Here is a 72,089-nt window from a genome sequence, read left to right on the forward strand (position 1 = left end):
ACAGTAAACAGTCTATTTAAACTGCGGCCCACAGTAAACAGTATATTTAAACAGCACCCTAAAGTAAAAAGTATTCAAACTGCGCTCCAGTAAATAGCATTGTTAAAAAGTGCCCTACAGTAAACAGTAATTAAACAGTGCCCTATAGTAAACAGTCTATCCAAACAGTGCCCGACAGTAAACAGTCTATCTAAACAGTGCCCTACAGTAAACTGTCTATTTAAACAGTGTTGTACAATAAACAGTCTTTTGAATCAGTGCCCTACATTAACAGTCTATTGAAAGTGCCCTACAGTATAGATTCTATTCTATGACTAGAATAGTCATATGTTTGGCATCTGTGAAATTTAAAATTTAGCCATGCTCAGCCTCTGAGACGTTTAAACGTTCGACATGCTCGGCCTCTAAGATTTCTAAAATTTAGCCATGCTCTGCCTGTAAGATGTTTAAAATATAGCTATGCTCGGCCTATAACATGTTTAACAGTTAGCCATACTTTGGCTGGAAGATGTTAAAAAGTTTGAGATTATCGTCTTCTAAGAAGCTGACAATTTAGCCATGCTCGGCCTCTAAGACTTTTGAAATGTACTCATACTCAGCCTGGGCCTTGGAGATGGTTAAACTTTAACCATTCTTGGCCTGTTAGATGTTTAAAATTTACACATGCTCGACCTCTAAGATGTTTGAAATTTAGCCATGCTTGGCCTCGAAGATGTTTATAATTTAGACACGCTCGATTTCAATGCTGTTGAAAGTTTAGCCATCATCGGCCTCGAAGACAGTTAAAATTGAGCCATCCTAGGCCTCTAAGGTATTTTCGATTTAGCCATGCTCGGCCTAGTAAATGTTTATAATTTAGACGTGCACGGAATCAAAGATGGTCAAACTGTAGCCATCCTCGGCAGCTAAGACGTTTAAATTTTGCCATTCTCGGCCTCTAAGGCGTTTCAAATTTCGCCTAAGCCTTGAAGATGGAAAATTGAGCAATGCCCAACCTCGAAGATGTTGAAATTTTTGCCATCCTCGGTGTCCAAATTTTTAAAAAATTTAGCCATGTTTGGACTCGAACATGTTAAAAATTTAGCCGTGCACGGCCTTGGAGATTGTTAAAATTTAGCCCTTCTCGGCCTCAAAGATGTTTAAAAGTTAGCCAAGCTCGTCCTACACGCAGTTTAAAATTTAGCCATGCTTGGCCTCGAAGATCTTTAAAATTTAGACACGCTCGATTTCAAAGCTGTTGAAAATTTAACCATCCTCGGCCTCTGAGATGTTTAAAATTTGGCCATGCTCGGCATTGTAAAAGTTTAAAATTTAGCCATGTCCGGCCTAAAAGATGGTCAAAATCTAGACATCCTCGGCGACTAAGACCTTTAAATTTAGCTATGCTCGACCTATAAGATGTATAAAATTTAGCCATGTTCGGCCTCGAAGCTGGTGAAGATTTATCCATCCTCGGCCTCGAAAACACTGAAAATGTAGCCAAGCTCGGCCTCAGGGACATTTATAATTTAGCCATCTCGGCCTCTATGGCATTTCAAATCTCGCCATGCTTCTGCTTGAAGTTGGTAAAATTTAGCCATGCTCGGCCTCAAAGCTGTTGAAGATTTTGCCATGCTCGGCCTCGACGATGTTGAGAATATAGGCATGGTCGGTCTCGAAGATGTTGAAAATGTAGCCATACCCGGCGTTGAAGATGTTGAAAATTTAGCCATGCTCTGTCTCGAAGATATTGAAAATTTACCCATGCTCGGCGTCAAAGGTGTTTTAAAATTAGCCCATGCTCGGCCTCTAAGCAATTTAAAATTTAGCAATGCTTAGCCTCTAGGACGTTTCAAATTTCATCCTGCATTGGCTTGAAAATGGTAAAAGTTAGCAATGACCAAAGTCGAAGTTGTTAAAAGTTTTGCCATGATTGGCCTCAGACTTGTTGAAAATTTAGCCATGCTCTGCCTCGAAGATGCACATTTAGCCATGCTCGGCCTCAAAGATTTTTAAAATTTACACATGATTAGCCTCGAAGGTGTTTAAAATTTAGTTATGATCTGTATCAACGATGTTTAAACATTTTTCCTCCTCGGCCAAGAATATGTTTAAAATGTAGCCAGACTCGTCCTCAAAGAGATTAAAAATTTGTCCATGCTTGACCTCCGAGACATTTAAAAGTTAGCCATCCTCGGCGTCTGAGTCATTGAAAATTTGGCCATGTTCAGCTATGAAGATGGTTAAAATTTAGCAGTGCTCAGCCTCGAAAATATTGAAAATTGAGCCACGCTCGGTCTCTGAGACATTTTAAATTTAGCCCTCCTCGGCCTCTGAGACGTTTCAAATGTCTTCATGTTTGGCATTGAAGATGATAAAATTTGGCAATACACAGCATTGAAGATGTTGAAAATTGAGCCACGCTCGGTTTCTGAGACATTTACAATTTAACCATCCTCGGCCTCTGAGTCTTTTCAAATTGTGCCATGCTTGGCCTTGAAGATGGTAAAATTTAGCAAGGCCCAACGTCGAAGATGTTGAAAATTTATGCAACTTCGGTCTCGCAGATGTTTCAAATTTATCCATGCTCGGCATCGATGTTCAATATTTTCCCATGCTTGGCCTAGAACAAAGAACAAAGAAAATTACAGCACAGGAACAGGCCCTTCGTCCCTCCCAGCCTGCGCTGATCCAGATCCTTTATCTAAACCTTTCTCCTATTTAACAAGGTCTACTTCCCTCTGTTCCCGACCATTCATATACCCGTCTAGATGCCTCTTGAATTATGCTATCGTGCCCGCCTCTACCACCTCCGCTGGTAAAGCGTTCCAGGCACCCAACACCCTCTGCGTTAAAAACTTTCCACGCACATTTCCCTTAAACTTCCCCCTCTCACTTTAAAATCGTGACCCTTGTAACTGACACCCCCACTCTTGTAAAAAGCTTGTTGCTATCCACCCTGTCCATACCTCTCATAATTTTGTAGACCTCAATCTGGTCCCCACTCAACCTCCGTCTTTCCAACGAAAACAATCCTAATCTACTCAACCTTTCTTCATAACTAGCACCCTCCATACCAGGCAACTTCCTGGTGAACCACCTCTGCACCCTCTCCAAAACATCCACATCTTTCTGGTGATGTGACGACCAGAACTGCACGCAGTATTCCAAATGTGGCCGAACCAAAGCCCGATACAACTGTAACATGACCTGCCGACTCTTGTACTCAATACCACGTCCGATGAAGGCAAGCTTGCTGTATGCCGTCTTGACCACGCTATCAACCTGCGTTGCCACATTCAGGGTACAATGGACCTGAACTCCCAAATCTCTCTGTACATCAATTTTCCCCAGGACCCTTCCATTGACCATATGGTCCACTCTTGAATTTGATCTTCCAAAATGCATCATCTGTATTTGCCGGGATTGAACTCCATCTGCCATTTCTCTGCCCAACTCTCCAATCTATCTATATTGTGTTGTATTCTCTGACAGTCCTCCTTGCTATCTGCAACTCCACCAATCTTTGTATCATCTGCAAACTTGCTAATCAGACCACAATACCTTCCTCCAGGTCATTTATGTAGATCACAAACAACAGTCGTCCGAGCACGGATCCCTGTGGAACACCGCGAGTCACCCTTCTCTATTTTGAGCCATTCCCTTCCACCACTACTCTCTGTCTCCTGTTACCCAGCCAGTTCTTTATCCATCTAGCTAGTACTCCCTGAACCCCATACGGCTTCTCTTTTTCCATCATCCTGTCATGGGACACCTTATCAAACGACCTACTAAAGTCCATGTATAATGACATCTACAGTCCTTCCCTCATCAATTAACTTTGTCACTTCCTCAAAGAATTCTATTAGGTTTGTAAGGCATGGCCTTCCCTGCACAAAACCATACTGCCTGTCACTGATAAATCTATTTCCTTCCATATGTGAATTGATCCTATCCCTCTGTATCTTCTCCAACAGTTTGCCTACCACTGACGTCAAGCTCACAGGTCTATAATTCCCTGGATTTTCCCTGCTACCTTCTTAAACTGAAGATGTTTAAATTTTAGACACGCTCGATTTCAAAGATGTTGGAAATATAACCATCCACTCGAAGACGGTTAAAATTTAGATATCCTCGGCCTCTGAGGCTTTTCAAATATCGCCACACTTGGCCTTGAAGATTCTAAAATTTAGCAATGCCCAACGTCGAAGATGGTGAAAATTTAGCCATGCTCGGCCCTGGAGATGGTTAAAATTTAGCCATTCTCGGTGTCGAATATGTTTAAAACTTAGCCATGCGCGGCCTCGAAGATGCTGAAAATTTAGCCATGCTTGGTCTCGAAGACGTCGAACATTTTGCAATGCTTGACCTCGAAAATGTTGAAAATTTAGTAACGCTTCTTTTTAAAGCTGTTGAAAATGTAACATTCCTTGGCATCGATCACGGTCAAAATTGAACCATCCTCGGCGGTTCAAATTTCGCCATGCTTGGCCTTGAAGATTGTAAAATTGAACAATACCCAACCTCGACGATGTTGAAAATTTAGCCATGCTTGGTCTCGAGGATATTGAAAATTTAGCCATGCTCGGATACGAAGATATTGAAAATTAGCCATGATCTGCCTCAACGATGTTGAATTTATTTTCGTTCTCCGCCTAGAAGATGTTTAAAATGTCGCCATTTTCGGCCTCGAAGACAGTTAAAATTTAGGCATCCTCTGCGTCTGAGATATCGGCCGTGAAGATCGTTAAAAGTGAGCAATGCTCAGCATCGAAGATGTTTAAAATTTAGCCACCGTCGGCCTCTGAGACGGTTAAAATTTCATCATGCTTGGCCTTGAAGATAGTAAAATTTAGCAATTCCCAACGTCGAAGATGTTGAAAATTTAGCCAACCTCAGCGTCTGAGTCATTGAAAATTAGGCCATCTGAAGGTAGTTAAAATTTAGCCATGCTCAGCCTCAAAAAGGTTCAAAATAGAGCCACGCTCGGTCTCTGAGACATTTAAAATTTAGCCCTCCTCGGCCTCTGAGACGTTTCAAATTTCTCCATGCTCGGCCCCGGAGATGGTTAAAATTTAGCCATCCTCGTCATCGAAGATGTTTAAAATTTAGCCAGGCACGGCCATGAAGATATTGAAAATGTAGCCATGCGTAGCCTCGAAGATGTTTAACATTTTCCCGTGCTCGGCCTAAAGGTGTTTACAATTTAGCCATCCTCGGCCTCGAAGCCATTGAAAATTTAGCCATTCTTGGCCTCTGAGACATAAAAAATTTAGCCATCCTCGGCCTTTCAGATGGTTAAAATTACGCCATGCTCCGCCATGAAGATGGTTAAAATTTAGCAATGCTCGGCATCGAAGATACTGAAAATTGAGATGCGCTCAGCCTCTGAGACATTTAAAATTGAGCCATCATCGGTCTCTAAGACGTTTAATATTTACCATTCTCGGCCTTGAAGATGTTAAAAATTAGCCGTTTTTGGACAAAACATGGTCAAGCTTTATCCATCCTCGACCATTAGGACCCTTAAATTTAGCCATGCTTGGCCTCAAAGATGTTAAAACTTTAGACCATGCACTGACTCCAAACATTTGAAATTTTGCAATGCTCAGCCTCGAAGATGTTGAAAATTGAGTCACGCTCGGCCTCTGAGATATTTAAAATTTAGCCATCCTCAGGCCTATCAGATCTTTAATATTTTGCCATGCTCGTTCTTCAAGATGGTAAAATTCAGCTGTGTTCGGACTCAAAGATGGTCAAATTTGAGCCATCCTCGAGCCCGAAGACCATTATATTTAGACATGCTCGGCCTCTAAGACATTTAAAATTGAACCATATGCTGCTCGAAGACGGTTAAAATTTCGCCATGTTTGTCCTTGGAGATGGTAAAATTTAGCAATACCCAACCTCGAAGATGTTGAAACTTTAGCCCATGCTCTGCCATTAAGACATTTAAAATTTAACCATCCTCGGACTCGAAGACGTTTAAAATGCAGCCATCCGCGGCCTCTAAGATGTTTAAGATTTTTCCATGGTCGTCCTCAAAGATGTTTAAAATTTCGCCATGCAGAGCCTTGAAGATGGTAGAGTTTAGCAATGCCCAACCTCGAAGATGTCGACAATTTAGCCATGCTCGGCCTGGAAGATGTTGAAAATTTAGCCTGCTTGGCTTCGAAGCTAAATCTGCAATGGCTCAGCGGCCAAGAATATCAACATTTTGAACATCTTCCAGGACGAACACGGCTAAATGTTAAAGAACTTAGAGGCCGAGCATTGCTAAAATTTAAACGTCTCAGAGCACGAGCTTGTCTAAATTTTAAACATCTTCGAGGGCGAGGATGGCTAAATTTTCAACAGCTTTGAAATTGAGCGTTTATTAGGTTTAAGCATCTTCGAAGCCAAGCATGGCCAAATATTAAATATCTTCGAGGCTGAGCATGGAAGAAAGTTTTAACATCGTTGAGGTCATGCCTGGCTATATTTTCCACGTCTTCGAGCATGAGCATGGCAACATTTTCAAAATCTTCGAGGTTGCGCATTGTTAAATTTTACCATATTTAAGGGCAAGCATGGAAAAATTTTAAACGCCTTAGAGGCCGAGGATGGCTACATTTTAAACATCTTCGAGACCGAAAATGACTAATTTTCAACCCCTTTGAAATCGAGCGTCTCTGAATTTTAAACATTTTCGATGTTATGGTTAAATGGCTAAATTTTCACTCTCGCAGAGGCCGAGCATGGGCTAAAGTTTTAACATCTTGAGACCGAACATGACTAAACTTTCAACATTCTTTCTGCTGAGCATGGCTAAATTTTCAATGTCTTCGAGATCGAGCACGTCTAAATTTTCAACATCTACGAGGTTGGGCACTGATGAATTTTACCATCTTCAAGGTACAGCATGGCGAAATTTTAAACGTCTTAGAGGCAGAGTATGGCTACATTTTAAATGTCTCAGAGGCCAAGCATGGCTAAATTTAATTTTTAATGTATTCATCAAATTCGAGGATGTGGGTGGCTAAATTTTAAACGTCTTAGAGGCCGAGCATGGCTAAATGTAAAGGTCTTTGGACAAGAGGAACGCTCAATATTGACCATCTTTGATTCCAAACAGGGCTAAGTTTTACAATCTTCAAGATCAATCATGGCAACATTTTTAAAGACTTAGAGGCCGACAATGGCAAAATCTAAACGTCATAAGGATGGCTAAATCTGAACCAACTTTGAGGCCAACCATGACTAAATTTTCAATGATGTGGAGATGCCGGCGTTGGACTGGGGTGAGCACAGTAAGAAGTCTTACAACACCAGGTTAAAGTCCAACAGGTTTGTTTCAAACACGAGCTTTCGGAGCACGGCTCCTTCTTCACCTGAAGAAGGAGCCGTGCTCCGAAAGCTCGTGTTTGAAACAAACCTGTTGGACTTTAACCTGGTGTTGTAAGACTTCTTACTAAATTTTCAATGCCTTAGAGTCCGAGCATGGCCTCATGTTTTAACATCTTAGAGGCCGAGAGTGGCTAAATTTTCAACATCTTTATGTCGAGCATGGCTATATTTTCAACATCTTTGAGGCCAAGCATTTCGCAAAATTTTAAATGTCTCAGAGGCCGAGAATGGCTAAATTTTCAATGTCTAAGAGGCCGAGCATGGCTAAATTTTAAATGTCTCAGAGGCCGAGCATGGCTAAATTCTAATCACCTCCATGGCCGAGCATGGAGATTTTTGGCATCTTCGAGGACGAGGGTGACAAAATTTTAAACGTCTTCGAGGCCGAGGATGGCAATATTTTCAACAGCTTTGAAATTAAACGTGTCTAAATTTTAAACATCTTCAATGCCAAGCATGGAGAAATTTTTAATGTCTTACAGGCCGAGAATGGGCAAAAGTGTTAACATCTTTGAGGCCTAGCATGGCTAAATTTTCAACATCTTCGAGGCCGAGCATGGCAAAATTTTAAACGCCTTAGAGGCCGAGGATGGCTACATTTTAAGTTTCTCAGATGCCGTGCATGGCCAAATTTTCAATATCTTTCCGCCGAGGATGTCTAAATCTTCAACAGCTTCGAGATCGAGCACGGCAAAATTTTAAAGGTCTCAGAGGCTTAGCTTGGCTCAATTTTAACCATCTCCAAGGCCGAGAATGGAGATTTTTAAACGTCTTAGAGGCCGCGGGTGGCTACATTTAAAAAATCATTGATGCGGACGATGGCTAAATTTGCAACAGCTTTGAAATCGAGCGCGTCTAAATTTTAAACAGCTGAGAGGCCGAGCATGGCTCAAATTTAAACGTCTCAGTGGTTGAGTATGGCTAAATTCTAACCATCTCCAAGGCCGACCATGGAGATGTTTAACGTCTTCGACGCCGAGAATGGTTACATTTTAAACGTCTTCGAGGCCGAGCATGGCTAAATTTTCAACATCTTCGAGACCAAGGATGTCTAAATTTTCAACATTTTGGAGTATGGGCATCGCTAAATTTTACCATCTTCAAGGCCAAGCATTGGAAAATTTTTAACGTCTTAGAGGCCGCGGATGGCTACAGGTTTTTGTCTCAGAGGTAGTGCATGGCTAAATTTTCAATGTCGTTCAGCCGACGATGTCTAAATCTTCATCAGCTTCGACGCCGAGCATGGTGAAATTTTAAATGTCTCCGTGGCCAAGAATATCAACATTTTAAACATCTTACAGGTCAACTGTGGCTAAATTTTAAATGTCATAGAGTCCGAGCATGGCCTCATGTTTAAACACCTTTGAGGCTGAGCGTAGCTAAACTTTAGACATCTTCTCGTTCGAGAATGAAAAATGTTATACATCATTGAGGCAGATAATGACTAAATGTTAAGCATCTTCGAGGCTGATGAGCCATCAATTGCACGAGAGACGAGTTGCTTTACAAAAGTTAGGCTTTAATCAACCAGAACTTAGCCCTGCGGTTGTCTACAGTAAAATGGACGACCGCCGGGCGTTTGACTATTTATACCGCGGCAAGGAGGCGTGGTTAACTCAGCCTCCCGACCAATCGGTCGAGAGGCACATGACCGACCAGGGCCAATGGTAAGCCGGTGTTCTGCCCCAATGGCAGACAGGTATGCAAATCATATCACCACATTCACCCCTTGGAGAGAAAGAAGCCGGGAGGGAGGGTATCAACGAGATCCGGGCTGGGGGGGGGGGGGGGGGGGGGGGGGGGGGGGGGAGGGGAGTGAACTGGTGATATGAGTAGCAGCCGGTAGGAAAAAAAATTCTCTCCCTTCTTTTATTGAATTTGGGGTCTTCCCACTGGCCCACACGATAAGCGATATTAGACAAAGTCCATGGAGTTGTCGAAATTTAGATCAATTCGATCAGTCTTTTCGTGGTCCGTGACGTTCTGGCAGACTGCCGCAGTGGAGGAGTTGACGTCAGGTCGGCCGATGGTGGTGATTCCGCTGATGTCCTGGAGTCTGGGAGCGATGGTCCTTGAATGGTCTCCGTCACCCGACCTGGCTGTGAAGACGCCATGGATGGGGAAGGGGGAATCTGAGTGGAGCGATGGGGGGAAAAAACAGGGGGGTTCTGTTGTGGAGGGGTGGAAGGCCGCACGCCGGCGAGTGCCAGGTCCCGGAGGGAGACCGTGTCCTGTCGACCGTTGGGGTACTCCACATACGCATACTGCGGGTTAGCGTGGAGTAACTGCACTTGTTCCACCAACGGGTCGGACTTGTGCACCCGCACATGCTTCCGGAGCAAGATGGGTCCGGGGATGACCAGCCACGTCGGGAGAGGGGATCCGGAGGATGACTTCCTGGGGAAAAGAAGAAGACGTTCATGAGTTGTCTGATTAGTTGCGGTACAGAGGAGAGAGCGGATAGAATGTAGGGCATCGGGGATAACCTCTTGCCATCGGGAAATAGGGAGATCTCTGGACCGGAAGGCCAGTAGTATGGTCTTCCAGATTCTCCCGCTCGACCTGTTCGTTACCCAGGGGGGTAGTCCTGCTAGAGGCAATGCCCCTGTTGAGCAGGAATTGACGCAGCTCGTCGCTCATAAATGAGGACCCCCGATCGCTGTGCATGTAAGCTGGGTAGCCGAACAGAGAGAAGACGGAGAGGAGTGCCTTAATGACGGTCGATGTGATCATGTCGGGGCAGGGAATGGAAAAGTAGAAGTGGGAGAATTCGTCAATTACTGGCAGGAAGTAAATGTTGCGGTTGTTAGAGGGAAGGGGCCCCTTGAAGCCAATGCTGAGACGTTCGAATGGGCGGGATGCTTTGATCAGGTGTGCGCGCTTGGGGCGGTAGAAGTGCGGTTTGCACTCAGCGCAGATGTGGCAGTGTCACTGGTTACTGACCTGACTTCCGCGATGGAGAAAGCCAGGTTGCAGGTCTTAATGAAATGGTAGAGGCGGGTCACCCCTGGATGGCAGAGGTCCGCATGGAGGGAGCGGAGACGGTCTGTCTGCGCGCTAGCGCAGGTACCGCGGGGCAGGGCATCAGGAGGCTCATTGAGCTTCCCACGATGATACAAGGTCTCATAGTTGTACGTGGAAACTCGATCTGCCAAAGTAAGATCTTGTCATTCTTGATCTTGCCCCTTTGTGCATTATCAAACATGAAGGCCACTGACCGTTGGTCTGTGAGGAGGGTAAACCTCCTGCCAGCCAAATAGCGCCTCCAATGTCGCACCGCTTCGACTATCGCCTGGGCTTCCTTTTCCACAGGAGGGTGGCGGAGTTCGGAAGCCTGGAATGTTCTGGAGAAGAAGGTCACGGGTCTGCCCGCTTGGTTCAGGGTGGCCGCCAGAGCTACTTCTGATGCGTCGCTCCCGACCTGGAAGGGGAGGGACTCATCGATGGAGCACATCTTGGCCTTTGCAATGTCCACTTTGATGCGGCTAAAGGCCTGACAGGCCTCTGTCGACGGCGGGAAGGTCGTGGTTTGAATGAGGGGACGGGCTTTGTCAGAATAATTGGGAACCCATTGGGCATAGTAAGCGAAGAAACCTAGGCAGTGTTTGAGGGATTTGAGGGTATTGGGGAGAGGGAGTTCCATCAGGGGGCGCATGCGTTCGGGGTCGGGGCCTATCGCTCTGTTACGCACTACGTAGCCGAGGATGGCTAGACGGTCGGTGCTAAACACGCACCTATCCTTATTGTATGTGAGGTTAAGGAGTTTTGCGGTTTGGAGGAATTTCCGGAGGTTGGCGTCATGGCCCTGCTGGTCGTGGCCGCAGATGGTGACATTATCGAGATACGGGAAGGTAGCCCGTAATCCGTACTTGTCAATCATTCGGTCCATCTCCCGTTGGGAGACAAAGACCCCATTTGTGACACCAAATGGAACATTAAGGAAATGGTAGAGGCGCCCATCTGCCTCAAACGCGGTGTACTTGCGGTCACTCGCGCGGAGGGGGAGCTGGTGATAAGCGGATTTAAGGTCCACAGTGGAGAAGACTTTGTATTTCGCGATATTATTTACCATGGTGGAAATACGGGGGAGAGGATACGCATCCAGTTGCGTAAACCGGATGATGGTCTGGCTATAGTCAATGACCATCCGTTTTTTCTCCCCAGTCCAGACCACCAGCACTTGGGCTTGCCAGGGTCTGTTCCTTCCCTCGATGACCCCTTCCTTGAGCAACCTCTGGACCTCGGACCTGATGAAGGTCCGGTCCTGGGTGCTATATCGTCTGCTCCGTGTCGCGACGGGTTTGCAATCGCGGGTGAGATTAGCAAACAAGGAGGGGGGTCCACTTTGAGGGATGCGATGCTGCAGACAGTGAGGGGGGTATGGGGCCGCCGAATTGGAAGGTGAAGCTCCGCAGTTTACACTTGAAGTCCAGTCCTAGGAGTGCCGGTGCGCAAAGGTCAGGGAGGACAAGGATTTTGTAATTTTTAAAAACCTTCCCTTGGACCGTGAGGTCTGCGATGCAGCAGCCGGTGATGCGGACGGAGTGTGAACCTGAGGCTAACCCAATTTTGTGTTTTACAGGATGGACAGGAAGCTAGCAGCGTCTTACCGTGGCAGGGTGAACAAAGCTTTCCGTGCACCCGGAGTCCAGCAGGCAGCCTGTCACGTGGCCGTTGATGTGGATCAGCGTTGTTGTTTTGGCGAGCGTGCGTGGTCGTGACTGGTTGAGTTGAATGGCCGCGAGCCGTGGAGAAGAACCATTGTCGCCCGAGTAGTAGCTGGCGATGCCCGCGGGGCCCTCGTGGATTAGGGGGGCGGAGTTAGCGGTGCCGGCGGGCCCACCGGAGCAGCTGAGAGCGGGGGCAGCGAGGCGCGCCGGCCAGGCACAGGGGCCCGGGGCGGCGAGGAGAGAGTTGTGCGGTGCACTGGGAGGGCCCAGAAGGGCCCGGAGGAGAGAGCGAGGCGCGCAGGCTGGACGCAGGGGCCTTGGGGCCTGGGGGCCTGGGGGAGAGATTGGCGTGGTGTACTGGAAGGGCCCGCAAGGCCTCGGAAGGGGGATCCCCGTTCGCTGCGCGGTACAGCAGTGACCGATTTATCCTGGCAGACATTGGAGAAGTGGCCCTTCTTCCCGCAGCTCTTCCAGAGGGCGGAGCGGGCCGGGCAGCGCGGGCGAGGGTGTTTAGTGAACCCACAGAAATAGCAGCGGGGCCGCGTGTACTTGTCGGGGCGTTCCGCGTCACAGGCCTGATGGAGGTCGGGAGCGGGGGATGGCGGTGGGGAAGCGTGCCAGGAGGCCCAGGGTGGTGCAGCGCGGCTGGGGACATAGGCAACGCCGTTTAAATCGGCGACCTCCAGGGAGTAGGAGAGAGTCCGTGCCTCAGTTAGGCTGAGGTCGTCATTCTCCAGCATCCGCTGGCGGATAGCGGCAGACTGCATCCCAGCCACGTAGGCATCTCTAATCAGAAGTTCTATGTGCTCCGTGACTGAAACTTGGAGGCAGGAGCATTTCCTCCCTAGGACAGTGAAGGCCTGGTAAAATTGCTCTAATGACTCACCGGGGAGCTGTTGAGCCAACAGACGTCGGGCAAATACTCTGTTGACCTGTTTAAGAAACTGTCCATTCAGTTTAAGCATGGCCGCATCATAATCTTTTTCCTCCCTGATCATTGCGTAGGCTGCTATGCCCACGCTGGAGTGGAGGATGTGAAGCTTCTGTGCCATGGTCGGGGGGGGGGGGGTGGGGGTACTGTATGCGGACACCAGGTATCCCTCGAGACATGCCAGCCAATGGTGAAATAGTTCTGTAGAGTTCTGAGTTTGCGGGCTGATGCGGAGGCATTCGGGCTTGTTCCTGAGCTCCATCTTCAAAATTTAGCTTATTAAATTGATGAACCATCGATCAAACGCGAGACGAGTTGCTGTACAAATGTAAGGCTTTAATAAGCTAGAACTTAGCCCTGCGGTCGACTACAGTAAATGGACGACCGCCGGGCATTCTGATTATTTATACCGCGCTCTGGAGGTGGGGTTAACACAGCCTCTCGACCAATCGGAGAGCCGTCATATGACTGGTCTCAACCAATCAGTCGAGAGGCACATGGCCGACCAGGACCAATGGTAAGCCAGGGTTCTGCACCAATGGCAGACAGTTATGCGAATCATACCACCACACTCTGTATCTAACCCCATGCTGTACCTTTCCTGGGAGTGTTTGATGGGGACAGTGTAGAGGGAGCTTTACTCTGTATCTAACCCCGTGCTGTACATGTCCTGGGAGTGTTTGATGGGGACAGTGTAGAGGGAGCTTTTCTCTGTATCTAACCCCGTGCTGTACCTGTCCTGGGAGTGTTTGATGGGGGCAGTGTAGAGGGAGCTTTACTCTGTATCTAACCCCGCGCTGTACCTGTCCTAAGAGTGTTTGATGGGAACAGTGTAGAGGGAGTTTTACTCTGTATATATCGTCGTACTGTACAAGTCCTGGGCATTTGATGGGGACAGTAGAGAGGGAGCTTTACTCTGTATCTAACCCTGTGCTGTACCTGTCCTGGGAGTGATTGATGGGGACATTGTAGAGGGAGCTTTACTTTCTATATAGAGTGAGTGAGTGAGTGAGCCATTGTAGGTCAGTTCACGGCGGCCAAATTAGGTCATTTCAAGGTGGCCATTTTGTGTCAGTTCACAGCGGCAATTTTGTGTCAGTTCACGGTGGCCATTTAAGGTCTGTTCATGGTGGTCATTTTGTGTCAGTTCACGGTGGCCATTTTATGTCAGTTCATGGTGACCATTTTATGTCACTTCACGGCAGCCATTTTGTGTCAGTTCACGGCGGCCATTTTATGACAGTTCACGGATCGGCCCTTGTGTCCTCAGTGCCTTTGGCAGCTGTGCTAACTACTGTGCCCCGTGCCACCAACACTGTGACAATTCTGTCAGTTGTACAGGGTGGTGTAAAATAAACTGAAGGAAAGAGTGGTATTTAAACAGTGAGATGTTGGGATATGTGGAGGGACAAACGGATCGGGGTGTCCTCGTAAATCAATCAGTGAAAGTGGAGAAGGGGGGTGCAGAAAGCAGTTCAGAAGGCCAATGATATGTTGGCCTTCTGTGCATGGGAGTGTGGACAGTGCACAGTTTCTGTCTCCCTAATTAAGATAGGATATAGTTGGCCGAGAGTGGGAGCAGCGGAGGGCCATCCAGCTGAGTGAGGTTGCTCAAATGGCCTGGGAGGAGAGATTGGGTCGATTGGGCAAGGTACTCCTCCGCACACAGCCAGCACTGCCAGTGCCCCCCACCCCCGTCACAGCCAGCACTGCCAGTGTCCCCCACCCACAGCCAGCACAGCCAGTGCCCCTCCGACAGCCAGCACAACCAGTGCTCCCTAACACAGCCAGCACAGCCAGCCCCTCCCACAGCCAGCACCGCCAATGCCCTCCCACAGCCAGCACTGCCAGTGCCCCCACCCCCTCCCCCCACAGCCAGCATTGCCAGTGTCCCCCACAGCCAGCACAGCCAGTGCCCCTCCCACAGCCATCACTGCCAGTGCTTCTCCCACACAGCCAGCTCTGACAGTGCCCCTCCCACTGCCAGCACTGCTAGTGCTCCTCCCACAAAGCCAGCTCTGACACTGTCCCTCCCACAGCCAGCACTGTCAGTGCTCCTCCCACACAGCCAGCTCTGACAGTGCCCCTCCCACAGCCAGCACTGCCAGTGCTGCTCCAAAACAGCCACCTCTGCCAGTGCTCCCCCACACAGCCAGCTCTGACAGTGCCCCTCGCACAGTCAGCACTGCCAGTGCTCCTACTCCACAGCCAGCTCTGACAGTGCACCTCCCACATACAGCCTTGCCAGTGCTTCTCCCACACAGCTAGCTCTGACAGTGCCCTCCCTCAGGCAGCACAGCCAGCCCCTCCCACAGCCAGCTCTGCCAGTGCCCCCCCACAGTCAGCTCTGCCAGTGCCCCCCCACGGCAGCCGAGCCAGTGCCCCTTCCACAGCCAGCACAGACAGTGCTCCCTAACATAGCCAGCAAAGCCAGCCCCTCCCACAGCCAGCACTGCCAGTGCTTCTCCCACACAGCCAGCACTGACAGTGCCCCTCCCACAGCCTGCACTGCCAGTGCGCCCCCCCACAGCCGGCACTGCAAGTGCTCCCCCCACAGCCAGCACTGCCAGTGCTCTACTACACAGACAGCACTGCCAGTGATACCCCACAGCCACCACTGCCAGTGCTCCCTCACACAGCCAGCACTGTCAGTGATCCCCACACAGCAAGCACTGCCAGTGCTCTCCCACACAGCCAGCACTGTCAGTGATCACCCACACAGCAAGCACTGCCAGTGCTCCCCCACACAGCCAGCACTGCTAGTGCTACTCCCACACAGCCAGCAGTGACAGTGCTCCGCCCACAGACAACCCTGCCAGTACACCCCCACAGCAAGCACTGCCAGTGCTCGACCACACAGCCAGCACTGCCAGTGCTCGCCCACACAGCCAGCACTGTCAGTGCTCCCCCATTCAGCCAGTACTGCCAGTGATACCCCCTACAGCCAGCACTGCCAGTGCTCCACAACAGCCAACACTGCCAGTGCTCCTCGCAGCCAGCACTTCCAGTGCCACCCACACATCCAGCACTGCCAGTGCCCACCCACAACCAGCACTGGCAGAGCTCCCCCACACAGCCAGCACTTCCAGTGATACCCCACAGCCAACACTGCCAGTGCTCCCCCCTACAGCCACTGGCAGTGTTGGCTGTGGGGTATCACTGGAAGTGCTGGCTGTGTGGTGGAGCACTACCAGTGCTGGTTGTGGGTGGGCACTGGTAGTGCTTGATGTGTGGGGGGGGGGGTCACTGGCAGTACTGGTTGTGGGGGAGCACTGGCAGTGCTGGCTGTTGCAGAAACACTAGGCGCGCTGTCTGTGGCGGAACACTAGACGTGCTGGCTGTGGTAGGGCACTGGCAGTACTGGCTGTGGGGTAGGGGGCACTGGCAGTGCTGGCTGTGGGGGGACTGGCAGTTCTGGCAGTGGAGGGAGCACTGGCAGTACTGGCTGTGGGGTAGGGGCCACTGGCAGTGCTGGCTGTGGGGGGACTGGCAGTCCTGGCAGTGGGGGAGCACTTGCAGTGCTGGCTATGGAGGGATCACTGGCAGTTCTGACTGTATGGGGGGAGCACTGGGTGGTGGCTGTGGGGGAGCACTGGCAGTGCTGGCTGTGGGGGGAGCACTGGCAGTTCTGGCAGTGTGGCGGGAGCACTGGCTGTGCTGGCTGTGTGTGGAGCACTGGCACTGCTGGCTGTGGGGGGAACACTTTCTGTGCTGGCTGTGTGGCGGGATGATTGGCTGTGGGGAGGGAACTGGCATTGCTGGCTGTGGTGGGGCACTGGCACTGCTGGTATTGGGGTGCACTGGCAATTCTGGCTGGGGGAGGGATCACTGGCTGTGCTGGCTGGGGGGGGTGCACTGGCACTGCTGGCTGTGGGGGGAACACTGGCAGTGCTGGCTGTGGGAGGGGCATTGGCAATGCTGGCTGTGGGAGGGTCACTGACAATACTGGCTGTGGGGGAGCACAGCATTTCTGGCTCTGGGGAGAGCACTGAAAGTACTGGCTTTGGGGTTAGCACTGGCAGTGCTGTCTGTGGGGGTGCACTGACAGTGCTGGCTGTGGAGATAGCACTGGCAGTGCTGGCTATTTATGGAGCACTGGCAGTACTGGCTGTGTGGGGAGCACTGGCAGTGCTGGCTGTGGTGGGCACATGCAGTGCTGGCTGTGGGGGGGGCACTGGCAGTGCTGGCTGTGGAGGGAGCACTGGCAGTGATGGTTGTGGGGGAGCATTGGCAGTGCTGGCTGTGTGGAGGCACTGGCAGTGTTGGCTGTGGGGGCCACAGGCTTTGCTGGCTCTGGGGGGCAATGGCAGTACTGGCTGTGAGGGGGCACTAGCAGTGCTGGCTGTGGAGGCCACTGGCAGTGCTGGCTGTGGGGAATACTGGCAGTGCTGGTTTTGGGGTTCGCACTGGCAGTGTTGGCTGTGGGTGGCACAGGCAGTGCTGGCTCTGGGGCCAATGGCAGTACTGGCTGTGGGGGTGGGGCACTAGCAGTGCTGGCTGTGGGAGGGCACTGGCAGTGCTGGCTTTGGGGAATACTGGCAGTGCTGGCTGTGGAGGTATACTGGCAGTGTGGCTGTGGAGGCACTGGCATTTCTGGCTCTGGGGAGAGCACTGGCAGTGCTGGTTTTGGGTTTAGCACTGGCAGCGTTGGCTGTGGGAGGCGGCACTGGCCGTGCTGGCTGTGGATGGGCACTGGCAGTGCTGGCTGTGTGGGGAGTACGGGCAGTTCTGGCTGTGAGGGGAACTGGCAGTGCTGGTTGTGGGGGAGCCCTGGCAGTGCTGGCTGTGGGAGAGCTCTTGCAGTGATGGTTGTGGTGTGCACTGGCAGTGCTGGCTGTGGGGTATACTGGCAGTGCTGGCTATGGGAGGGGGCAGTGGCAGTGTAGTCTGTGGGGGAAAACTGGCATTGTTGGTTGTGGGAGGGGGCACTTGCAGGGCTGGCTGTGGGCTGGCACTGGCTGTGCTGGTTGTTGGAGGGGGCACTGGCAGGGCTGGCTGTGGGGAGGCACTGGCATGGCTGGCTGTGGGGGGAACTGGCAGTGTTGGCTGTGGGGGAGCACTGGCAGTGCTGGCTATTGGGGGGGCACTGGCTGTGCTGGCTGTGAGGGGCACTAGCAGTGCTGGCTATGGTGGTCACGGGAAGTGCAGGTTGTGGGGGGAGCACTGGCAGTGCTGGCTGTGCGTGTGCCCTGACAGTGCAGGCTGTGGGAGGTCACTGGCAGTGCTGGCCGTGGGGGGAACACTGGCAGTGCTTGTTGTGGGGGTGCACTGGCAGTGCTAGCTGTGGAGGTGCAATGGCAGTGCAGGCTGTGGGAGGGCACTGGCAGTGCAGGCTGTGGAGGAACACTTGCATTTCTGGCTCTGGGGAGAGCACTGAAAGTGCTGCCTTTGGGGTTAGCTGGCAGTGCCCCCTCCCACAGCCAACACTGCCAGTGCTAACCACAAAACCAGCACTGTCAGTTCTCTCCCCAGAGACAGAAATGCCAGTGCCAACACCCCCCACAGCCAGCACTGCCAGTGCTCCCCCACAGCCAGCACTGCAAGTGCCCCAACACAGCCAGCACAGCCAGTGCTCCCCCACACTGCCAGGACGGCAAGTGCCCCACCACAGCCAACCCTGCCAGTGCTCCTCACACAGGCAGCACTGCCAGTGCTCCCCACCACAACCAACCCTGTCAGTGCGCCCCACACAGCCAGCACTGCGAGTGCTCCCCCACACAGCCAGCACTGCCAGTCCCTCCCCACAGCCAGCACTGTCAGTCCCCCCCCCCACAGCCAGCACTGCGAGTGCTCCCCCACAGCCAGCACTGCCAGTGCGCCCCCCACAGCCAGCACTGTATGTGCCGCACCACAGCCAGCACTGCCCGTGCTTCCCCACACAGCCAGCACTGCGAGTGCTCCCTACACAGCCAGCACTGCCAGTGCTCCCCCCACAGCCAGCACTGCCAATGCCCCCCACATCCAGTTCCCCCCACAGCCAGCACTGCCAGTGCTCCCTCCACAGCAAACCTTTCCAGTGCTTCTGTAAACCCCGCGCACAGTCAGCACTGCCAGTGCCCACCTGAGCCAGCACTGCCAGTGTAACCCACAGCCAGTACTGCCAGTGCCCACTGCCACAGACAGCACTGCCAGTGCTAAACCCCCAGCCGGCACTGCCAGTTCTCCCCACAGCCAGCACTTCCAGTGCTCCTCCCACAGCCAGCACTTCCATTACTCTCTTCCAACAGCCAGCACTGCCAGTGCACACCCCCACCACACAGCCAGCAGTGCCTGTGCTCCCCCACAGCCAGCATTGTCAGTGACCCTCCCACTGCCAGCATTGCCAGTGCCCCTCCCACAGCCAGCACTGCCAGTGTTCCCCCCACCGCCTGCAGTGCCAGTGATCCCCCAACAGTCCGCACTGCCAGTGCTCTCCCCACAGACAGTGCTCCCGCCACTCAGCCAGCACTGGCAGTGCTCCCCCCACAGCCAGCAGTGCCAGTGCTCCACACACAGCCAGTGCTCCCGCCATACAGCCAGCACTGGCAGTGCTCCCTCCACAGCCAGCAGTACCAGTGCTCCACACACAGCCAGCACAGCCAGTGCTCCCCCCACAGCCAGCACTGCTAGTGCTCCCCCACAGCCAGCACCCAGTGCCCCCCCCCCCCCGCACACAGCCAGCACTGCCAGTGATCCCTCCATAGCCAGCACTGCCAGTGCTCCCCCTACTGCCGGAACTGCCAACCCCCTCACAGCCAGCACCGCCAGTGCTCTTCCACAGCCAGCAGTGCCTGTCCCCCTCACAGCCAGCACTGCCAGTGATCCCCCAGAGCCAGCACTGCCAGTGACCCCCTACCCCACAGCCAGTACTGCCAGTGCTCCTCCACAGACAGCACTGCCAGTCCCCCCCACAGCCAGCACTGCCAGTGCTCCCCCACAGACAGCACTGTCAGTACTGCCAGTGCTCCCCCACAGCCAGCACTGCCAGTACCCCGCCCACAGCCAGCACTGCCAGTGCTCCCCCCACAGCCAGCACTGCCAGTGCTCCTCCACAGCCAGCACTGCCAGCCACCCCCCCACAGCCAGCACTGCCAGTGACCCCCCCCCCCACATCAGCACTGCCAGTGCTTCTCCACAGCTAGCTCTGCCATCACCCCCATCCCAGCTTGCACTACCAGTGCTCCCCTGCTGCTGATTGGCTGCGAGTCTGTCAGTCAGCGGCAGGAGCTGATGATTGGCTGAGAGGCTGTCAGCCAGCGGCTGGAGCTGCTGATTGGCTTAGAGGCTGTCAGTCAGTTTGATTTACACATTAATTTAATAATTGATGTAACAGGATATTTCACCGCTATCTTGATCTGCTCCCTGAACCTGGACTGAGTCACCACATAAATAAATGTGTTTGAGCAGCAATTTACATCCCGCAGCATTAATCCGACTTCTTGTAAATTATATTGAGGATTGGTTAGGTAATATAGTTCTCTCACATTGATATATAAATATTTAATAACGTACACGGTCCAGAGGAGAATGAAAGATCCGGAGATGCTGAAGAGTAAAATCATTGACTTCCTTCTGCTCTCCATCTCTGGGTCTGTCCGGTTGTCTCCCTGACTCTGAGCCCTCAGTGTCTTCCGGACTCGACTGGTGAGTAAAATGTGTCTGACTGTCAGAGCGTTGGTCAACAGAATTGAGAAGAACGGGATCAATGGGGTTAAAACCTGATCAAACCAGGAATATCCAACCAATCCTGGGTCAGTGAGAAAGCTGATCTTTAGCCGACAGAACCACTGGACATTTTCGATTATCAATTTAGGTTCATTTGTAAAATACCAGGGGATGTTTTTCACACAGAGCAGGAGGCCGGTTGTTGACAGAACCAGAGCCGCAGTTTTCCCGGTGCAATATTTAGTTTTCAGTTTCTGGCAGCGAATGGCAACAAATCGATCAAAGGAGAAAGTGAGGGTGAACCAGACAGAGCAGTCCATGGCTGCACAGATCAGGACATATTTAACACGGCACACAGGGGTGAGATTCAGGAAATTCACGGGGAAATAATAACTATTGATCACGGTCAGTATGGGGTTAAAGATAATATACAGCAGATCCGCCGTTGCCATGGCCACCAGGTAGCGAGTGGTGGAGGTAGAGAGACCACACTTCCCCCGACACAGAATCACAATTCCCAGTAAATTAACTGTCAGAGAGAGAAAGGAGAGACGCTGGAAATTACTGGATAATCAATCTCCCTGTCTGAACATAATTTCAGCATCAATATAATGGACAGTGGGTGGGTGGGGGTGTTGGGAGAGGAGTGGACATAGAGATTAACATTGAGGAGAGGTAAGTAGCAAAAGTAACTCCAGTGTTAAAGATGGGGAATGAGGGAGAAAGTGTGAATTGCAGCCCTGTCAGTTTGATGGCAGTGGGAGGAAAATGGTTCTAATTCAGATACCTTTGGGAGTGGTTACATTTCTCATTCAGTCTGATTTACAGGATTCACTCAGGCCGGCCAGGTTTCCCACACCAGATACAAACATACCAGAGATTGTCATCCCTGCTCAGTTATTGGACCACACCTAGGATCGGACCGTTCCCTGGACTGGATTTCTGATGGAGTTGGACACCACTCCTTGTTTATCTGAATCCTCCACGATCAATGGAAAAATAAAACAAACGCAGGACCTTCCCACTTCATAATCATGGGATGAATAGAAATATAGAATGTATAGTGCAAAATGAGGCCATTCAGCCCATCGAGTCTCCACCGGCCGTTGGAAAGAAAACACAATTTAAGCCCACTCCATCCCCATAACCCAGTGACCCCATCTAAATAGTTTGGAAACTAAACACAATTTATCTTGGCCAATCCACCTAACCTGCACATCTTTGGACTGTGGGAGGAAACCGGAGCACCCGGAGGAAACCCACGTAGACACGGAGAAAGTGTCTAAACAGACAGTCACCAAAGGTAGGAATTGATCCTGGGACCCTGGTGCTGTGAGGCAGCAGTGCAAACCACTGCGTCACTGTGCCACCAATGTCAGTGGGAAGGGACAGAACAGGGTAAAGCGAATGGAATTAAGATAGGAAGACATGATCTTGCTTGGGCTGTAACAGGCTGAAATAATGGGTCGACTGGGACTTTCCTGTGTGTGGATTTTGGGAAGGAGGTAGAAGAGGGAGGTTGATGCAGGATGTGTGGGGTTGTGTGACTATGATGTCCGAGGGTGTGTGCATTGGATATCCAGAGACAATGAGGTCAGTGACAGTCCTGGAAACAATATCATGATGTTTGGTGGTGTGCTGCTGGTCCAGGACGATGTAGCAGGATTGGTCTGAGAGTTAACGGTCAGCCTCTGCGAGGAAGAAGTCAGTACACCAGACAATAATGGCACAAACCCTTGTGGGCAGCTCAGATCACCAGGTCAGGGTTGGATATTAGAGAGAGGATTGGAGCAAGTTTAGCGTGAGTCAGGACACAGTTGGTGAGAGGCACAGAGAAATTGAGAAGGTCGATGTCGCACTCACCGATCTCAATGAAAAGATCAAAAGCTGATAGGAGGCCAGAGGGTGGGGTCCAGGTAGAGAGAGATTACTGGAAGCAGATGGATTTCAGCAACAAATATTCATAAAATAGGCAGTGAGAAACAGCAAAGACAATATCATCTATTCACTGATCACCATCAGAATAATTGCCAAAGAATTGAAAAGCAGAAGTCAGTCTTTGTTATTCTTGAATTTACAACAGAATACAATAAAATCTTCGAATCACAATGTCAACAGTAGGAAAAATGGGATTAGAAATCTGAGTTAAAAGAAATCCAGTAACACAGAGTTTACTAAATAGGCATTCCTGACACATTTCATATAATTATTGCAATAACTATCAGAAATAATAGATCTGATTAGGATAATAGATGTTAAACAATTTGAGGTTCTAACGGCCGTCAGTAAGCCCGACATAACAGACTGATGAGTAATGTCAGAGCCAGTGGAGTTAGGGGACACAGCAGCAGAATGGACACATGCTGGCGACACACACTAAACAGGGAGAGGTGTTAATGGGATTTAGGCTGATTGGTGGAAGGTGGGATGTTGTGTTCCACAAGGATAAGCACTGGGATCACTCTCATTCACCATTCCCATCACCAGTATGGAATCGGGAGGCAGAATGGTAATTACACAATTTACAGACAAAATCAAATTGAGAGTGATAGTGATCACAGAGGAAAAATACAACTAATTACAGGCACACATTATCAGTAATAACGCATTTGCAAAGTGGGTATTTAAATGGGAAATTAATTTCCCGACAGATCAGTGTCCTCTGCTGCATTTTGATCAGAACAATTTGTCCCCCAATCTCTCCTTGGAAAACAAGTCTGTGAATGGACTGCAGGGGTTTCTCGGTTCAGGTGAATAGATTCACAAATCGTGTGAAGCAGAAATACAGCTTAAAAGCACCCATAAAAATTGATCAAACATGTGAGTTCATTTCAGAATTACTAGAAATGAGAAAATATCACAAAACCTATTGGAATACTGCACTGTTGTGGGTTGTATGAAATATTAGTGTGGGCGATATGTGTTCCTGTTGGAGTAGGTCAATAGAAAACAGAGATAGAGACATTTCACTTCATAAAAATAAATATCAAACTTCTTCAAAACACAGGCAAACAGGGGTTGGATTAGCTCACTCGGGGCTGGTTTTAGCTCACTGGGGGCTGGTTTAGCTCAGTGGGCTAAATCGCTGGCTTCTAAAGCAGACCAAGCAGGCCAGCAGCACGGTTAGATTCCCGTAGCAGCCTCCCCGGACAGGGGTAGGAATGTGTCGTTTCACTAGGGGCGTTTCACAGTGACTTCTTTGAAGCCTACTCGTGACAATAAGCGATTTTCATTTTCATTTCAATTCATTTTATTTTCTAACTCTTCCTGTTTTCAACCTATTCCAAAGTTAAAACTCACAGAGAGAGGTCCACAGAATGGAGAGACAACTCACCAATAAATTACACCATTTCAAAATAGAACCAACTAATGTCAGTCCAGTTACTGACACACACACAATACAATCTAAACGGACAGATAGTCCCAGTAATAGATAATTAGATCAGATGTTCCACTGGTGAGAGACCCACACTCAGTACAATTCTACATGGACAGATACTTCCAGTAATCCTTGTTCCCGCTGTCAGATATTCCACTCTGGTTAGTGACCCACACTCAGTACAATCCTACACTGACAGATACTTCCAGTCATCCTTGTTAACCGCTGTCAGATATTTCACTCTTGTTAGTGACCCACACGCAGTACAATTCTACACTGACAGATACTTCCAGTAACACTTCCTCACCGCTGTCCGATATTCCACTCTAGTTAGTGACCCACACGCAGTGTGCTTTAATTCTTTCTCCTCCTAAACCTCCCATCAGAGAGATTGCCTTCACTGAGATCCAATCTAGCATTATACAAGATCCCACTCAATATCATAACTTCACCGGTCAGAGATCCAGTGAGTGACAAACAGAGGTTTATTATGAGTTGATGGAAGGGATTCAAACCATTGACATGCTTAAAAACATTTGACAATCGTTGACCAGGTGTCTGTATAACAGTGAGGAGGAGATCAGAATAAAACATTTTCACTCAGAGTTTCAAGGAAGAGAGCCGCTCACATACAGATTTACACAAGTTCAATGGTGACAGTCACTTACCAGGAACACCAACGACAGCAACGGCTGGGTAGAATATTTTCTCAACCAGTTGAATTGGAAGATGCATTGTCAGTATGAAGTGATGTGTCCTTTCGTGCTGGAGTCAGTCTCTGTGTCTGAATCTCCGAGGTTATATATTCCCAAAGCATTTAATCCATACCCTGGGGAACCACCTCAGGGATATTGAGGTTGTGAAATCGATCAAGTTATGTTTAGAAATATATGAACAAACAGGTTACGATATTGTGTTCAGTGAAAGAAAATATTATTTTTTGAGTGAGTGACCACTTTCCAAACACTGAACTGTGTTGATCACATTCTTCAGCTCACATTAACAGAAAGGATGCTGTCCAATCAGACAACATCAGTCACATCTCTAGATCTCAGATTGTTATAGTGATAGCCCTCACACCACTGTGACCATTCAGTGGTTCCGTTCCAATTGTCAGTGTGTTTCTCTGGGCGGGTCCACTGCACTCTGGGGTGTATCTGCCTCTGTTACTGTTACCATTCTGTGCTTTAGTTCCAATTGTCAGTATGTTTCTCTGGGTGGTTCCGCTGCACACTGGGGTATAGCTGTCACTGCAACTGTGACCATTCAGTGATTCAGTTCCAATTGTCAGTGTGTTTCTCTGGGTGATTCCACTGCAGTCTGGGATGTAGATGCCTCTGTAACTGTGATCATTCAGTGATTCAGTTCCAATTGTCAGTGTGTTTCTCTGGGTGGGTCACTTTACTCAGGTATGTAGCTGTCTCTGTAACTGAGACATTTCAGTGATTCAGTTCCAATAGTCAGTGTGGTTCTCTGGGTGATTCCACTGCAGTCTGCGATGCAGATGTCTCTGTAATTGTGACAATTCAGTGATTCAGTTCCAATTGTCAGTGTGTTTCACTGGGTCGTTTCACTGCACTCTGAGATGTAGTTCGCTCTGTAACTGTGCCGTTCAGAGCTGCAGTTCCAATTATCATTGTGTTTCTCTGGGTCGTTTCACTGCTGGCTGGGATGTAGCTGTAACTGAAACTGTGACCTTTCAGTGATCCAGTTCCAATTGTTAGTGTGTTTCTCTGGGTTGGTCCCCTGCTCTCTGGGGTGTAGCTGTCTCTGTAAATGTGACCATTCAATCAATCTGTTCTAATTGTCAGTGTGTTTCTCTGGGTGGGTCTACTGCACTCTTGGTTGTAGCTGTCTCTGTAACTGTGGCCATTCAGTGATTCAGTTCCAATTGTCATTGTGTTTATCTGGGTGATCCCACAGCACTCTGGTGTGTAGCGGTATCTGTAACTGTGACCAATCAGTGATTCAGTTCCACTTGTCAGTGTGTTTCTTTCTGTGGGTCCAATGTACTCTGGAGTGTAGCTGCCGCTCTAACTGTGACCATTCCGTGATGCAGTTGCAATTGTCTGTATGTTTCTAAGGATGGGTCCACTGCAATCTGGGATGTAGCTGTCTCTGTAAGTGTGAACATTCAGTGATTCAGATGCTATTGTCAGAGTGCATCTCTGGGTGTTTCCACTGAAATCTGGGGTGTAGCTTTCTCTGTAACTGTGAGCATTCAGTGATTTTGTTCCAATGGTCAGTGTGTTTCTCTGGGTTGTTCCACTGCACTCTGGGTGGTTCCACTGCACTCGGGGATGTAGCTGTCTCTGTAACTGTGACCATTCAGTGATTCAGTACCTATTGTCAGTATGTTTCTCCGGGTGGGCCTACTGCACTCTTGGTTGTAGCTGTCTCTGTAACTGTGACCATTCCATGATTCAGTTGCAATTGTCGGTTTGTTTCCAAGGGTGGGTCCACTGCAATCTGGGATTTAGATGTCTCTGTAACAGTGACCATTCAGTGATTCAGTTCCAATTGTCAGTGTGTTTCTCAGGGTGGTTCCACTGCACTCTGGGATGTAGCTGCCTCTGTACCTGTGACCATTGAGTGATTCAGTTCCAATTGTCAGTGTGTCTCTCTGTGTGGGTCCACTGGATTCAGGAATGTAGCTGTCTGTTTAACTGTGACCATTCAGTGATACAGTTCCAATTGTCAGTGTGTTTCTCTTGTTGGGTACCCTGCATTCTGGGATGTAGCTGCCTCTGTAAATGTGTCCATTCAGTGACTCAGTTCCAATTGTCAATGTGTTTCTTTCTTTGGGTCCACTGCACTCTGGTGTGTAGCTGTCTCTGTAGCTGTGACCATTCAGTGATTCAATTCCAATTGTCAGTGTGTTTCTCTGGTTGGGTCCACTGCACTCATGTTGCAGCTGTCTCTGTAACTGAACATTCAGTGATTCAGTTCCAATTGTCAGTGTGTTTCTCTGGTTCTTTTCACTGCACTCTGGGATGTATCTGTATCTGTAACTGTGATCATTCAGAGATTTAGTTCCAATTGTCAGTGTGTTTCTCTGGGTGGGTCCACTATACTCTGGAGTGCAGTTGTCTCTGTAACTGTGACCATTCAGTGATTAAGTTCCAATTGTCAATGTGTTTCTTTCTGTGGGTCCACTGCACTCTGGGATGTAGCTGTCTCTGTAACTGTGACCATTCAGTGATTCAGTTCCAATTGTCAGTGTGTTTCTCTGGGTGGTTCCACTGCACTCGGGGATGTAGCTGTCTCTGTAACTGTGACCATTCAGTGATTCAGTACCTATTGTCAGTATGTTTCTCCGGGTGGACCTACTGCACTCTTGGTTGTAGCTGTCTCTGTAAATGTGACCATTCAGTGATTCAGTTCCAATTGTCAGTGCGTTTCTCTGGGTGGGTCCACTGTACTCTGGAGTGTAGTTGTCTCTGTAAATGTTACCATTCAATGATTCAGTTGCAATTGGCAATGTGTTTCATTCTGTGGGTCCACTACACTCTGGGGAGTAGCTGTCTCTGTAACTGTGACCATTCAGTGATTCAGTTTCAATTGTCATTGTGTTTCTCTGTTTCGTCTCACTCCACTTGGGATGTAGCTGTATCTGTAACTGTGACCATTCAGAGATTCAGTTGCAATTGTTGGTTTGTTTCTCTGTGATGGTCCACTGCACTCTGGAGTTTGTCTTTCAATGTAACTGTGAACATTCAGTGATTCAGTTACAATTGTCAATGTGTTTCTCTGGTTGGGTCCACTGTACTAAGGTGTGCACCTGCCTCTGTAACTGTGGCCATTCAGTGATTTCGTTCCAATTGTCATTGTGTTTATCTGGGAGATCCCACAGCACTCTGGGCTGTCGCTGTATATGTAACTGTGACCAATCAGTGATTCAGTTCCAATTTTCAGTGTGTTTCTTACTGTTGGTCCACTGCTCTCTGGGGTTTTCTGTCTCTGTAACTGTGACCATTCAGTGATTCGGTTCCAATTGTCAGTGTGTTTCTCTAGGTGGGTCCAATGCACCTTGAGGTGTAGACGTCTCTGTAACTGTCACCATTCAGTGATTCAGTTCCAATTGTCAGTGTGTTTCTCTGGGTGGGTCCACGGCTCTCTTGTTTGTAGCTATCTCTGTAACTGTGACCATTCAGTGATTCAGTTCCAATTGTCAGTGTGTTTCCCTGGGTGGGTCCACTGCACTCTGGGGTGTAGCTGCTCTGTAACTGTGACCATTCAGTGATTCAGTTCCAATTGTCAGTGTGTTTCTCTGGGTGGGTCCACTGCACTCTGGGATGTAGCTGCCTCTGTACTGTGACCATTCAGTGATTCAGTTCCAATTGTCAGTGTGTTTCTCTGGGTGGTCCACTGCACTCTGGGGTGTAGCTGCCTCTGTAACTGTGACCATTCAGTGATTCAGTTCCAATTGTCAGTGTGTTTCTCTGGGTGGGTCCACTGCACTCTGGGGTGTAGCTGTCTCTGTAACTGTGACCATTCAGTGATTCAGTTCCAATTGTCAGTGTGTTTCTCTGGGTGGGTCCACTGCACTCTGGGATGTAGCTGTCTCTGTAACTGTGACCATTCAGTGATTCAGTTCCAATTGTCAGTGTGTTTCTCTGGGTGTTCCACTGCACTCTGGGTGTAGCTGCCTCTGTAACTGTGACCATTCAGTGATTCAGTTCCAATTGTCAGTGTGTTTCTCTGGTTGGGTCCACTGGACTCTGGTGTGCACCTGCCCCTGTAACTGTGACCATTCAGTGATTTCGTTCCAATTGTCATTGTGTTTATCTGGGTGGTTCCACTATACTCTGGAGTGTAGTTGTCTCTGTAACTGTGACCATTCAGTGATTCAGTTCCAATTGTCAATGTGTTTCTTTCTGTGGGTCCACTGCACTCTAGGTTGTAGGTGTCTCTGGAACTGTGACCATTCAGTGATTCAGTTCCAATTGCAGTGTGTTTCTCTGGGTGGGTCCACTGCACATTGGGGTGTAGCTGTCTCTGTAACTGTGACCATTCAGTGATTCAGTTCCAATTGTCAGTGTGTGTCTCTGGGTGGGTCCACTGTACTCTGGAGTGTAGTTGTCTCTGTAACTGTTACCATTCAATGATTCAGTTCCAATTGTCAATGTGTTTCTTTCTGTGGGTCCACTACACTCTGGGGTGTAGCTGTCTCTGTAACAGTGACCATTCAGTGATTCAGTTCCAATTGTCAGTGTGTTTCTCTGGGTGGGTCCACTGCACTCTTGGTTGTAGCTATCTCTGTAACTGTGACCAATCAGTGATTCAGTTCCAATTGTCATTGTGTTTCTCTGGTTCGTTTTACTCCACTCTGGGATGTAGCTGTATCTGTAACTGTGACCATTCAGTGATTCAGTTCCAATTGTCATTGTGTTTCCCTGGTTCGTTTTACTCCACTCTGGGATGTAGCTGTATCTGTGACCATTCAGAGAATCAGTTGCAATTGTCGGATTGTATCTAAGTGTGGGTCCCCTGCAATCTGGGATGTAGCTGTCTCTGTAACTGTGACCATTCAGTGATTCAGTTCCAATTGTCAGTGTGTTTCTCTGGTTGGGTCCACTGGACTCTGGTGTGCACCTGCCTGTGTAACTGTGACCATTCAGTGATTGCGTTCCAATTGTCATTGTGTTTATCTGAGTGGTTCCACTGCACTCTGGGGTGTAGCTGTCTCTGTAACTGTGACCATTCAGTGATTCAGTTCCAATTGTCAGTGTGTTTCTCTGAGTGGTTCCACTGCACTCTGGAGTGTAGTTGTCTCTGTAACTGTGACCATTCAGTGATTCAGTTCCAATTGTCAGTGTGTTTCTTTGGGTGGGTCCACTGCACTCTAGGGATTGTAGCTGTCCTCTGTAACTGTGACCATTCAGTGATTCAGTTCCAATTGCAGTCGTGTTTCTCTGGGTGGGTCCACTGCACTCTGGGGTGTAGCTGTCTCTGTAACTGTGACCATTCAGTGATTCAGTTCCAATTGTCAGTGTGTTTCTCTGGGTGGGTCCACTGCACTCTGGGTTGTAGCTATCTCTGTAACTGTGACCATTCAGTGATTCAGTTCCAATTGTCATTGTGTTCTCTGGGTCGGTTCCACTACACTCTGGGATGTAGCTGTATCTGTAACTGTGACCATTCAGTGATTCAGTTCCAATTGTCAGTGTGTTTCTAAGGGTGGGTCCACTGCACTCTGGGATGTAGCTGTCTCTGTAACTGTGACCATTCAGTGATTCAGTTCCAATTGTCAGTGTGTTTCTCTGGGTGGTACAACTGCAGTCTTGGTTGAGCTGTCTCTGTAACTGTGACCATTCAGTGATGCAGTTCCAATTGACAGTGTGTTTCTTTGGGGGGACCACTGTACTCTGGAGTGTAGTTGTCTCTGTAACTGTTACCAATCAATGATTCAGTTCCAATTGTCAATGTGTTTCATTCTGTGGGTCCACTACACTCTGGGGTGTAGCTGTCCCTGTAACTGTGACCATTCAGTGATTCAGTTCCAATTGCAGTGTGTTTCTCTGGGTGTGTCCACTGCACATTGGGGTGTAGCTGTCTCTGTAACTGTGACCATTCAGTAATTCAGTTCCAATTGTCAGTGTGTTTCTCTGGGTGGGTCCACTGCACTCTTGGTTGTAGCTGCATCTGTAACTATGACCATTCAGTGATTCAGTTCCAATTGTCAGTGTGTTTCGCTGGGTTGTTCCACTGCACTCTGGGGCGTAGCTGTCTCTGTAACTGTGACCAATCAGTGATTCTGTTCCAATTGTCAGTGTGTTTCGCTGAGTTGTTCCATTGCACTCTGGGGTGTAGCTGTCTCTGTAGCTGTGACTATTCAGTGATTCAGTTCCAATTATCAGTTTGTTTCTCTGGCTGGTTCCACTGTACTCTAGAGTGTAGCTGTATCTGTAACTGTGACCATTCAGTGATTCAGTTCCAATTGTCAGTGTGTTTCTCAGGGTGGGTCCACTGCACTCTTGGTTGTAGCTATCTCTGTAATTGTGACCATTCAGTGATTCAGTTCCAATTGTCATTGTGTTTCTCTGGTTCGTTTTACTCCACTCTGGGATGTAGCTGTATCTGTAACTGTGACCATTCAGAGATTCGGTTGCAATTGTCGGTTTGTTTATAAGGGTGGGTCCTCTGCAATCTGGGATGTAGCTGTCTCTGTAACTGTGACCATTCAGTGATTCAGTTCCAATTGTCAGTGTGTTTCTCTGGGTGGTACCACTGCAGTCTCGGTTGTAGCTGTCTCTGTAACTGTGACCATTCAGTGATTCAGTTCCAATTGTCAGTGTGTTTCTCTGGGTGGGTCCACTGTACTCTGGAGTGTAGTTGTCTCTGTAACTGTTACCATTCAATGATTCAGTTCCAATTGTCAATGTGTTTCTTTCTGTGGGTCCGACTACACTCTGGGGTGTAGCTGTCTCTGTAACAGTGACCATTCTGTTAATCAGTTCCAATTGTCAGTGTGTTTCTCTGGGTGGGTCCACTGCACTCTTGGTTGTAGCTATCTCTGTAACTGTGACCAATCAGTGATTCAGTTCCAATTGTCATTGTGTTTCTCTGGTTCGTTTTACTCCACTCTGGGATGTAGCTGTATCTGTAACTGTGACCATTCAGTGATTCAGTTCCAATTGTCATTGTGTTTCCCTGGTTCGTTTTACTCCACTCTGGGATGTAGCTGTATCTGTGACCATTCAGTGATTCAGTTCCAATTGTCAGTGTGTTTCTCTGGGTGGGTCCATGCACTCTGGGGTGTAGCTGTCTCTGTAACTGTGACATTCAGTGATTCAGTTTCCAATTGTCAGTGTGTTTCTCTGGGTGGTCCACTGCACTCTGGGGTGTAGCTTGCCTCTGTAACTGTGACCATTCAGTGATTCAGTTCCAATTGTCAGTGTTTCTCTGGGTGGTTCCACTGCACTTCTGGGATGTAAGCTGTCCTCTGTAACTGTGACATGCAGTGATTCAGTTCCAATTGTCAGTGTGTTTCTCTGGGTGGGTCCACTGCACTCTGGGATGTAGCTGTCTCTGTAACTGTGACCATTCAGTGATTCAGTTCCAATTGTCAGTGTGTTTCTCTGGGTGGTCACTGCACTCGGGGTGTAGCTGTCTCTGTAACTGTGACCAATTCAGTGATTCAGTGCCAATTGTGCAGTGTGTTTCTCTGGGTGGGTCCACTGCACTCTGGTGTAGCTGTCATCTGTAACTGTGACCATTCAGGAGATTCAGTTCAATTGTCAGTGTGTTCTCTGGGTGGGTACCACTGCACTCTGGGAGGTAGCTGTCTCATGTAACTGTGACCATTCAGTGCTCAGTTCCAATTGTCATTGTATTTCTCTGGTGGGGTCCACTGCACTCTGGGGTGTAGTTGCCTCTGTAACTGTGACCATTCAGTGATTCAGTTCCAATTGTCAGTGTGTTTCTCTGGGTGGGTCCCACTGCACTCTGGTAGTAGCTGTACTCTGTAACTGTGACCATCGTGATTCAGTTCCAATTTTCAGTGTGTTCTTCTGGTGTGTCCACTGCACTCTGGGGTGTAGCTGTCTCTGTAACTGTGACCATTCAGTGATTCAGTTCCAATTGTCAGTGTGTTTCTCTGGGTGGGTCCACTGCAATCTGGGGTGTAACTGTCTCTGTAACTGTGACCATTCAGTGATTCAGTTCATTGTCAGTGTGTTTCTCTGGGTGGGTCCACTGCACTCTGGGGTGTAGCTGCTCTGTAACTGTGACCATTCAGTGATTCAGTTCCAATTGTCAGTGTGTTTCTCTGGGTGGGTCCACTGCACTCTGGGTGTAGCTGTCTCTGTAACTGTGACCATTCAGTGATTCAGTTCCATTGTCAGTGTGTTTCTCTGGGTGGGTCCACTGCACTCTGGGTGTAGCTGTCTCTGTAACTGTGACCATTCAGTGATTCAGTTCCAATTGTCAGTGTGTTTCTCTGGGTGGGTCCACTGCAACTCTGGGGTGTAGCTGTCTCTGTAACTGTGACCATTCAGTGATTCAGTTCCAATTGTCAGTGTGTTTCTCTGGGTGGGTCCACTGCACTCTGGGGTGTAGCTGCCTCTGTAACTGTGACCATTCAGTGATTCAGTTCCAATTGTCAGTGTGTTTCTCTGGGTGGGTCCACTGCACTCTGGGGTGTAGCTGCCTCTGTAACTGTGACCATTCAGTGATTCAGTTCCAATTGTCAGTGTGTTTCTCTGGGTGGGTCCACTGCACTCTGGGGTGTAGCTGTCTCTGTAACTGTGACCATTCAGTGATTCAGTTCCAATTGTCAGTGTGTTTCTCTGGGTGGGTCCACTGCACTCTGGGTGTAGCTGCCTCTGTTACTGTGACCATTCAGTGATTCAGTTCCAATTGTCAGTGTGTTTCTCTGGGTGGTTCCACTGCACTCTGGGAGTGTAGCTGTCTCTGTAACTGTGACCATTCAGTGATTCAGTTCCAATTGTCAGTGTGTTTCTCTGGTGGGTCCACTGCACTCTGGGTGTAGCTGTCTCTGTAACTGTGACCATTCAGTGATTCAGTTCCAATTGCAGTGTGTTTCTCTGGGTGGGTCCACTGCACTCTGGGGTGTAGCTGTCTCTGTAACTGTGACCATTCAGTGATTCAGTTCCAATTGTCAGTGTGTTTCTCTGGGTGGGTCCACTGCACTCTGGGTGTAGCTGTCTCTGTAACTGTGACCATTCAGTGATTCAGTTCCAATTGTCAGTGTGTTTCTCTGGGTGGGTCCACTGCACTCTGGGTGTAGCTGTCTCTGTAACTGTGACCATTCAGTGATTCAGTTCCAATTGTCAGTGTGTTTCTCTGGGTGGGTCCACTGCACTCTGGGTGTAGCTGTCCTCTGTAACTGTGACCATTCAGTGATTCAGTTCCAATTGTCAGTGTGTTTCTCTGGGTGGGTCCACTGCACTCTGGGGTGTAGCTGTCTCTGTAACTGTGACCATTCAGTGATTCAGTTCCAATTGTCAGTGTGTTTCTCTGGGTGGGTCCACTGCACTCTGGGTGTAGCTGCCTCTGTAACTGTGACCATTCAGTGATTCAGTTCCAATTGTCAGTGTGTTTCTCTGGGTGGTTCCACTGCACTCTGGGTGTAGCTGTCTCTGTAACTGTGACAATTCAGTGATTCAGTTCCAATTGTCAGTGTGTTTCTCTGGGTGGTTCCACTGCACTCTGGGGTGTAGCTGTCTCTGTAGCTGTGACCATTCAGTGATTCAGTTCCAATTATCAGTGTGTTTCTCTGGCTGGTTCCACTGTACTCTAGAGTGTAGCTGTATCTGTAACTGTGACCATTCAGTGATTCAGTTCCAATTGTCAGTGTGTTTCTCAGGGTGGGTCCACTGCACTCTGGGTTGTAGCTATCTCTGTAATTGTGACCATTCAGTGATTCAGTTCCAATTGTCATTGTGTTTCTCTGGTTCGTTTACTACACTCTGGGATGTAGCTGTATCTGTAACTGTGACCATTCAGAGATTCAGTTGCAATTGTCGGTTTGTTTATAAGGGTGGGTCCTCTGCAATCTGGGATGTAGCTGTCTCTGTAACTGTGACCATTCAGTGATTCAGTTCCAATTGTCAGTGTGTTTCTCTGGGTGGTACCACTGCAGTCTCGGGTGTAGCTGTCTCTGTAACTGTGACCATTCAGTGATTCAGTTCCAATTGTCAGTGTGTTTCTCTGGGTGGGTCCACTGTACTCTGGAGTGTAGTTGTCTCTGTAACTGTTACCATTCAATGATTCAGTTCCAATTGTCAATGTGTTTCTTTCTGTGGGTCGACTACACTCTGGGGTGTAGCTGTCTCTGTAACAGTGACCATTCTGTTAATCAGTTCCAATTGTCAGTGTGTTTCTCTGGGTGGGTCCACTGCACTCTTGGTTGTAGCTATCTCTGTAACTGTGACCAATCAGTGATTCAGTTCCAATTGTCATTGTGTTTCTCTGGTTCGTTTTACTCCACTCTGGGATGTAGCTGTATCTGTAACTGTGACCATTCAGTGATTCAGTTCCAATTGTCATTGTGTTTCCCTGGTTCGTTTTACTCCACTCTGGGATGTAGCTGTATCTGTGACCATTCAGAGAATCAGTTGCAATTGTCGGATTGTATCTAAGTGTGGGTCCCCTGCAATCTGGGATGTAGCTGTCTCTGTAACTGTGACCATTCAGTGATTCAGTTCCAATTGTCAGTGTGTTTCTCTGGGTGGGTCCACTGCACTCTGGGGTGTAGCTGTCTCTGTAACTGTGACCATTCAGTGATTCAGTTCCAATTGTCAGTGTGTTTCTCTGGGTGGGTCCACTGCACTCTGGGATGTAGCTGTCTCTGTAACTGTGACCATTCAGTGATTCAGTTCCAATTGTCAGTGTGTTTCTCTGGGTGGGTCCACTGCACTCTGGGGTGTAGCTGTCTCTGTAACTGTGACCATTCAGTGATTCAGTTCCAATTGTCAGTGTGTTTCTCTGGGTGGGTCCACTGCACTCTGGGTGTAGCTGTCTCTGTAACTGTGACCATTCAGTGATTCAGTTCCAATTGTCAGTGTGTTTCTCTGGGTGGACCACTGCACTCTGGGTGTAGCTGTCTCTGTAACTGTGACCATTCAGTGATTCAGTTCCAATTGTCAGTGTGTTTCTCTGGGTGGGTCCACTGCACTCTGGGATGTAGCTGCCTCTGTAACTGTGACCATTCAGTGATTCAGTTACAATTGTCAATGTGTTTCTCTGGTTGGGTCCACTGTACTAAGGTGTGCACCTGCCTCTGTAACTGTGGCCATTCAGTGATTTCGTTCCAATTGTCATTGTGTTTATCTGGGAGATCCCACAGCACTCTGGGCTGTCGCTGTATATGTAACTGTGACCAATCAGTGATTCAGTTCCAATTTTCAGTGTGTTTCTTACTGTTGGTCCACTGCTCTCTGGGGTTTTCTGTCTCTGTAACTGTGACCATTCAGTGATTCAGTTCCAATTGTCAGTGTGTTTCTCTAGGTGGGTCCAATGCACCTTGAGGTGTAGACGTCTCTGTAACTGTCACCATTCAGTGATTCAGTTCCAATTGTCAGTGTGTTTCTCTGGGTGGGTCCACGGCTCTCTTGTTTGTAGCTATCTCTGTAACTGTGACCATTCAGTGATTCAGTTCCAATTGTCAGTGTGTTTCCCTGGTTCGTTTTACTCCACTCTGGGATGTGGCTGTATCTGTGACCATTCAGAGATTCAGTTGCAATTGTCGGATTGTATCTAAGTGTGGCTCCCCTGCAATCTGGGATGTAGCTGTCTCTGTAACTGTGACCATTCAGTGATTCAGTTCCAATTGTCAGTGTGTTTCTCTGGGTGGTTCCACTGCACTCTGGGGTGTAGCTGCCTATGTGACTGTGACCATCCAGTGAGTTAGTTCCAATTGTCAGTGTGTTTCTCTGTGTGGGTCCATTGCACTCTGGGATGTAGCTGTCTCTGTAACTGTGACCATTCAGTGGTTCAGTTCCAATTGTCATTGTGTTTCTCTGGTTCGTTGTACTGCACTCTGGGATGTAGCTGTATCTGTAACTGTGACCATTCAGAGATTCAGTTCCAGTAGTCAGTGTGTTTCTCTGTATGGGTCCACTCCACTCTGGAGTGTGTCTTTCTATGTAACTGTGACCATTCAATGATTCAGTTCCAATTGTCAGTGTGTTTCTCTGGTTGGGTCCACTGCACTCTGGTGTGCAGCTTCCTCTGTAACTGTGACCATTCAGTGATTCAGTTCCAATTGTCAGTGTGTTTCTCTGGGTGGGTCCACTGCACTCTGGGGTGTAGCTGTCTCTGTAACTGTGACCATTCAGTGATTCAGTTCCAATTGTCAGTGTGTTTCTCTGGTGGGTCCACTGCACTCTGGGTTGTAGCTGTCTCTGTAACTGTGACCATTCAGTGATTCAGTTCCAATTGCAGTGTGTTTCTCTGGGTGGGTCCACTGCACTCTGGGGTGTAGCTGTCTCTGTAACTGTGACCATTCAGTGATTCAGTTCCAATTGTCAGTGTGTTTCTCTGGGTGGGTCCACTGCACTCTGGAGTGTAGCTGTCTCTGTAACTGTGACCATTCAGTGATTCAGTTCCAATTGTCAGTGTGTTTCTCTGGTGGGTCCACTGCACTCTGGGGTGTAGCTGTCTCTGTAACTGTGACCATTCAGTGATTCAGTTCCAATTGTCAGTGTGTTTCTCTGGGTGGGTCCACTGCACTCTGGGGTGTAGCTGCTCTCTGTAACTGTGACCATTCAGTGATTCAGTTCCAATTGTCAGTGTGTTTCTCTGGGTGGGTCCACTGCACTCTGGGATGTAGCTGTCTCTGTAACTGTGACCATTCAGTGATTCAGTTCCAATTGTCAGTGTGTTTCTCTGGGTGGGTCCACTGCACTCTGGGGTGTAGCTGTCTCTGTAACTGTGACCATTCAGTGATTCAGTTCCAATTGTCAGTGTGTTTCTCTGGGTGGGTCCACTGCACTCTGGGGAGTAGCTGTCTCTGTAACTGTGACCATTCAGTGATTCAGTTCCAATTGTCAGTGTGTTTCTCTGGGTGGGTCCACTGCACTCTGGGTGTAGTTGCCTCTGTAACTGTGACCATTCAGTGATTCAGTTCCAATTGTCAGTGTGTTTCTCTGGGTGGTCCACTGCACTCTGGGGTGTAGCTGTCTCTGTAACTGTGACCATTCAGTGATTCAGTTCCAATTGTCAGTGTGTTTCTCTGGGTGGGTCCACTGCACTCTGGGTGTAGCTGTCTCTGTAACTGTGACCATTCAGTGATTCAGTTCCAATTGTCAGTGTGTTTCTCTGGGTGGGTCCACTGCACTCTGGGGTGTAGCTGTCTCTGTAACTGTGACCATTCAGTGATTCAGTTCCAATTGTCAGTGTGTTTCTCTGGGTGGGTCCACTGCACTCTGGGTGTAGCTGTCTCTGTAACTGTGACCATTCAGTGATTCAGTTCCAATTGTCAGTGTGTTTCTCTGGGTGGGTCCACTGCACTCTGGGGTGTAGCTGTCTCTGTAACTGTGACCATTCAGTGATTCAGTTCCAATTGTCAGTGTGTTTCTCTGGGTGGGTCCACTGCACTCTGGGATGTAGCTGTCCCTGTAACTGTGACCATTCAGTGATTCAGTTCCAATTGTCAGTGTGTTTCTCTGGGTGGGTCCACTGCACTCTGGGGATGTAGCTGTCTCTGTAACTGTGACCATTCAGTGATTCAGTTCCAATTGTCAGTGTGTTTCTCTGGGTGGTACCACTGCAGTCTTGGTTGAGCTGTCTCTGTAACTGTGACCATTCAGTGATGCAGTTCCAATTGTACAGTGTGTTTCTCTGGGTGGGTACCACTGTACTCTGGAGTGTAGTTGTCTCTGTAACTGTTACCAATCAATGATTCAGTTCCAATTGTCAATGTGTTTCATCTGTGGGTCCACTACACTCTGGGGTGTAGCTGTCCCTGTAACTGTGACCATTCAGTGATTCAGTTCCAATTGCAGTGTGTTTCTCTGGGTGTGTCCACTGCACATTGGGGTGTAGCTGTCTCTGTAACTGTGACCATTCAGTAATTCAGTTCCAATTGTCAGTGTGTTTCTCTGGGTGGGTCCACTGCACTCTTGGTTGTAGCTGCATCTGTAACTATGACCATTCAGTGATTCAGTTCCAATTGTCAGTGTGTTTCGCTGGGTTGTTCCACTGCACTCTGGGGCGTAGCTGTCTCTGTAACTGTGACCATTCAGTGATTCAGTTCCAATTGTCAGTGTGTTTCTCTGGGTGGGTCCACTGCACTCTGGGGTGTAGCTGTCTCTGTAACTGTGACCATTCAGTGATTCAGTTCCAATTGTCAGTGTGTTTCTCTGGGTGGGTCCACTGCACTCTGGGATGTAGCTGTCTCTGTAACTGTGACCATTCAGTGATTCAGTTCCAATTGTCAGTGTGTTTCTCTGGGTGGGTCCACTGCACTCTGGGATGTAGCTGTCTCTGTAACTGTGACCATTCAGTGATTCAGTTCCAATTGTCAGTGTGTTTCTCTGGGTGGGTCCACTGCACTCTGGGGTGTAGCTGTCTCTGTAACTGTGACCATTCAGTGATTCAGTTCCAATTGTCAGTGTGTTTCTCTGGGTGGGTCCACTGCACTCTGGGGTGTAGCTGTCTCTGTAACTGTGACCATTCAGTGATTCAGTTCCAATTGTCAGTGTGTTTCTCTGGGTGGGTCCACTGCAGCTCTGGGTGTAGCTGTCTCTGTAACTGTGACCATTCAGTGATTCAGTTCCAATTGTCAGTGTGTTTCTCTGGGTGGGTCCACTGTACTCTGGGTGTAGCTGTCTCTGTAACTGTGACCATTCAGTGATTCAGTTCCAATTGTCAGTGTGATTCTCTGGGTGGATCGACTACACTCTGGGGTGTAGCTGTCTCTGTAACTGTGACCATTCAGTGATTCAGTTCCAATTGTCAGTGTGTTTCTCTGGGTGGGTCCACTGCACTCTGGGATGTAGCTGTCTCTGTAACTGTGACCAATTCAGTGATTCAGTTCCAATTGTCATTGTGTTTCTCTGGTGGTTCACTGCACTCTGGGATGTAGCTGTCTCTGTAACTGTGACCATTCAGTGATTCAGTTCCAATTGTCATTGTGTTTCTCTGGTTGGTTCCACTGCACTCTGGGGTGTAGCTGTCTCTGTATGACCATTCAGTGAATTCAGTGCCAATTGTCAGGATTGTTCTCTGGGTGGGTCCACTGCACTCTGGGATGTAGCTGTCTCTGTAACTGTGACCATTCAGTGATTCAGTTCCAATTGTCAGTGTGTTTCTCTGGGTGGGTCCACTGCACTCTGGGGTGTAGCTGTCTCTGTAACTGTGACCATTCAGTGATTCAGTTCCAATTGTCAGTGTGTTTCTCTGGGTGGGTCCACTGCACTCTGGGATGTAGCTGTCTCTGTAACTGTGACCATTCAGTGATTCAGTTCCAATTGTCAGTGTGTTTCTCTGGGTGGGTCCACTGCACTCTGGGGTGTAGCTGTCTCTGTAACTGTGACCATTCAGTGATTCAGTTCCAATTGTCAGTGTGTTTCTCTGGGTGGGTCCACTGCACTCTGGGGTGTAGCTGTCTCTGTAACTGTGACCATTCAGTGATTCAGTTCCAATTGTCAGTGTGTTTCTCTGGGTGGGTCCACTGCACTCTGGGTGTAGCTGTCTCTGTAACTGTGACCATTCAGTGATTCAGTTCCAATTGTCAGTGTGTTTCTCTGGGTGGTTCCACTGCACTCTGGGATGTAGCTGTCTCTGTAACTGTGACCATTCAGTGATTCAGTTCCAATTGTCAGTGTGTTTCTCTGGGTGGGTCCACTGCACTCTGGGATGTAGCTGTCTCTGTAACTGTGACCATTCAGTGATTCAGTTCCAATTGTCAGTGTGTTTCTCTGGGTGGGTCCACTGCACTCTGGGTGTAGCTGTCTCTGTAACTGTGACCATTCAGTGATTCAGTTCCAATTGTCAGTGTGTTTCTCTGGGTGGGTCCACTGCACTCTGGGAGTGTAGCTGTCTCTGTAACTGTGACCATTCAGTGATTCAGTTCCAATTGTCAATGTGTTTCTCTGGTGGGTCCACTGCACTCTGGGGTGTAGCTGCCTCTGTAACTGTGACCATTCAGTGATTCAGTTCCAATTGTCAGTGTGTTTCTCTGGGTGGGTCCACTGCACTCTGGGTTGTAGCTGCCTCTGTAACTGTGACCATTCAGTGATTCAGTTCCAATTGTCAGTGTGTTTCTCTGGGTGGGTCCACTGCACTCTGGGATGTAGCTGTCTCTGTAACTGTGACCATTCAGTGATTCAGTTCCAATTGTCAGTGTGTTTCTCTGGGTGGGTCCACTGCACTCTGGGGTGTAGCTGTCTCTGTAACTGTGACCATTCAGTGATTCAGTTCCAATTGTCAGTGTGTTTCTCTGGGTGGGTCCACTGCACTCTGGGGTGTAGCTGTCTCTGTAACTGTGACCATTCAGTGATTCAGTTCCAATTGTCAGTGTGTTTCTCTGGGTGGGTCCACTGCACTCTGGGGTGTAGCTGTCTCTGTAACTGTGACCATTCAGTGATTCAGTTCCAATTGTCAGTGTGTTTCTCTGGGTGGGTCCACTGCACTCTGGGGTGTAGCTGTCTCTGTAACTGTGACCATTCAGTGATTCAGTTCCAATTGTCAGTGTGTTTCTCTGGGTGGGTCCACTGCACTCTGGGTGTAGCTGTCTCTGTAACTGTGACCATTCAGTGATTCAGTTCCAATTGTCAGTGTGTTTCTCTGGGTGGGTCCACTGCACTCTGGGGTGTAGCTGTCTCTGTAACTGTGACCATTCAGTGATTCAGTTCCAATTGTCAGTGTGTTTCTCTGGGTGGGTCCACTGCACTCTGGGGTGTAGCTGCCTCTGTAACTGTGACCATTCAGTGATTCAGTTCCAATTGTCAGTGTGTTTCTCTGGGTGGGTCCACTGCACTCTGGGGTGTAGCTGTCTCTGTAACTGTGACCATTCAGTGATTCAGTTCCAATTGTCAGTGTGTTTCTCTGGGTGGGTCCACTGCACTCTGGGGTGTAGCTGTCCTCTGTAACTGTGACCATTCAGTGATTCAGTTCCAATTGTCAGTGTGTTTCTCTGGGTGGGTCCACTGCACTCTGGGGTGTAGCTGTCTCTGTAACTGTGACCATTCAGTGATTCAGTTCCAATTGTCAGTGTGTTTCTCTGGGTGGGTCCACTGCACTCTGGGTGTAGCTGTCTCTGTAACTGTGACCATTCAGTGATTCAGTTCCAATTGTCAGTGTGTTTCTCTGGGTGGGTCCACTGCACTCTGGGGTGTAGCTGTCTCTGTAACTGTGACCATTCAGTGATTCAGTTCCAATTGTCAGTGTGTTTCTCTGGGTGGGTCCACTGCACTCTGGGATGTAGCTGTCTCTGTAACTGTGACCATTCAGTGATTCAGTTCCAATTGTCAGTGTGTTTCTCTGGGTGGGTCCACTGCACTCTGGGATGTAGCTGTCTCTGTAACTGTGACCATTCAGTGATTCAGTTCCAATTGTCAGTGTGTTTCTCTGGGTGGGTCCACTGCACTCTGGGGTGTAGCTGCCTCTGTAACTGTGACCATTCAGTGATTCAGTTCCAATTGTCAGTGTGTTTCTCTGGGTGGGTCCACTGCACTCTGGGGTGTAGCTGTCTCTGTAACTGTGACCATTCAGTGATTCAGTTCCAATTGTCAGTGTGTTTCTCTGGGTGGGTCCACTGCACTCTGGGGTGTAGCTGTCCTCTGTAACTGTGACCATTCAGTGATTCAGTTCCAATTGTCAGTGTGTTTCTCTGGGTGGGTCCACTGCACTCTGGGGTGTAGCTGTCCTCTGTAACTGTGACCATTCAGTGATTCAGTTCCAATTGTCAGTGTGTTTCTCTGGGTGGGTCCACTGCACTCTGGGTGTAGCTGTCTCTGTAACTGTGACCATTCAGTGATTCAGTTCCAATTGTCAGTGTGTTTCTCTGGGTGGGTCCACTGCACTCTGGGGTGTAGCTGTCTCTGTAACTGTGACCATTCAGTGATTCAGTTCCAATTGTCAGTGTGTTTCTCTGGGTGGGTCCACTGCACTCTGGGGTGTAGCTGCCTCTGTAACTGTGACCATTCAGTGATTCAGTTCCAATTGTCAGTGTGTTTCTCTGGGTGGGTCCACTGCACTCTGGGATGTAGCTGTCTCTGTAACTGTGACCATTCAGTGATTCAGTTCCAATTGTCAGTGTGTTTCTCTGGGTGGGTCCACTGCACTCTGGGATGTAGCTGTCTCTGTAACTGTGACCATTCAGTGATTCAGTTCCAATTGTCAGTGTGTTTCTCTGGGTGGGTCCACTGCACTCTGGGGTGTAGCTGTTCTCTGTAACTGTGACCATTCAGTGATTCAGTTCCAATTGTCAGTGTGTTTCTCTGGGTGGGTCCACTGCACTCTGGGGTGTAGCTGTCTCTGTAACTGTGACCATTCAGTGATTCAGTTCCAATTGTCAGTGTGTTTCTCTGGGTGGGTCCACTGCACTCTGGGATGTAGCTGTCTCTGTAACTGTGACCATTCAGTGATTCAGTTCCAATTGTCAGTGTGTTTCTCTGGGTGGGTCCACTGCACTCTGGGGTGTAGCTGCCTCTGTAACTGTGACCATTCAGTGATTCAGTTCCAATTGTCAGTGTGTTTCTCTGGGTGGGTCCACTGCACTCTGGGGTGTAGCTGTCTCTGTAACTGTGACCATTCAGTGATTCAGTTCCAATTGTCAGTGTGTTTCTCTGGGTGGGTCCACTGCACTCTGGGGTGTAGCTGTCCTCTGTAACTGTGACCATTCAGTGATTCAGTTCCAATTGTCAGTGTGTTTCTCTGGGTGGGTCCACTGCACTCTGGGGTGTAGCTGTCTCTGTAACTGTGACCATTCAGTGATTCAGTTCCAATTGTCAGTGTGTTTCTCTGGGTGGGTCCACTGCACTCTGGGATGTAGCTGTCTCTGTAACTGTGACCATTCAGTGATTCAGTTCCAATTGTCAGTGTGTTTCTCTGGGTGGGTCCACTGCACTCTGGGGTGTAGCTGTCTCTGTAACTGTGACCATTCAGTGATTCAGTTCCAATTGTCAGTGTGTTTCTCTGGGTGGGTCCACTGCACTCTGGGGTGTAGCTGTCTCTGTAACTGTGACCATTCAGTGATTCAGTTCCAATTGTCAGTGTGTTTCTCTGGGTGGGTCCACTGCACTCTGGGGTGTAGCTGTCTCTGTAACTGTGACCATTCAGTGATTCAGTTCCAATTGTCAGTGTGTTTCTCTGGGTGGGTCCACTGCACTCTGGGGTGTAGCTGTCTCTGTAACTGTGACCATTCAGTGATTCAGTTCCAATTGTCAGTGTGTTTCTCTGGGTGGGTCCACTGCACTCTGGGATGTAGCTGTCTCTGTAACTGTGACCATTCAGTGATTCAGTTCCAATTGTCAGTGTGTTTCTCTGGGTGGGTCCACTGCACTCTGGGTGTAGCTGTCTCTGTAACTGTGACCATTCAGTGATTCAGTTCCAATTGTCAGTGTGTTTCTCTGGGTGGGTCCACTGCACTCTGGGGTGTAGCTGTCTCTGTAACTGTGACCATTCAGTGATTCAGTTCCAATTGTCAGTGTGTTTCTCTGGGTGGGTCCACTGCACTCTGGGGTGTAGCTGTCTCTGTAACTGTGACCATTCAGTGATTCAGTTCCAATTGTCAGTGTGTTTCTCTGGGTGGGTCCACTGCACTCTGGGGTGTAGCTGTCTCTGTAACTGTGACCATTCAGTGATTCAGTTCCAATTGTCAGTGTGTTTCTCTGGGTGGGTCCACTGCACTCTGGGGTGTAGCTGTCTCTGTAACTGTGACCATTCAGTGATTCAGTTCCAATTGTCAGTGTGTTTCTCTGGGTGGGTCCACTGCACTCTGGGGATGTAGCTGTCTCTGTAACTGTGACCATTCAGTGATTCAGTTCCAATTGTCAGTGTGTTTCTCTGGGTGGGTCCACTGCACTCTGGGGTGTAGCTGTCCTCTGTAACTGTGACCATTCAGTGATTCAGTTCCAATTGTCAGTGTGTTTCTCTGGGTGGGTCCACTGCACTCTGGGGTGTAGCTGCCTCTGTAACTGTGACCATTCAGTGATTCAGTTCCAATTGTCAGTGTGTTTCTCTGGGTGGGTCCACTGCACTCTGGGATGTAGCTGTCCCTGTAACTGTGACCATTCAGTGATTCAGTTCCAATTGTCAGTGTGTTTCTCTGGTTGGGTCCACTGCACTCTGGGTGTAGCTGTCTCTGTAACTGTGACCATTCAGTGATTCAGTTCCAATTGTCAGTGTGTTTCTCTGGGTGGGTCCACTGCACTCTGGGGTGTAGCTGTCTCTGTAACTGTGACCATTCAGTGATTCAGTTCCAATTGTCAGTGTGTTTCTCTGGGTGGGTCCACTGCACTCTGGGGTGTAGCTGTCTCTGTAACTGTGACCATTCAGTGATTCAGTTCCAATTGTCAGTGTGTTTCTCTGGGTGGGTCCACTGCACTCTGGGATGTAGCTGTCTCTGTAACTGTGACCATTCAGTGATTCAGTTCCAATTGTCAGTGTGTTTCTCTGGGTGGGTCCACTGCACTCTGGGTGTAGCTGTCTCTGTAACTGTGACCATTCAGTGATTCAGTTCCAATTGTCAGTGTGTTTCTCTGGGTGGGTCCACTGCACTCTGGGGTGTAGCTGTCTCTGTAACTGTGACCATTCAGTGATTCAGTTCCAATTGTCAGTGTGTTTCTCTGGGTGGGTCCACTGCACTCTGGGGTGTAGCTGTCTCTGTAACTGTGACCATTCAGTGATTCAGTTCCAATTGTCAGTGTGTTTCTCTGGGTGGGTCCACTGCACTCTGGGGTGTAGCTGTCTCTGTAACTGTGACCATTCAGTGATTCAGTTCCAATTGTCAGTGTGTTTCTCTGGGTGGGTCCACTGCACTCTGGGGTGTAGCTGTCTCTGTAACTGTGACCATTCAGTGATTCAGTTCCAATTGTCAGTGTGTTTCTCTGGGTGGGTCCACTGCACTCTGGGGTGTAGCTGTCTCTGTAACTGTGACCATTCAGTGATTCAGTTCCAATTGTCAGTGTGTTTCTCTGGGTGGGTCCACTGCACTCTGGGTGTAGCTGTCTCTGTAACTGTGACCATTCAGTGATTCAGTTCCAATTGTCAGTGTGTTTCTCTGGGTGGGTCCACTGCACTCTGGGATGTAGCTGTCTCTGTAACTGTGACCATTCAGTGATTCAGTTCCAATTGTCAGTGTGTTTCTCTGGGTGGGTCCACTGCACTCTGGGGTGTAGCTGTCTCTGTAACTGTGACCATTCAGTGATTCAGTTCCAATTGTCAGTGTGTTTCTCTGGGTGGGTCCACTGCACTCTGGGTGTAGCTGCCTCTGTAACTGTGACCATTCAGTGATTCAGTTCCAATTGTCAGTGTGTTTCTCTGGGTGGGTCCACTGCACTCTGGGATGTAGCTGCTCTGTAACTGTGACCATTCAGTGATTCAGTTCCAATTGTCAGTGTGTTTCTCTGGGTGGGTCCACTGCACTCTGGGGTGTAGCTGTCTCTGTAACTGTGACCATTCAGTGATTCAGTTCCAATTGTCAGTGTGTTTCTCTGGGTGGGTCCACTGCACTCTGGGTGTAGCTGCCTCTGTAACTGTGACCATTCAGTGATTCAGTTCCAATAATTGTCAGTGTGTTTCTCTGGGTGGGTCCACTGCACTCTGGGGTGTAGCTGTCTCTGTAACTGTGACCATTCAGTGATTCAGTTCCAATTGTCAGTGTGTTTCTCTGGGTGGGTCCACTGCACTCTGGGGTGTAGCTGTCTCTGTAACTGTGACCATTCAGTGATTCAGTTCCAATTGTCAGTGTGTTTCTCTGGGTGGGTCCACTGCACTCTGGGGTGTAGCTGCCTCTGTAACTGTGACCATTCAGTGATTCAGTTCCAATTGTCAGTGTGTTTCTCTGGGTGGGTCCACTGCACTCTGGGATGTAGCTGTCTCTGTAACTGTGACCATTCAGTGATTCAGTTCCAATTGTCAGTGTGTTTCTCTGGGTGGGTCCACTGCACTCTGGGTGTAGCTGCCTCTGTAACTGTGACCATTCAGTGATTCAGTTCCAATTGTCAGTGTGTTTCTCTGGGTGGGTCCACTGCACTCTGGGGTGTAGCTGTCTCTGTAACTGTGACCATTCAGTGATTCAGTTCCAATTGTCAGTGTGTTTCTCTGGGTGGGTCCACTGCACTCTGGGGTGTAGCTGTCTCTGTAACTGTGACCATTCAGTGATTCAGTTCCAATTGTCAGTGTGTTTCTCTGGGTGGGTCCACTGCACTCTGGGGTGTAGCTGTCTCTGTAACTGTGACCATTCAGTGATTCAGTTCCAATTGTCAGTGTGTTTCTCTGGGTGGGTCCACTGCACTCTGGGGTGTAGCTGTCTCTGTAACTGTGACCATTCAGTGATTCAGTTCCAATTGTCAGTGTGTTTCTCTGGGTGGGTCCACTGCACTCTGGGATGTAGCTGTCTCTGTAACTGTGACCATTCAGTGATTCAGTTCCAATTGTCAGTGTGTTTCTCTGGGTGGGTCCACTGCACTCTGGGATGTAGCTGTCCTCTGTAACTGTGACCATTCAGTGATTCAGTTCCAATTGTCAGTGTGTTTCTCTGGGTGGGTCCACTGCACTCTGGGTTGTAGCTGTATATGTAACTGTGACCAATCAGTGATTCAGTTCCAATTTTCAGTGTGTTTCTTACTGTTGGTCCACTGCTCTCTGGTGTTTATCTGTCTTTGTAACTGTGAACATTCAGTGAATCCGTTCCAATTGTCAGTGTGTTTCTCTGGGTGGGCCACTGCACGTTGGGGTGTAGCTGTCTCTGTAACTGTGACCATTCAGTGATTCAGTTCCAATTGTCAGTGTGTTTCTCTGGGTGGGTCCATTGCACTCTGGGATGTAGCTGTCTCTGCAACTGTCACCATTCAGTGATTCAGTTCCAATTGTCAGTGTGTTTATCTGGGTGGGTCCACTGCACTCTTGGTTGTAGCTATCTCTGTAACTGTGACCATTCAGTGATTCTGTTCCAATTTTCATTGTGTTTCCCTGGTTCGTTTTACTCCACTCTGGGATGTAGCTGTATCTGTGACCATTCAGATGGGGATGAACACCACATCAACAGCTTTACCCTGATCCACCTGTTTGGTCACCTTCTCAAAAAACTCAATAAGGTTTGTGAGAAATGACCTACCCTTCACAAAACCGTGTTGAGTATCGCTAATCAACTTGTTCTTTTCAAGATGATTATAAACCCTATCTCTTATAACCTTTTCCAACATTTTACCCACAACCGAAGTAAGGCTCACAGGTCTATAATTACCAGGGTTGTCTCTACTCCCCTTCTTGAACAAGGGGACAACATTTGCTCTCCTCCAGTCTTCCGGCACTATTCCTGTCGACAAAGACGACATAAAGATCAAGGACAAAGGCTCTGCAATCTCCTCCCTGGCTTCCCAGAGAATCCTAGGATAAATCCCATCTGGCCCAGGGGACTTGTCTATTTTGACATTTTCTAAAATTGCTAACACCTCCTCCTTTTGAACCTCAATTCCATCTAGCCTGGTCGACTGAACCTGAGTGTTCTCCTCGACAACATTGTCTTTCTCCAGTGTAAACACTGACGAAAAATATCCATTTAATGCTTCCCCTATCTCCTCTGATTCCACACACAACTTTCCACTACTATCCTTGATTGGCCCTAATCTTACTCGAGTCATTCTTTTGTTCCTGATATACCTATAGAAAGCCTTAGGGTTTTCCTTGATCCTATCCGCCAATGACTTTTCGTGTCCTCTCCTCGCTCTTCTTAACTCTCCCTTTAGGTCCTTCCTGGCTAACTTGTAACTCTCAAGTGCCCTAACTGAGCCTTCATGTCTCATCCTAACATAAGCCTTCTTCTTCCTCTTGACAAGTGCTTCAACTTCCTTAGTAAACCACGGCTCCCTTGCTCGACAACTTCCTCCCTGCCTGACAGGTACATACTTATCAAGGACACGCAGTAGCTGTTCCTTGAAAAAGCTCCACATTTCGATTGTACCCATTCCCTGCAGTTTCCTTCCCCATCCTATACCTCCTAAATCTTGCCGAATAGCATCATAATTGCCTTTCCCCCAGCTATAATTCTTGCCTTGCGGTATATACCTATCCCTGCCCATTGCTAAAGTAAACATAACCGAGTTGTGATCACTATCACCAAAGTGCTCACCTACATCTAAATCTAACACCTGGCCGGGTTCATTACCCAGTACCAAATCCAATGTGGCCTCGCCCCTTGTTGGCCTGTCTACATACTGTGTCAGAAAACCCTCCTGCACACACTGCACAAAAACTGACCCATCTATAGTACTCGAACTATAGTATTTCCAGTCAATATTTGGAAAGTTAAAGTCCCCCATAACAACTACCCTGTTACTCTCGCTCCTGTCAAGAATCATCTTTGCAATCCTTTCCTCTACATCTCTGGGACTATTCGGAGGTCTATAGACAACTCCCAACAGGGTGACCTCTCCTCTACTGTTCCTAACCTCGGCCCATACTGCCTCAGTAGACGAGTCCTCAAGCGTCCTTTCTACCGCCGTAATACTTTCCTTGATTAACAATGCCACCCCCCCCTCTCTTTTACCATCTTCTCTGTTTTTACAGAAACATCTAAATCCTGGAACCTGCAACAACCATTCCTGTCCCTGCTCTACCCATGTCTCCGAAATCGCCACAACATCGAGATCCCAGGTACCAACCCATGCTGCAAACTCACCCACCTTATTCCGGATGCTCCTGGCGTTGAAGTAGACACACTTCAAACCAGCGTCCTGCTTGCCGGTGCCCTCTTTCGAACTTTTAACCCTATCCCTGACCTCACAACTCTCAACATCCTGTACACTGGGTCTACAATTTAGGTTCCCATCCCCCTGCTGAATTAGTTTAAACCCCCCCGAAGAGCACTAGCAAATCTCCCTCCCAGGATATTGGTACCCCTCTGGTTCAGGTGAAGACCATCCTGTTTGTAGAGGTCCCACCTCCCCAGAATGAGCCCCAATTATCCAGGAAACCAAAACCCTCCCTCCTGCACCATCCCTGTAGCCACGTGTTCAACTCCTCTCTCTCCTTAATTCTTACTTCGCTAGCACGTGGCACGGGTAACAACCCAGAGATAACAACTCTGTTTGTTCTAGCTCTCAGCTTCCACCCTAGCTCCCTGAATTTCTGTCTCAAATCCCCATCTCTCTTCGTACCTATGTCGTTGGTACCTATGTGGACCACGACTTGGGGCTGCTCCCCCTCCCCCTTAAGGATCCCAAAAACACGATCAGAGACATCACGAACCCTGGCACCTGGGAGGCAACACACCAACCGTGAGTCTCTTTCGTTCCCACAGAACCTCCTGTCTGTTCCTCTAACTATGGAGTCCCCAATGACAAGTGCTCTGTTCCTCTTCTCCCTTCCCTTCTGAGCAACAGGGACAGACTCTGTGCCAGAGACCTGCGCCCAATTGCTTACCCCTGGTAAGTCGTCCCCCGCAACAGTATCCAAAACGGTATACTTGTTATAGAGGGGAACGACCACAGGGGATCCCTGCACTGCCTGCCGGTTCCCTCTGCCTCCCCTGACGGTAACCCATCTACTTTCTTCTTTTACCTGAGGAGTGACTACCTCTGTAACTGTGACCATTCCGTGATTCAGTTTCAACTGTCGGTTTCTTTCTAAGGGTGGGTCCACTGCAATCTGGCATGTAGATGTCTCTGTAACTGAGACCATTAAGTGATTCAGTTCCAATTGTCAGTTTGCTTCACTGTGTCCCCTGCACTCTGTGGTGTAGCGGCTCCTGTAACTGTGCCCATTCAGTGATTCAGTACAAAAAGTCGGTATGTCTCTCTGTGTGGGTCCACTTGACTCTGGAATGTAGCTGTCTGTGTAACTGTGACCATTCAGTGATTCAGTTCCAATTGTCATTGTGTTTCTCTTGTTGGGTCCCCTGCATTCTGGGGTGTAGATACCTCTATAACTGTCTCCATTCAGTGACTCAGTTCCAATTGTCAGTGTGTTTCTTTCAGTGGGACCACTGCACTCTGGAGTGTAGCTGTCTCTGTAACTGTGACCATTTAGTGATTCAGTTCCAATTGTAAGAGTGTGTCTCTGCGTGTTTGTACTGCACTCTGGGATATAGCTGCCTCTGTAACTGTGACCATTCAGTGATTAATTTCCAAATGTCAGTATGTTTCTCTGGATGGGTCCACAGTACTCAGGAGTGTGTCTTTCTCTGTAATTGTGACCATTCAGTGATTCAGTTGCTATTGTCAGTGTGTTTCTCTGGGTGGGTCCACTGCACATTGGGGTGCAGCTGTCTCTGTAACTGTCACCATTCAGTGATTCAGTTCCAATTGTCAGTGTGTTTCTCTCGGTGGTTCCACTGCCCTCTGGTTTGTAGCAGCCTCTGTAACTGTGACCATTCAGTGATTCAGTTCCAATTGTCAGTGTGTTTCTCTGGGTAGGCCCACTGCACTCTGGGGTGTAGCTGCCTCTGTAACTGTGACCATTCAGTGATTCAGATCCAATTGGGATTGTGTTTATCTGGGTAATCCCACAGCATTCTGGGGTGTAGCTGTATCTGTAACTGTAAACATTCAGTAATTCAGTTCCAATTGTCAGTGTTTTTCTCTGGGTGGGTCCACTGCACTCTGGGGTGTTGCTGCCTCTGTAACTGTGGCCATTCAGTGATTCAGTTTCAATTGTCAGTGTGTTTCGCTGGGTTGTTCCACTGCACTGTGGGGTGTAGATGTCTCTGTAACTGTGACCATTCAGTGATTCAGTTCCAATTGTCAGTGTGTTTCGCTGAGTTGTTCCATTGCACTCTGGGGTGTAGCTGTCTCTGTAGCTGTGACTATTCAGTGATTCAGTTCCAATTATCAGTTTGTTTCTCTTGGTGGGTGCACTGTAATCTGGAGTGTAGCTGTATATGTAACTGGAACCATTCAGTGATTCAGTTCCAATTGTCAGTGTTTTTCTCTGAGTGGTTCCACTGTACTCTGGAGTGTAGCTGTATCTGTAACTGTGACCATTCAGTGATTCAGTTCCAATTGTCTGTGTGTTTCTCTGGGTGAGTCCACTGAACTCTGGTGTGCTGCAGCCTCTGTAACTGTGACAATTCAGTGATTCAGTTCCAATTGTCATTGTGTTTATCTGGGTGATGTTACAGCTCTCTGGCTTGGAGCTGTATCTGCAACTGTGACGAATCAGTGATTAATTTCCAATTGTCAGTGTGTTTCTTTCTGTGGGTCCATTGCACTCTGGGGTTTAGCTGCCTCTGTAACTGTGACGAATCAGTGATTAATTTAAAAATGTCAGTGTTTTTCTTTCTGTATGTCCATTGCACTCTGGGGTGTAGCTGTCTCTGTAACTGTGACCATTCAGTGATTCAGTTCCAATTGTCAATGTGTTTCTCTGGGTGGTTCCACTGCACTCTGGGATGTAGCTGTCGCTGTAACTGTGACCATTCAGTGATTTTGTTCCAATCGTCAGTGTATTTTTCTGGGTTGTTCCACTGCACTCTGGGGTGTAGCTGTCTGTGTAACTGTGACCATTCAGTTATTCAGTTCCAATTGTCAGTGTGTTTCGCTCGGGTGTTCCACTGCACTCTGGGGTGTAGCTGTCTCTGTAACTGTGACCATTCAGTGAGACAGTTCCAATTGTCAGTGTCTTTCGCTGGGTTGTTCCACTGCACTCTGGGATGTAGCTGTCTCTGTAACTGTGACCATTCAGTTATTTTGTTCCAATCGTCAGTGTATTTTTCTGGGTTGTTCCACTGCACTCTGGGGTGTAGCTCTCACTGTAACTGTGACCAGTCCGTGATTCAATTTCAATTGTCGGTTTGTTTCTAAGGGTGGGTCCACTGCAATCTGGCATGTAGATGTCTCTGTATCTGTGACCATTCCGTGATTCAGTTTCAATTGTCGGTTTGTTTCTAAGGGTGGGTCCACTGCAATCTGGCATGTAGATGTCTCTGTAACTGAGACCATTAAGTGATTCAGTTCCAATTGTCAGTTTGCTTCACTGTGTCCCCTGCACTCTGTGGTGTAGCGGCTCCTGTAACTGTGACCATTCAGTGATTCAGTACAAATTGTAGGTATGTCTCTCTGTGTGGGTCCACTGGACTCTGGAATGTAGCTGTCTGTGTAACTGTGACCATTCAGTGATTCAGTTCAAATTGTCATTGTGTTTCTCTTGTTGGGTCCCCTGCATTCTGTGGTGTAGATACCTCTGTAACTGTCTCCATTCAGTGACTCAGTTCCAATTGTCAGTGTGTTTCTTTCATTGGGACCACTGCACTCAGGAGTTTAGCTGCCTCTGTACTGTGACCATTCAGTGATTCAGTTCCAATTGTCCGTGAGTTTCTCTGGGTGTGTCCACTGCTCTCTGGAGTTTGTCTAGCTATGTAACTGTGACCATTCAGTGATTCAGTTCCAATTGTCAGTGTGTTTCGCTGGTTCGTTTCACTGCACTCTGGCATGTAGCTGTCTCTGTAACGGTGACCATTCAAAGAATCAGTTCCAATTGTCAGTGTGTTTCTCTTGGTGGGTCCACTGCACTCTGGTGTGCTGCTGCCTCTGTAACTGTGACAATTCAGTGATTCAGTTGCAATTGTCATTGTGGTTATCTGGGTGATGTCACAGCTCTCTGGCTTGTAGCTGTATCTGTAACTGTCAGGAATCAGTGGTTCAGTTCCAATTGTCAGTGTTTTTCTTTCTGTGGGTCCATTGCACTCTGGGGTTTAGCTGTCTCTGTGACTGTGACCATTCAGTGATTTAGTTCCAATTGTCAGTGTGTTTCTCTGGGTGGTTCCACTGCACTCTGGGATGTTGCTGCCTTTGTAACTGTGACCATTCAGTGATTCAGTTTATATTGTCAGTGTGTTACTCTGGGTGGTTCCACTCAACTCTGGGGTGTAGCTGTCTCTGTAACTGTGACCATTCCGTGATTCAGTTACAATTTGTCAGTATGTTTCTCTGTTTGGGTCCACTGCTCTCTGGAGTTTGTCTAGCTATGTAACTGTGACCATTCAATGATTCAGTTCCAATTGTCAGTATGTTTCTCTGGTTGGGTCCACTGTACTCTGGTGTGCACCTGCCTCTGTAACTGTGACCATTCAGTGATTTCGTTCCAATAGTCATTGTGTTTATCTGGGTTGTTCCACTGCACTCTGGGGTGTAGCTGTCTATGTAACTGTGACCATTCAGTGATTCAGTTCCAATTGTCAGTGTGTTTCTCTGGGTGGGTCCACTGCACATTGGTGTGTAGCTGTCTCTGTAACTGTCACCATTCAGTGATTCAGTTCCAATTGTCAGTGTGTTTCTCTGGGTGGGTCCACTGCACTCTTGGTTGTAGCTATCTCTTTACCTGTGACCATTCAGTGATTCAGTTCCTTTTGTCATTGTGTTTCCCTGGTTCGTTTTACTCCACTCTGGGATGTAGCTGTATCTGTGACCATTCCGAGATTCAGTTACAATTGTCGGTTTGTTTCAAAGGGTGGGTCCACAGCAATCTGTGATGTAGCTGTCTCTGTAACTGTGACCTTTCAGTGATTCAGTTCCAATTGTCAGTGTGTTTCTCTGTGTGGGTCCATTGCACTCTGGGATGTAGCTGTCTCTGCAACTGTGACCATTCTGTGATTCAGTTCCAATTGTCAGTGTGTTTCTCTGTGTGGGTCTACTGCACTCTTGGCTGTAGCTGTCTCTGTAACTGTGACCATTCAGTGATTCAGTTCCAATTGTCAATGTGTTTCGCTGGGTTGTTCCACTGCACTCTGAGGTGTAGCTGTCTCTGCAGCTGTGACTATTCAGTGATTCAGTTCCAATTATCAGTTTTTTTATCTTGGTGGTGCACTGTAATCTGGAGTGTAGCTGTATCTGTAACTGTAACCATTCAGTGATTCAGTTCCAATTGTCAGTGTTTTTCTCTGAGTGGGTCCACTGTACTCTGGAGTGCAGCTGTATCTGTAACTGTGACCATTCAGTGATTCAGTTCCAATTGTCAGTGTGTTTCGCTGGTTCGTTTCACTGCACTCTGGCATGTAGCTGTCTCTGTAACGGTGACCATTCAAAGATTCAGTTCCAATTGTCAGTGTGTTTCTCTTGGTGGGTCCACTGCACTCTGGTGTGCTGCTGCCTCTGTAACTGTGACAATTCAGTGATTCAGTTCCAATTGTCATTGTGCTTATCTGGGTGATGCCACAGCTCTTTGGCTTGTAGCTGTATCTGTAACTGTCACGAATCAGTGATTCAGTTCCAATTGTCAGTGTTTTTCTTTCTGTGGGTCCATTGCACTCTGGGGTTTAGCTGTCTCTGTAACTGTGACCATTTAGTGATTTAGTTCCAATTGTCAGTGTGTTTCTCTGGGTGGTTCCACTGCACTCTGGGATGTTGCTGCCTATTTAACTGTGACCACTCAGTGATTCAGTTGCTGTTGTCAGTGTGTTACTCTGGGTGGTTCCACTGAACTCTGGGGTGTAGCTGTCTCTGTAACTGTGACCATTCCGTGATTCAGTTTCAATTGTCGGTTTCTTTCTAAGGGTGGGTCCACTGCAATCTGGCATGTAGATGTCTCTGTAACTGTGACCATTCCGTGATTCAGTTTCAATTGTCGGTTTGTTTCTAAGGGTGGGTCCACTGCAATCTGGCATGTAGATGTATCTGTAACTGTGACCATTCAGTGATTCAGTTCCAATTGTCAGTTTGCTTCACTGGGTCCCCTGCACTCTGTGGTGTAGCTGCTCCTGTAACTGTGACCATTCAGTGATTGATTACAAATTGTCGGTATGTCTCTCTGTGTGGGTCCACTGGACTCTGGAATGTAGCTGTCTGTGTTACTGTGACCATTCAGTGATTCAGTTCCAATTGTCATTGTGTTTCTCTTGTTGGGTCCCCTGCATTCTGGGGTGTAGATACCTCTGTAACTGTCTCCATTCAGTGACTCAGTTCCAATTGTCAGTGTGTTTCTTTCTTTGGGAGCACTGCACTCTGGGATATAGCTGCCTCTGTTACTGTGACCATTCAGTGATTCAGTTCCAATTGTCAGAGTGTTTCTCTGCGTGTTTGCACTGCACTCTGGAATATAGCTGCCTCTGTAACTGTGACCATTCAGTGATTAATTTCCAATTGTCAGTATGTTTCTCTGGGTGGGTCCACAGGACTCTGGAGTTTGCAATTGTCGGTTTGTTTCTAAGGGTGGGTCCACTGCAATCTGGGATGTAGCTGTCTCTGTAACTGTGACTATTCAATGATTCAGTTCCAATTGTCAGTGTGTTTCTCAGCGTGGGTCCACTGCACTCTGGGTTCTAGCTGTCTCTGTAACTGACCATTCAGAGATTCAGTTCCAATTGTCAGTGTGTTTCTCTGGGTGGGTCCTCTGCTCTCTGGGGTGTCGCTGTCACTGTAACTGTGACCATTTAGTGATTCAGTTCAAATTGTCAGTGTGTTTCTCTGGGTGGCCCCACTGCACTCTGGGATGTAGCTGTCTCTGTAACTGTGACCATTCAGCGATTCAGTTCCAATTGTCAGTGTGTTTCTCTGGGTGGCCACAATGCACTCTGGGTTGTAGCTGTATTTGTAACTGTGACAAATAAGTGACTCGTATCCAATTGTCAGTGTGTTTCTTTCTGTGGGTCCACTGCACTCTAGGGGGTAGCTGTCTCTGTAACTGTGACCATTCAGTGATTCAGTTCCAATTGTCAGTCTGTTACTCTTGGTGGGTCCACTGCACTCTGGGGGGTAGCTGTCTCTGTAACTGTGACCATTCAGTGATTCAGTTCCAATTGTCTTTGTGTTTCTCTGGGTGGGTCCACTGTACTCTGAGGTGTAGCTGCCACTGTAACTTTGACCATTCAGTGATTCCGTTCCAATTGTCAGTGTGTCTCTCTGTGTGGGTCCACTGGACTCTGGGATGTAGCTGTCTCTGTAACTGTGACCATTCAGCGATTCAGTTCCAATAGTCAGTGTGTTTCTAAGGGTGTATCCACTGCAATATGAGATGTATTGTCTCTGTAACTGTGACCATTCAGTGATTCAGTTGCAATTGTCACTGTGTTTCTCTGGTTAGGTCCACTGCACTCTGGGGTGTCGCTGTCTCTGTAACTGTGACAATTCAGTGATTCAGTTCCAATTGTCTGTTTGTTTCTCTGTTTCTGTCCACTGCCCTCTGGGGTGTAGCAGCCTCTGCAACTGTGACCATTCAGTGATTCAGTTCCAATTTTCCTGTTTATCTGGCTGATCACACAGCACACTGGGATGTAGCTGTATCTGTAACTGTGACAAATAATTTACTCGTATCCAATTGTCAGTGTGCTTCTTTCTGTGGGTCCACTGCACTCTAGGGGGTAGCTGTCTCTGTAACTGTGACCATTCAGTGATTCAGTTCCAATTGTCAGTCTGTTTCTCTTGGTGGGTCCACTGCACTCTGGGGGGTAGCTGTCTCTGTAACTGTGACCATTCAGTGATTCAGTTCCAATTGTCTGTGTGTTTATGTGGGTGGGTCCACTTCACTCTGGGATGTAGCTGTCTCTGTAACTGTGACAATTCAGTGATACATTTCCAATAGTCAGTGTGTTTCTAAGGGTGTATCCACTGCAATCTGGGATGTATTGTCTCTGTAACTGTGACCATTCTGTGATTCAGTTGCAATTGTCAGTGTGTTTCTCTGGGTAGGTCCACTGCACTCTGGGGTGTCGCTGTCTCTGTAACTGTGACAATTCAGTGATTCAGTTCCAATTGTCAGTGTGTTTCTCTGGGTGGGTCCACTGCACTCTGGGTGTAGCTGTCTCTGTAACTGTGACCATTCAGTGATTCAGTTCCAATTGTCAGTGTGTTTCTCTGGGTGGGTCCACTGCACTCTGGGGTGTAGCTGTCTCTGTAACTGTGACCATTCAGTGATTCAGTTCCAATTGTCAGTGTGTTCTCTGGGTGGGTCCACTGCACTCTGGGGTGTAGCTGTCTCTGTAACTGTGACCATTCAGTGATTCAGTTCCAATTGTCAGTGTGTTTCTCTGGGTGGGTCCACTGCACTCTGGGTGTAGCTGCCTCTGTAACTGTGACCATTCAGTGATTCAGTTCCAATTGTCAGTGTGTTTCTCTGGGTGGTCCACTGCACTCTGGGTGTAGCTGCCTCTGTAACTGTGACCATTCAGTGATTCAGTTCCAATTGTCAGTGTGTTTCTCTGGGTGGGTCCACTGCACTCTGGGGTGTAGCTGTCTCTGTAACTGTGACCATTCAGTGATTCAGTTCCATTTGTCCGTGCGTTTCTCTGTGTTGTTCCACTGCACTCTGGGGAGTAGCTGCCTCTGTAACTGTGACCATTCAGTGATTCAGTTCCAATTGTCAGTGTGTTACACTGTGTGGGTCCACCGCACTCTGGGTGTAGCTGCCTCTGTATCTGTCACCATTCAGTGATTCAGTTGCAATTGTCTGTTTGTTTCTAAGGGTGTATCCTCTGCAATCTGGGATGCATTGTCTCTGTAACTGTGACCATTCAGTGATTAAGTTCCAATTGTCAGTGTGTTTCTCTGGGTAGGTCCACTGCACTCTGGGGTGTAGCTTCCTCTGTAACTGTGACCATTCAGTGATTCAATTCCAATTGTCTGTTTGTTTCTCTGTGTCTGTCCACTGCACTCTGGGGTGTAGCTGCCTCTGCAACTGTGGCCATTCAGTGATTCAGTTCCAATTGTCGTGTTTATCTGGGTGATCCCACAGCACTCTGGGGTGTAGCTGTATCTGTATCTGTGACCAATCAGTGATTCAGTTCCAATTGTCAGTGTGTTGAATAGATTAGGATTGTTTTCGTTGGAAAGACGGAGATTGAGGGGGCACCAGATTGAGGTCCACAAAATTATGAGAGGTATGGACAGGGTGGATAGCAACAATCTTTTTCCTAGAGTGGGGGTGTCAATTACAAGTGGTCACGATTTCAAGGTGAGAGCGGGAAAGTTAAAGGGAGATGTCCGTGGGAAGTTTTTTATGCAGAGGGTGATGGGTGCCTGGAACGCTTTGCCAGCGGAGGTGGTAGAGGCGGGTATTATAGAATTATTTAAGTTGCATCTGGAAAGATATATGAACGGGCGGGGAACCGAGGGAAGTAGATCCTTGGAAAATAGGCAACAGGTTTAGATAAAGGATCGTGATTGGCGCAGGCTGGGAGGGCCGAAGGGCCTGTTCCTGTGCTGTAATATTCTTTGTTCTTTGCTCATAGCTAACTTTATTAATGACATCCATCAAACAAACAATGAAGCAATTTAATGTTTTTAAGACATTCTTTATATAACATGGGAGATAATTGTTAAAGCATAATCGTTAGAATTATTAATTCCATATGTACAAGTGAACCAACCAGTTCCACTCCTGACCAGATTTGACAGGCCTTCACAATACGCAGTCATGGATTCATGGAATATTACAGGGCAGAAGGAGCCATCACCCCGTAGAATCGGCACAGATCCTTTGACAGTGCTTCCCATCCAGAGCCACTCCATCACCCCATCCCTGAAACCCCCCTAATCTAACCATGCACACACCTTTGTCCACCTACCCCGTATTGGAGACTGTCAGATTCACACACACATCTGTACCAATCTGCTGCCTCGCGGATAATGTCAGAATCACACACACACACACACACACACACACACACACCTTTACCAATCGACCCTCCGATGGAGAATGTCTGAATCACATACACACCTTTACCAATCTCCCCCTGACTGGGGAATGTGAGAATCACACGTACACACCTTCACCAATATCCCCCCTGATAGATATCGTCACAATCACACACACACACCTTTACCAATCTGCACGTAGTGGGCAATGTCAGAGTCTCACGCACTCTGACATTCTCCACGATATTGTAGATTGGTAAACACACCTTTACCACGTTACTGCCCAGTGGAGAACGTCAGGTATATTTAGTTCCCTTTTCACTCAGATTATTCCTGTCAATATCACAATGCCGGTGCGGTGATCGCCCAGGAATTAGCCACGTTGGCAATCTGCACACTGAAGGCCGACGAAAAATGTCGATATTAGTGACATGGTAACGGACTACTTGGCGGAATTCAGCAATTCATTATCATAGAATTTACATTGCAGAAGGAGGCCATTCGGCCCATTGAGTCTGCACCGGCCCTTGGAAAGAACACCCTACCCAAGGTCAACACCTCCACCTTATACCTCCACCCACAACCCAGTAACCCCACCCAACACTGAGGGCAATTTTGGACACTGAGGGCAATTTATCATGGCCAATCCACCTAACCTGCACATCTTTGGACTGTGGGAGGAAACCGGTGCACCCGGAGGAAACCCAGGCACACACGGGGAGAACGTGCAGACTCCGCACAGACGGTGACCCAAGCCAGCATCGAGCCTGGGACCCTGGAGCTGTGAAGCAATTATGCTAACTACAATGCTACCATGCTGCTATTATTCACTGATATTCGCGTGGATTACTAAGTATTCACGGCAGCGATAAAATAAAACAAAAAAGCTGAAATCATTCCTTGAACAAGTCAATAACAAATTCTTGTGGAGACAGCCAATCGAGTATTTCCTTAGATTACGTAATGAGGTCCATTTGTGAGCAAGACTTGCCTGAATAACAGAGATTGACAATCTGTCAATCGTGGATGCTTCCTCAGTCACCGAAGTCGACTGTCACTGACTGGTGGCACATGGTCTCGTGTGTCGATCTCGTCTTTCCCTTTGTCAGTGGTTAACCCAAAATATTGTGACTGATGCTGGGTTAACAGCTGAATGGCCGAACAGCCGGTCCTGGTTGTTGTTACAAAGAAAATATTGATGAAATGAAAATATAGTCATGAGTAGGCTTCAATGAAGTTACTGTGAAAAAACCCTCGTCACCACATTCCGGCGAGGCTGTTACGGGAATCGAACCGTGCTGCTGGCCTGCCTTGGTCTGCTTTCAAAGCCAGCGATTTAACCCTGTGAGCTAAACAGCCCCTTTATGATCACGAAAGTGGAATGACCTAAGCTTAAAATGTTAATTTTTATCATTTAGCATTTCCATCCAGAAACCGTTTCTTTGCTCAAGCAAGCTGGGCGGCGTACCCGCTCCCTGGTGATGATTCCGTCCGAATGCAGCAGATAGTAGGAATAAGGTCCTGTGTATTAAGGCTCCTTATGGTGTGAACAATGCACAAATCTTACTTTGCTTGAAAATATCCCGTGGGAAAAACGAAGATATTTACTCATCGGAACGGACAAGACACAGTCAGTAACTATGACGTCCACATATTTTGGTATATTTCACCATAATCTGAAGAATTTCCTTCCTCTTCCTGTCCGGGCAACAGGCCTCCATTCCTTTCCATTTGCTGATGTTTCAGAGTCGTGTAAGTGACATAATAATCGTCGTTGCCCTGGAAGGGAGTGGAGAGGGTGTCAATGCACTCAATCTAAGCCATGTCGGTCATAACGTCCTCATCCAACAGGTACCATGTGCGATGCGAGGAGTGGAACTCGTACGTTGACATCGGGGACAGTGGGCGTTGAAGCAGGAGTTTGTGTGTGTGAGTGCATGTGTGTGTGTGTGTGACTGTAAATACAGGACAACAAAAACAGACAGCACAGGAACAGGACCTTCTGCCCTCCAAGCCTCTCCATCTAACCTAAAACCTCCTGCATTCTTGCGGTCCATATCCCTCTATCCCCATCTTATTCCTGTTTTCTGAAACGAAAGGAAAATCTCAGCAAGTCTGGCAGCATCTGCAGGGAGAGAAAATAGCTAACGTTTCGAGTCCGATGACTCTTTATCAAAGCTAACAGACAGAGTGAGTGGGAAATATTTATACTCTGGAGTGGGAATGAAAGATGAGTTATAGCCACAGAAACCCAGGGAAACCGGGTGCTAATGGTCACAGATACTAAGGGGAAAGAGTGTTAATGGCTGTCCCCAGAGAGGACAAAAAATGGGAAAGGTCAAACAGCAGGGAAACTAACATCAGAGGATGAACAGAATTCGTTCAGGGAGCGTGGGTGCCGCAGGGTGTGCCAGCAGGTATTGCCCATCCATTGAGGGGGCAGTGAAGCATCAAGCACATTGCTGTGGGCTTGGAGTCAGACCAGGTAAAATGGGAGATTTCCTTCCCTGATCCAGAAGGGGGTTTTACGACAATCTGCAATAGTCATCATTGGACATTTAATTCCAGATTTTTCTTAAATTCAAACTTCTGCAGTGATGGGATTGGAACTTACGTCCATTACCTAACTCAGTATTCTGGGTATAAAACTGGTGCGGCCGCATTTGGAGTACTGCGTGCAGTTCTGGTCGCCGCATTACAGGAAGGATGTGGAAGTATTGGAAAGGGTACAGAGGAGATTTACCAGGATGTTGCCTGGTGTGGAGGGAAGATCTTACGAGGAAAGGCTGAGGGACTTGAGGCTGTTTTCGTTAGAGAGAAGAAGGTTAAGAGGTGACTTAATTGAGGCATACAAGATGTTCAGAGGATTAGATAGGGTGGACAGTGAGAGCCTTTTTCCTCAGATGGTGATGTCCAGCACGAGGGGACATAGCTTTAAATTGAGGGGAGATAGATATAGGACAGATGTCAGCGGTAGGTTCTTTACTCAGAGAGTAGTAAGGGCGTGGAATGCCCTGCCTGCAACAGTAGTGGGCTCGCCAACACTAAACGTATCCAAATGGTCATTGGATAGGCATATGGACGATAAGGGAATAGTGTAGATGGGCTTTAGAGGGGTTTCACAGGTCGGAGCAACATCGAGGGCCGAAGGGCCTGTACTGCGCTGTAATGTTCTATGTTCTATCGCATCCAGACCTGGGGACTTATCCACATTAATGTTTTTCAAGACGCCCAACACGACCTCCGTTTTGATAACTTGACCCAAACGCTCTGCACACCCTTCCCCAGTCCCCATCAATTCCTTCTATTTCGTGAATACTGACACAACGTCTTCATTCAGTACCTCGCCGATTTCCTCTGCGGGCCAATTATAGATTCCCTCCCGTGCCCTTGAGTGGGGGCAACCCTTTACGTTGTGAGATTTTTCCGCCTCTGATTCTTTGTGACAGTGAGTCCTTGATCCCCTTGTCTATCTGTCCTGCTGCCGTCAGAGAACTATGGACATGTGCCTCAATCTGTGGCTTGCTTCTGATTCCCTCCAACCTTAATGACCTGGTTAAATAAGACACTTACTGGGATTCTTCCAGCTCCTTTTCCATTGTGGCCGAGAGGGAACAAAATATTCACATTTGAGTTTGCGTTTTGGGTCATATTGAATTTCCAGTCCCCCCCCCCCTTCCTAATATCCTCCTTAATATGTCTTCCCACAAGTAGGCACAGCCGCTGGTGAAGTGGGATTGCAAAAGATATGAACGAGTTCAGACAGGTGGATTGGAAATCACTTATTTTTCCATTTGGAGCTGGGTTGGGTGGGGGGGGGGGGTGGGGAGTGGCCAATGAAAGCAGCTCACAATGCTGTTGGCCGATTGAAGATCAAGGAAAATAGGCACCTTTATTTCGCCATGGGGGTGTGGGCAGCGGTGCCAAAGGGCAGAATTCATTGCAATTTCCTCTCTGGTCTTCAGGAGGTGGCGGTGAGCCATCTTCCTCTGGAATGCGAGTGGGGCAATGCGGGTCAAGGTTCCATTCCTTTAGTTTAACCTCTCTCTTGTGCAGTTATGGTCCAACTGAGTGGCTTTCTCCACCAATTTACCAGCACAGTTAGGGGTCAAGCAATTCCCTTTTGGTCTGGATGTGAACTGTGAGGACGACAGACATTCCCCCGCCCGTGAAAGGGCAGCAGTAGATCAGATTTCCTCTGCAATTGTTTGATGCTCACCGTGACTAAGACTGGCTTTCCAATCACAGACCCTCATCGTTAATCACAGTTGATTTCCGCCAATTCCTGTGGTGGATTGTGAACCCATGTACCAGGTCCAGAGATCATTAGGCAGGACCTTTGGGTTATTACAACGATCGTATAACTCTGTCACCATCTCCCCAGTGCGAGTTTTCGGTTTGAACATAGAACATAGAGAATTACAGCACAGAACAGGCCCTTCGGCCCACGATGTTGTGCCGAACGGTTGTCCTAGGTTAATCATAGATTATTGGACACTAAGGGCAATTTATCACGGCCAATCCACCCAACCTGCACATCTTTGGACTGTGGGAGGAAACCGGAGCACCCGGAGGAAACCCACGTACACACAGGGAGGATGTGCCGACTCCACACAGTCAGTGACCCAAGTCGAAATCGAACTTGGGACCCTGGAGCTGTGAAGCAATTGTGCTATCCACAACGCTACCTTTCTGCCCTTAAGAACAAATTAATCTACACTCCATTATTCTACCATAATCAATTCACCTATCCAATTGCCGCTTGAAGGTCCCTAACGTTTCCGAATCAGTTACTTCCACAGGCAGTGTATTCCATGCCCCCGCTACTCTCTGGGTAAAGACCTGATCTCTGACATCCCCCCTATATCTTCCACCATTCACCTTAAATTTATGTCCCCTTGTAATGGTTTGTTCCACCCGGGGGAAAAGTCTCTGACTGTCTACTCTAACTATTCCCCTGATCATCTTATAAACCTCTATCAAGTCGTCCCTCATCCTTCTCCATTCTGATGAGAAAAGGCCTAGCACCCTCTACCCTTCCCCATAAGACCTACTCTCCATTCCAGGCAACATCCTGGTAAATCTCCTTTGCACCTTTTCCAAAGCTTCCACATCCTTCCTAAAATGAGGCGCCCAGAACTGCACACAGTACTCCAAAAGTGGCCTGACCAAGGTTTTGTACAGCTGCATCATCACCTCACGGCTCTTAAATCCAATCCCTCTGCTAATGAACGCTAGCACACCATAGGCCTTCTTCACAGCTCTATCCACTTGAGTGGCAACTTTCACAGATCTATGAACATACAGCCCAAGATAACCCCTGCCCAAGTTTGTGACTATCCCCGCCCACTTACCCGCCTTATTGAGGCCAGTCAAAAACGGCAACAAACTGTCATCCCCAAATCAATCCCATGCTGTAACACAAAAATAAGGGCTTGAGCACTCCCAGCATGATGGAAGCACAGAATTCCTGCTGCGCTAAAGTAAGTAATTTGGACCATGGAGTCTGCAGTGACTCTCCGAGAGAGCCACTGACCCAGATCGACTCCCCGTAAGACCAACCCAGACCCAACCTGCACATCTGTGGGCACGAAGGGGCAATTTAGCATGGCCAATCATCGTAACATGTATTTTTGAGGGTGGTCAACAAAGCTAACAAGTACATCTGTGCATACTGTGAGAGGTCTTGGGCCCTGTATCTGACGTGGAATGAGCTGGCCTTGTTCAGGGTCCAGACAAGGATGATAAATATGATCCCTGGAATGAAGAGTTGGCAAGTGAGGAACTATTACTCTGTCACTTGACAGTACTCGTTAGAGTTTAGAAGGATGAGGGGGGATCTTATTGAAACTTACATGATACTGTGAGACCTGGATAGAATGGAGGTGGAGAGGATGTTTCCACTATTGGAGAAACTAGAACCCGAGGGCACAGCCTCAGACTGAAGGACGTTCCTTTAAAACTGAGATGAGGTGGAATTTCTTCAGCCAGAGGGTGGTGAATCTGTGGAACTCTTTGCCGCAGAAGGCTGTGGAGGCCAACTCACTTTCTTGAAGACAGAGATAGATATTCTTGATGAGTAAGGGGATCAGGGTTTGTGGATGAGAGCAGGAGAATGGTGTTGAGAAATATAGCAGGCATTATTAAACCGTGGAGCAGACACGATGGGCCAAACGGACAAATTCTTCTCCAATTCACGGCGCCAAGGTCCCAAGTTCGATCCCGGCTCTGGGTCACTGTCAGTGTGGAGTTTGCACATTCTCCCTGTGTTTGGGTGGGTTTCACCCCCACAACCCAAAGGATGCGCAGGGTAGGTGGATTGGCCACGTAAATTGCCCCTTAATTGGATAAAATGAATTGGGCACTCTAAATTTATATTTAAAAAAAATTATGCTCCCATGTCTTATGGTCTATCATTGGACACTAAGGGGCAATTTACCATGTCCAACCCCCCTAAACTGCACATCTTTGGACACTGAGGGGCAATTTAACATGTTTAATCCCCCTAAGCTGCACATGTTTGGGTACTAAGGGATAATTTATCATGGCCAATCCACCTAATCTGCACATCTTTGGACACTAAGGGACAATTTAACACGGCCAATCCCCCTAACCTGTACATCTTTGGGCACTAAGGGACAATTTAACACGGTCAATCCACCTAGTCTGTACATCTTTGGACACGAAGGGACAATTTAGCACGGCCAATACACCTAACCTGCACAACTTTGGACACTAAGGGACAATTTAACACTACCAATCCACCAAACCTGCAAATATTGGGACACTAAGGACAATTTAACACGGCCAATCTATCTAACATGCACATCTTTCAACACTAAGGACAATTTAACACTGCAAATCCACCTAACCTGCACATCTTTGGACACTAAGGGCAATTTAACACGTCCAATCCTCCTAACCTATACATCTTTGGACACTAAGGGACAATTTAGCACGGCCAATACACCTAACCTGCACATCTTTGGACACTAAAGAACAATTTAACACGGCCAATCCACCTAACATGCACATCTTTGGACACTAAGGGGCAATTTAACATGGCCAATCCACCTAACCTGTACATCTTTGGACACTAAGGGACAATTTAACACTGCCAATCCACCTAACCTGTACATATTTCGATGCTAAGGGACAATTCCACGTGGCCAATGCCGCTAACTTGTATATCTCTGGACATTGCGGGACAATTTAACAAGACCAAACCATTGAAACCACACATCTTTGGACACTCGTGGAAAATTTAAAGTGATCATTCCGGCAAACCTGCACATCTTTGGACTCTTAGCGGAATTTTTAGCTTGGCCAATCCACCTATGCTGCTGATCTTTGTGAGCTTTGGAGTAATGCTAGCTGTGGTAATCCATCTAATCTTTGAACTGTAGGAGGAAACCGGAGCACCCGTATGAAGCCGATGCAGACACAGGAAAAAGTCCGTACTCCACACAGACCGTCACCCAAGGTAGGAATCAAGCCCGGGTGAAGCAACGTTAACCGCTGTGCCATCGTGCTGCATAACATGTCGGACTACATGTGCTGACAAATGGGGCGGAATGTTTCACAGAAACATTTGAGCCACTGCTGTTTGTCATTTTTATAAATGACCTGGAGGAGGGCGTAGCAGGATGTGTGAGTAAATTTGCAGATGACACTAAAGTCGGTGGAGTTGTGGACAATGCGGAAAAATGTTACAAGTTACAGAGGGACATAGATAAGCTGCAGGGCTGGGCTGAGAGGTGGCAAATGGAGTTTAATGCAGAAATGTGTGAGGTGATTCATTTTGGAAGGGATAACAGGAAGACAGAGTACTGGGCTAATGGTAAGATTCTTGGTAGTGTGGATGACCAGAGAGATCTCGGTGTCCATGTCCATGGATCCCTGAAAGTTGCCACCTAGGTTGAGAGGGTTGGTAAGAAGGCGTACGGTGTGTTCGCTTTTATTGGTAGAGGAATTGAGTTTCGGAGCCATGAGGTCATGTTGCAGCTGTACAAAACTCTAGTGCGGCCGCATTTGGAGTATTGCGTGCAGTCCTGGTCGCCACATTGGAAAGGGTGCAGAGGAGATTTACCAAGATGGTGCCTGGTATGGAGGGAAGATCTTACGAGGGAAGGCTGAGGGACTTGAGGTTGTTTTCGTTAGAGAGAAGAAGGTTAAGAGGTGACTTAATTGAGGAAAACAAGATGATCAGAGGATTAGATAGGGTGGACAGTGAGAGCCTTTTTCCACGGATGGTGATGTCCAGCACAAGCTTTTAATTGAGGGGAGATAGATATAGGACAGATGTCAGAGGTAGGTTCTTTACTCAGAGTAGTAAGGGCGTGGAATGTCCTGCCTACAACAGTAGTGAATTCGCCAACACTAAACACATTCAAATGGTCATTGGCTAGGCATGTGGACGATAAGGGAATAGTGTAGATGGGCTTTAGAGGGGTTTCACAGCTCGGCGCAACATTGAGGGCCGAAGGGCCTGTACTGCGCTGTAATGTTCTATGTTTGATGGGAATTCCAGAAGCGAAATGAGTCCATTCAGTTTGAGGTAGCAATATTAAAATGTTTTCTAACCTCTTCCCTTCCGTCTTCTTTGGCTGAGTCGTACCTGCTATTGTGAGTCGCATCGTTCTCCACATTGGTCCATACGGCCAAATCCATTGTCAGCACCACAGGAGTACAGGCCTCCATCCGCCACTGACATCACTGTAAGGGTGAAATCCCCTCTTCTGGCGTTAGTGACTGTCCTGTTGTCAATGATCTGGCCATCACGGCTGAGCAGGTAATGTATGGGCGGCGTTCCTCGTTTGGACTTGCATCCGAGTCTCGTCCTGTCTCCAATAGCAAAGGTTGAATTACCTCAAACTGAGAAGACGTCTGGGCAGCTGACTGGAACTGTAAAACAATGAAAATCAAATAAGCACATTTCAAAATGAATAATCGCAACATGGTCTCCACAACGTGGGCAGGTGGTAGATGTGAATATTTCCCATGATGTCTTAAAATAGTCCTGTGAAAAATTAACGACACCTATTTAAACAGACATTTTCATTAAAGTAGTGTTTCGTGTGGGCGGTAGTGTAAAATTGGGAGTGACTTTAACGTTCCCTGATGAGCCTCAACCAGTGCGACGATGTCCAACATTTTTCAGACTCACAAATTAAAATCACATCGGTTTAGCTCACTGGGCTAAATGGCTGGCTTTGAAAGCAGACCAAGGCAGGCCAGATGCACGGTTCAATTCCCGTACCAGCCTCCCCGAACAGGCGCCGGAATGTGGCGACTAGGGACTTTTCACAGTAACTTCATTGAAGCCTACTCGTGTACTCCTACTCCACTCATGTTCTTACGCTTTCTCTCTGTCCTATGTTGCCCGCCCTCTCTCATCGAGAGACATAATTATCTTCTCTGACACCGAAAGTTAGTTTCACACGAGTGGATTGTGGATATAATTTGTGCATTGAAATTTAAAGTCCTCGTAATCTTTTCCTTTTGAATCAGGATCAATAAGATGTCCGTCGTATCGCTGGCGACCTTATACGCACCGCGTTAGAGGTCCGAACCTTGAACAAACAATTGGCAATGATGCCACCGCCTTTTCATCAATGTTATGCATTAATAGTAGTAATTGACAAAGGAGCCAGATTGATAGAGGTAGCTGCAGCCAGGGATTACAATGCCTGATAATAAAATAATAGTTGCAAATGAATTAAAATGAAAAAATGAAAATGGCTTATTGTCACGAGTAGGCGTCAATGAAGTTACTGTGAAAAGCCCCTAGTCGCCACATTCCGGCGCCTGTTCGGGGAATGGTACGGGAATCGAACTGTGCTGCTCGCCTGCCTTTGTCTGCTTTGAAAGCCAGCGATTTAGCCCAGTGTGCTAAACCAGCCCCATTAATTACAAACCACGGGGGGTCCACAGGTTGAAATAGTTTGGATTGTCTAATCCATTCGCCGTGCTGGAGGTTATAAAGCAAATGGCAGCCAGAAGGCACGGTGGCGAGCACTGCTACCTCACAGCGCCAGGGTCCCGGATTGAATTCCAGCCTTGGGTACAAGAGTCGGCAGGTCATGTGACAGTAGTATCGGACTTTGATTCGGCCACATTTGGAATACTGCGTGCAGTTCTGGTCGCCACATTACCAGAAGGGTGTGGATGCATTGGAGAGGGTGCAGAGGAGGTTCACCAGGATGTTGCAAGGTATGGAAGGTTGAGTAGATTAGGATTGTTTTCGTTAGAAAGACGGAGGTTGAGGGGAGACCTGATTGAGGTCTACAACATTATGAGAGGAATGGACAGGGTGGATAGCAACAAGCTTTTCCCAAGAGTGGCGGTGTCAGTTACAAGGGGTCACTGTTTCAAGGTGAGAGGGGGAAGGTTTAAGGGATATGTGCGTGGAAAGTTTTTTACGCTGAGGGTGGTGGGTGCCTGGAACGCTTTACCAGCGGAGATGGTAGAGGCGGGCACAACAGCTTCATTTAAGATGCATCTGGACAGATATATTAACGGGAGGGGAACAGAGGGAAGTAGATCCTTGGAAAATAGGCAACAGGTTTAGATAAAGGATCTGGATCGGCGCAGGCTGGGAGGGCCGAAGGACCTGTTCCTGTGCTGTAATTGTCTTTGTTCTTTGTTCTTTGTCACTGTCTGTGTGGAGTCTGCACGATCTCCCCGTGTGTGCGTAGCTTTCCTCCGGGTGCTCCGGTTTCCTCCCACAGTCCAAAGATGTGCAGGTTAGGCGGATTGGCCAAGCATGTTAGATGGGGTTTCGGGGATAAGGTAGGGGAGATAGCCAAGGCTAGGGGCTCTTTCAAAGGCGCAGACTCGATGGGCGCAATGGCCTTTTTTTTGCCCGAAAGATTCTCAGGGATTCTATCATGAAGTCCTTTCGAATTGATGTCGGGAGTTGAGCAAATTGGAATTGCGTGCTCTGGATTTCGGAATAATTGGTGATGTTCTCTCTGGGGCCTGAAATATTTTGAAATGGGTTGATAGGACAGGCACGAGGAGAATGTTCCCCTCATGGCCAGGGAATCTAAAACATGGGGAACGTTGCTCAGGATAATGGGGTTGGTCATTTTGGGCTGTGCTGAGCAGCAATCGCTCTGCTCAAAGGGTTGAGGATCATTGCAGATATTCATCCCTACAGGGTTGTGAGAGTTCCATCGCTGGCTGTATCAGAGGCCGGGATAGAGAGATTGTTCATCTCGAGGGTTCTTAGTCAGGAATGAGGGCAGGGGGTGGGAGAAATGTAGCCGGGAGATGAGGATCAGCCGCGTATCCAATTGGATGCCAAAACAGCCTCCATGGGTCACCTAGTCTAGATTATCGTAGAATTTACAGTGCAGAATGAGGCCATTCGTCCCATCGTGTCTGCACCGGCTCTTGGAAAGAACAGCCTACCCAAGGTCCACACCTCCACCCTATCCCCATAATCCAGTAACCCCACCCAACACTAAGGGCAATTTTGGACACTTAAGGGCAATTTATCATGGCTAATTCACCTAACCTGCACATCTTTGGACTGTGGGAGGAAACAGGAGCTCACGGAGGAAACCCACGCAGACACGGGGAGAATGTGCAGACTCCCCACAGACAGTGACCCAAGCCGGGAATCGAACCCGAAACGCTGGAGCTGTGAAGCAATTATGCTAACCACGATGCTACGTGCTGCCCTGATTTGTTTTATTATAATAGTTTTTTTCGAATTTAGAGTACCCAATTATTTTTTCCAATTAAGGGGCAATTTAGCGTGGCCAATCCACCTATCCAACACATTTTTGGGTTGTGCAGACTCCGCACGGACAGTGACCCAGAGCCAGGATTCGAACCCAGGTCCTCAGCGCCATAGGCAGCAATGCTAGCCACTGTGCCGGCTCAGTCTACACCGTCTACTCCTTCTCTCATTTCATGTCTTACATCACGGACGCTGACGATGAATATGCAATTGTTGCCTTGTTCAGCGTAGAATTGCAGCCATTTCAGATGTATAAACTGATAGAAAGAGACAGTGGGCGCAGAATTGGTCATTCGGCCCTTCAAGCCTGGTGCAGCATTCCGTAGATTCCTTACAGTGCACACAATGAAGAAATAACAATATAGCAACAGGCTCTTTGGCCCTCCCAGCCTGCGCCGATCCAGATCCTTTATCTAAACCTATTTTCCAAGGATCTACTTCCCTCTGTACCCCACCCGTTCATATGTCTGTCCAGATGCATCTTAAATGATGCTATCGTGACCGCCTCTACCACCTCCGCTGGCAAAGCGTTCCAGGCACCCACTGTTGATAGTTAAATTCTTCACCCGGTAGTCTGGCTCAATAAAATGAGAGATGGATTTGTAGGTATAGTATCATTTAATAATAACTAACTTGCAAGGCTGGCCTACTGGGAGAACTCCAGGACACACAGCTGCCTCCTGTGAGTTCCACAGTAAGTGAGACAGAAGACAAAATGGTTTCTGCTGATGTATTCAAAATCACAGTCAGAGTCACATATAAGCTTCCCATTGGCCATTCTATACACCTTCTGACCTGGCCCTATATCCTAATTGGTCACTTTGCATTGTAACCCCAGCATTCTTTTCACCTTACTCACCATGCGGCCACCCTCCCCCGATGGTTTCAAACAGGCTTTGGCTGAATCTCTTTGTTCTCTGTCTGTGAGCCCCCTACCATCAGACCGGCCCTACTAACATCGGACCGGCCCTACTATCTCTCCTATCTTAACTAATAATTCTAATTTTATCACATTCATTTATTCATTTCCTCATTCCCTCCTTTTATCATTTCATGATAAACTATCGGTCCAAGCCGCAGTCACAGCCCCTCATCTAGGAACATTCGTCTTTGTATGTCTAATTCCTGTTGCAGCACCCCATCATCCTCTGCA

The sequence above is a fragment of the Scyliorhinus canicula genome, unplaced genomic scaffold, assembly GCF_902713615.1.
Source record: "Scyliorhinus canicula unplaced genomic scaffold, sScyCan1.1, whole genome shotgun sequence".
In the NCBI taxonomy this organism is placed as follows: Eukaryota; Metazoa; Chordata; class Chondrichthyes; order Carcharhiniformes; family Scyliorhinidae; genus Scyliorhinus; species Scyliorhinus canicula.